This window comes from Peromyscus eremicus, chromosome 2, assembly GCF_949786415.1.
Source record: "Peromyscus eremicus chromosome 2, PerEre_H2_v1, whole genome shotgun sequence".
Lineage (NCBI taxonomy): Eukaryota > Metazoa > Chordata > Mammalia > Rodentia > Cricetidae > Peromyscus > Peromyscus eremicus.
Window position 1 is genome coordinate 156301696 of NC_081417.1, and position 68633 is coordinate 156370328.

Sequence of the window (68633 nt, forward strand, 5' to 3'; positions counted from 1 at the left end):
CCTTTTGTTTTTTTGAGACAGGGTTTAATGTTTAATGTAGTCCGGGTTGGCCTCTTACTTGGTATATAGCCAAAGATAACCTTAAACTCTTGATCCTCTTGTCTCCATCCCCCACAGAAAGTTCTGGAATTGCTGGGGTAGAACCCAGGGCTTCATGCATTGCCAGACAAGCACCCTACCAACTGAGCCTTGTCCTCAGGCCCTTTACCCAGTTGAAACACAAGGGAAGCTCACCATGACCTGGGTTTCTTCTGGTCCTCTGAAGAGTGTTGTGGTGCCCACAGAGCACTTTAGGAGAACTCTACCATACGTTCCAGGACGTTCTGGTATGGAGGACAGGAGGACAAAGTGAAGCCAGCTTGAGGTTCGGCCATGTTGGCAATGCTTGGTGTGCTGGCTAGTTTTATGTCAACTTGACACGGGCTAGAAACCGCCTCCATAAGATGCTGAAGGCAAGCCTGTAGGGTGTTTTCTTAGTTACTGATTGATGTGGGGAGGGCATCACTCTTAGGCTGATGGTCCTGGGTGCTATAAGAAAGCAGGCTAAGCAAGTTAGTAAGAAGCACTCCTCCATGGCCTCTGCATCAGCTTTTGCGTCCAGGTTCCTCCCTGTTTGAGTTCCTGCCCTGACTTCCTTCCATGGATAACAGTGATGTGGATATGTAAGCCCGATACATCCTTTCTTCCCCAAGCTGCTTTGGGCATGGTGTTTTATCACAGCAATAGTAACCTAACTAGGACTGTCTGGCTTTATAACTGTCAGAACAGGCAGTGGGCACATACATCTCACTGATTCACCTTAAACAGAGATGCTAAAGCTGTGTAGAGGGATAGCTGCCCAGGCGTTGCTTAGTGAGGCTGAAGCCTGCACTCGGGCCTTAAAGTTATGTATGCCTAAGCCAGAGTGAATCATCTTTTGAGGAACTGAGTTACTTGTGGGCATAGGTTATACTGCCCATAAAACACCACTTTTGATGCTGGGTGGTGATGGCACATGCCTTTAATCCCAGCACTTGGGAGGCAGAGGCAGGCAGATCTCTATGAGTTCAAGGCTAGCCTGATCTACACAGCAAGTTCTAGGACAGAGTCCACAGCTACATAAAGAAACCTTGTCTCTGCTGGAGAGATGGCTCAGAAGTTAAGAGCGCTGGATGCTCTTCCAGAGGTCCTGAGTTCAATTCCCAGCACCCATATGCTGGCAGTTCCCCTGGGATACATCTCGGATGCTCAAATGCCCCTCCCTGTGGAAACACAAGCCTTCCTGGGCTCAGAAGAAAATTGAGGCAGTTGTACCCTGTTAAGGTGGCTGGGAAGGGCCTTTAGACTCTCAGAGACCAAGAAGAGTCTCTTAGGAGAGTTTTCTTTGGAAATGCCCACCTGTTTTTCTTTTAGAGTCTCATGAAGCCCAGACTGGCCTTAAACTCCCTATGTTGCTAAGGATGACTTTGAGCTTCTGATCCTCCTGCCTCTATCTCCTGAGTGCTGGGACTAGAGGTGTGCACCTGGTTTACATGGTGCTGGGGTCAAACCCAGTGTTTCGTGCATGATAGACAAGCACTTTACCAATTGAGCTACACCCTGACCCTGAAAGTGCCCATCAGAAGCCAACCCAGGTGCTATCTTCTCTGAGACTATTAAGGCTGGCAGTCTTGGACCCATGTGATGATTTTTTTCTTCCTAGACCTTGGTGAGGGGTTCTAGCCCATAGTCTGTGGCAGACTATCCCACAACTTCTTTTTTGGTGATCATGGGACCAAAAGCTGAATTCTGTCCTGAGATTGACAGCCACAGACAAGATGGGCCCCTGTGCAGAGCCCCTCCAGCTGGCTCCTGGCCCTGATGTGTTTCATGCTCCACCACCCTGGTCTTTAGCCTGCCCTTGGCTTCTGCTGAAGGGTTCTCTATTTTAGCACAGGCGCTCTCTGGCAGTCATAATGTCAGACCCACCTGCGTCAGGCAGATGATGTGGCTGAGTTTTGTTTTTGTTTTTGAGACAGGGTCTGACTATCTAGCGCTGACTAGCCTGGAACTTGCTAAGGCTGACTTTGAACTCACAGAGCTCTTCCTCTGCCTCCTGAGTGCTGGGATTAAAGACCTGTGCTACCCTGCTGGCGGTGGTGGCACACGCCTTTAATCCCAGCACTCAGGAGGCAGAGCCAGGTGGATCTCTGTGAGTTCGAGGCCAGCCTGGGCTACCAAGTGAGTTCCAGGAAAAGGCACAAAGCTACACAGAGAAACCCTGTCTCGGGGAAAAAAAAAAAAAAAAAAAAAAGACCTGTGCTACCTTGCTCAGCCAAGAATGTTTCTTGTGGGAACCATTTCTGATGGGGCATTTCTGTACTTCCACAAAGATCCTAAGGATGAGTTAATGTGGGGTTCAATTGTCTCCTTCTTCCTTCCTCCATCTTCTTTTCACAGAGATGAAGTAACCCTGGCATGGCATTGCCAAGCCCCTGCTTCCTGCTACATAGCAAGCTTGAGGTCAACCTAGGATAGGAATCTTGCCTCAGATAAAGACAAAAATAAGCTAAACACACACATGCACATACACCACACACACCCTCCACCACCCCCCACATACCGCACACCACACATACACACCACACACACACACACACACACACACACACACACACACACACACACACCCTGCTCACACCTCAGAAAACCTGTATGGAAGTGGAGGGGCATCTCAGAGTCCTCATTCAGCTTCATGCTCCTTCACTCATGCAGACTGGGTCTCAGCTCCTTCATAATCACAGGCACTCAACAACTTTTCCTCTCCTAAGTCTCTCAACCCCTAAATTCCAGAACCTTCATTGCCTTGGTACCTAGACTGTTGAACATGATTTGCTACTTGCTCAGATGCGTCATTTACTCTTCAAGCGACAACACACTGGCTGTTGGGTTCTGACAGAGGCTGGAGTGGAGCGAAAAGACACGCAGAGTCAGACAAGGCTGCTTGAGAACCTTGGCTACAGCACTGAACAGCTGTGTGATCCCAAGCAAGCCAAGGAACCTCTCTAGATGTCAATAACACATCTGTACACTAAACATGATTGTTTGTGTATCATTTGCTGAGCTTCCCCTGTTCTAGGCCTAGAGATTTACATGCATTATCTAATTCAGTCCTTTGAAGATTTTTTTTTCAGATAGTAGTAACCATAGAAGGTGCTAGAGAGAGGGCTCAGTGGTTAGTGTTTGCTGTTCTTTCAGAGGACCTGAGCACCCATGTTGGGCAGCTCACAAGCACCTGTAACTCCAGCTCTAGAGGGATCTGATGCTTCTGGCCTCTTTGGGCACCTGCATTCATGAATACACATAATCAAAACTAAAACTAAATCTTTAAAAAAAAAAAAAAGCTGCCGAATGTGGTGGTACATGCCTTTAATCCCAGCACTTGGGAGGCAGAGGCAGGTGGATCTGTGAGTTCGAGGCCAGCCTGGTCTACAGTGAGTTCTAGGCCAGCAAGGGCTGCATAATGAGACCCTGTCTCAATTAATCAATCAATCAGTCATTCACCTGACTAAAACAGCCGTAGCAGTTATGTCAAGACAAAGATTTGAGGGACTACTAGCCCAGTCCACACGTTAGAAGAAGCGGTAGAGCCAGGATTTGAACCCATAGTCACCTGACCCATTTTACTCTAACCACTCTTCAAGCTACCATTCTGTTTTTAAAGTTTTTCTTTGTGTGTGTGTGTGTGTGTGTGTGTGTGTGTGTGTGTGTGTGTGTGTGTGTATTAGTGCTGTGCTTGCACGTATTGCACCACATGAATGCTTGATGCCCACTGAAGTCAGAAGAGGGCTTCCAGTCCTCCGGGACCGGAGTTGACAGTTGTAAGGTGCCATGTGGGTAGAGAATCAAACCTGGGTCCTCCACAAGAGCAGCGCATACTCTTAACCGCTGAGCCATCTTGCTAGCCCCCTGAAGCTTCTGTTCTCAACCAGTTCCAGTACAGCTGCTGTGATTTCAGGGATGTGTGCTGGGGGCCTCACTCACACCCAGCATAGAGATGACATCGAAAAGATCCTCCTCATCCACTCCTCCTGCTCTGGACTCCAGCAGGGGCAACCATCCTCATCACCACCCTCCTATCCCTCACTCTAGCAATGAAGTGTACCATCTGGTGACTGCTATGTCATGATGTGGCAAGGGCTGTCAAAGCTGGACCTGGGAAGCTTGTCCTCTGGCAGCAAGCATTTGGCTGCCCCCCAGTGACCTTGCAGGGAAGGCCAGCTGTACCTTGGCCACAGCTGTAGAGGGAGCACTGGAATGGGACCAGCAAAGGAGGAGGCCAGACAAGACAGAGGCAGATCCTAGCCAAATGGGCCAGAACGGGGATGCCAGAATGACCTGTTGCCAGGGACCATACCCGGGGCCACTGTTGGAGGGGACCTCTGCTCTTCCCAGAGTTTGAGGCCTGAGTGCATAGCCCCACCACACTCCACATTACTCTGACTGGCACAGCAGCTAAGTGGCCAGTTGGGACGCAAAGGCAGACTGCATGTGATGATCAGGCACAAAGGAGGTCAGGTTTATCTTCCAGAGCTCTGCACAGTCCCAGAAACACAGGGATTTCCTGGGGGCTTGCTCTGTCTCCAGCCAAAGTCCTTGCCCCTAGTCTGGCCAGCAGGACCCAGCAGAATGCAGGGAGAAGCTATGGCCTGCAGTTTTCCATTTATTACTGCCGTCTTGACCAAGGATGCCAGGTGTGCAGGGCACCTAGTGGGTGTCAGGCTCTGGGACCACACTGAGAGGAGACCCAGTGCCTGTGTAGGCAAAGGAGATACTCTTCCACCAGGCCTGGGGTCATGAGAGACACAGAGGCCAGCAGAGCAGGGGGCTTCGTCTAGAAGAAGACATATGATCTGAGTCTGCAAAGACAGGCCTGAACGCAGGACTGAGAGACAACGTAGATGGAGGAAATCACCTAGCACGGCTCAGAGGGAGTCAGGGACATAGACACTTCTGCCTTCCATTGCTGCTGAAACCTAGGGTGTGGATGGAGTTGTGGGGAAAGACGGAGGGGGAGGATGGGCCAACAGAGGTTTCTGTAGTTAATTTAATGGCCACACTTGGAGCCAGGAAGGCCTGGGGTTGGGAAGACTGAGGAGGAGGCGTCATCTTCATTTAGTGAGGCAAGAAGGGTCTGAGTAAGCTTCCAAGGGGGAGGGAGGGGTGGTTACAAGAACTGCTGAGCTGGCTTCCTGTAGGTTGTGACCAGAGGCTACAGGAACAGAGATGGTGGGAGGCCAGAACAGTTAAAGCTGGGCTCATGTGCCAGGCAGGAGCGGGAGCCTGGATGGGGTAGGGCAGGGGAAGGCCCCCATCTCCATTCTCAGTGCAAGAAAGACACAGGCTGCAGCTCAAACAAAAACAGCCAAGGAGCCTCCACCCTGCCTACTGAGAGAAGGCTGCATCTCCAGCAGCTGCCCTCTTTGCTGCGTGGGCCCATCACTGCTGGGCTCCAGGGTCAGCCTAGCACCTGTTCTGACCATGGACCACATAGATGATGAACCGGGGCGGGACGAGGGATTAAGAAGCAGGTTCAGGATTTGACAAGTTAGTCTACCAGAAGAAGGGAAATGCCTCGGCTCCTGGCTGGGACCATGGAACAAGGCTTGGGGGCAAGACAGAGGTCCAGAGCTGGGACTAGTGCCACAGACATTTCCAATGCACTGCGGGCGTTGGCAGCATCCTTACAGTCACACCACCTTGTTTGTGCAGGGGGGAGAGGTCGCTGTAAGTGTGGCTGGTTGTGTGGACAGGCAGGGGATTGGTGGGAGTGTAACAGGAGAGTGAAGAGAATAGGGTTTCCGATGGTGGTGACATCTCTAAGGCTGGACTTTGTGACAGGCTCTGTGGAACCCCCACCCCTACCCCAAGCCAGGGACTGTAAAGTCCCTCTCCCATCCCCACCAGCACCATGGAGATACCTAAGATACAGGCACACGTCCCGACAGGTAAACCCTATTGTCCCTGTTTTATGACAGATACTGAGACTCAGACATGCACTCCTTTGTCCAAGACTGCTCACTTCCAGAACCCCTGTCTGCCCAAAACCAGAGTAACCACAACGAAACAGTTGAGAACAACTTGTCTGCTATCAGGCACCCTAGAGGGACAACCAACAGCCACAAGGACCACCAGCTGAGGTGGCCAGACAAAACTTGTCAGGGAAACCCAGGTACACTCACACCTTAAACATAAGCTCTGGCTTAGGAAGGCAGCTGAGCCTTCGGGTCTGGAGGAGAAAAGCCCCGCGATGGGGAAGGAGAGGAATAAGTCCGTCCAGAGAAGGGAGCCGGGTGCTCTTGGGGTGGTAGAGCAACACTAGTCCAGCCCAGGATGGGAAAATGTGAGACCGAGCTGTAACAGCTTTGGGAGAGCTTAGCGTCCCCCGCCCCAACACACCCAGCCTCCAGGGCGTCGTCGAACAGGACAGAGGCACCCTGGCCGCCTCTGCCCCGGCTCAGGGAGTCTCTGAAGACTTCTTTCAACAGTAATGGACGAATCCCCCAACTGAGAGATCACCCAGAAACAGAGACAAAAAGACACCGGGTCCCAAAGGGAGAAGGCTAGTGTGGAGGATCGCGCGTGAGTCCCGGGACCCCGAGAGGGACGCAAGGTCGCACGCGAGGCAGAGTGCCACGGAGCACGGAAAAGTGAGTGTCCAGTCCGGTGCCAGGGGGCAGACCAGGTGGCCGGGGAGAGAGCCGAGAGCCAAGGGGACACGAGGCGCGAAGTGGAGACAGTAGACAGACGGACAGACCGACACGCAGGTTGGAGAACAGGGAGGAAGGCAGCATCCTCACTTCGAGCAGGTAGCGGACCTTGGTCCCGGCGCTCCGCCAGGTGAGCGGAGGGCGGGGCCGGGGGCGGGCCGAGCCGGGTCTTACCTGTCCAGCCGGCGGGGAGGGGACCGAGGGCGCAGGGCCGAGCGCCTGCGGGAGCCGAGCGCAGCCGAGGGCGGAGCAGGACGGCGCCGAGAGGTGCTCGGGCTGCGGGAGGCTGCGCGGGGCTGCGAGGGAGGGAGTGAGCGAGGGGCGGGGACGGCGCTCAGGGAGGGGACGTAGGAGGGGCCGGGGACTTCACGACCCCCCGCCGAGGGCCAGCCCCTGGCCCGGCCGAGCCCGGTGCGCTGCGGGCGCCGCGCCCTAGCCAGCTGCGCTCGCCGATCGCCGCCCGCTCCCCCGAGGCCTTGGCGCCGCCGCCAGGGCGCGGGGCAGACAAAGGAGGCAGACAAAGGCGGGCGCAGCCCCGCGGCCGTGTGGGCACCGGGCGAGGCGGGCCCTCTCCTCCCGGTGCGTAAGAGCCACCTCGGCGCGGACCCGGGGCACTTGGGGCGGGTGGGGCACCAGGCAGCGGTGGCGCATCTGGAGCGGCCCCGCGGGGCAGCGGGCGACAAAGGGCAGCGGCGGGGCGTCCCTGGCGGATCCCCCTCCCCCTCAACAATAGATCCAGGCTGCGCGCTCAGCTGCGGCCGCGTCAGACGGGGCAGGAGCCGGCAGGGTCCCCAAAAGGATTATTCCGCCTAGGCTGTCAAATGGGACGGAAGAAATGCCGGCGGCAGGGAAGGCGGGACAGACAGCGGCGCGGCCTTTGTAGACTGAGAAAGTGCGCGGAGTGGGGGAGGTTCTCAGAGAAGTCCCTTTACTAAGAGGGTGTGCATGAGAACCTCAAAGTGGTCGGACCTCACCTGGGTACGGATGGCTCATCTATGCTCCCTGGGAAGGAGAGAGACATCCCCCCAACACACACACACACACACACACACACACACACACACACACACACACACACACACAGAGTCAGCTTCTCCCTACTCTAGTGTCCCTAGCCGGCCTTGAGGGCTACTCAGTCTAACCCAATCCGGACAAAGCCAGCCCTCGGGGCGGCTCATCCATCACCGTGCGGGGAGCCATGTCCTGCCGACCCTGGGAGTCCGAGAATGCTGGGTTACGGGTCCCACAGCCCCCATAACTCACAATGGGGTCAATAGGGCCGCCGACATTTCAAAGATCAGAGAGTAGTGGGCGGACCCGGCACGTGGGAAGCGGGAGAGGCTTCCATTTCCAGTGTGACAGATTGTGGCTTAGATGTTTAGGAACGCGGCTCCGCATCAGGCAAGATGCCTGGGTTCCTCCTCCGGTGCCAAACCTTGGGCAAATTACCTAACTTCTTGGAGCGCGTCATTGTAAGGAACTCGGGCTTTAAGGCTTAGTGGCCGTGGTCTGTGTAAGAAAAATGTTCTGAACCTCCTAGCCCACAAGAGAGGCTCCAGGGAAATGAGGCCACTGCCATTGTGAGATTATCGCATGGCCATGGCGGACACAGAATGGCTTGGCGAAAAAGACTAGCTGGAAGGTTCAAATCACTGCTTCTGTGAGTACCTACTGAACACAGCTTCATTATGACTCCGGAGCTTGAAAATGGATTGTACTAGAGTAAAAAGCAAAAGCAGTTTAGTTCCTAGCACCCACATGGCAGCCTCACAACCACCCTTTAACTCCAGTTCCAGAGGGTCTGATGCCCTCTTCTGGCTTCCCTCTTCAGACACACCAGAGGTGCATGGGCAGTCCTGCAGGCAAACACACATAGAAACAAATAAATATTTTTAAAATTTATTTATTTGCAATTTATATACATTGGTGTTTTGCCTGCATGTATGCCTGTGTGAGCGTGTTGCATCCTCCTGGAAGAGGAGTTACAGACAGTTGTGAGCTGCCATGTGGGAACTGAATCTGGGACCTCTGGAAGAGCAGGCAGTGCTCTTAACCACTGAGCCATCTCTCCAGCCTGAAACAAATAAATCTTTAAAAATCAAAAGCGCCGGGCTTATGGTGCATACTTTAATCCTAGCCCTCAGAAAGCAGGGGCAGGTAGATTGCTGTGAGTTCAAGGCCAGCCTAGTCTATACAGTGAGTTCCAGGACAGCAGATGTAGAGAGATCTTGTCTCAAAAACAAACAAATGAAACAACAACATACAAAAATAAAAGCAAAACATGGAGAGCAGTGAGGACCTACAGCAGAGAAGCGCCTGGACTTAAGGAGGTAGCAGTGAACAAGTGTGACTCTCTTCAAGGATCAAGCAGTGGCCTGGTGTGCACTCACAGCACACAGAAGCCCCCTGGAGGTTGTTTCAAATGTTACTCTGCCCGTTCCCAACTGTTCCCTAGGCTCTTCCAGAGTGACAAAGGAGGGGACTAGGCTCCTGCCCCATCCAGATTATGATGTCTTGGGGCCTCAGTTTCCCTATCTGTAAAATGGGGCAGTTGATTGGCCAAAGCAGACCCAAGTATCCATCAACAGATAAGAGGGCACACTGTGGTCCATCAGTACAAGGGGATGTTAACTGGTCCTAAAAAGGAATAAGGAGGGCAGCAACCAGGCTCCTAGCATGACAACCTGAATTTGAACCCCAAAACCCACACGGTGGAAAGAGAGAAGTGACCCCAAATTGTCCTTTGACCTTCACACAGGTGCAATGGTGCATACCTCCCAATAAACAAACAACAACAAAAATTAACTAATTAAAGGGACCAAAGTAGGGCTGGGGATGTGGCTCAATGGTAGAGCACTTGCCTAGCAAATATAAGGATACTAGGACTCAAGTCCTAGTACCCCCCCAAAAAATATAGTAATAACAACAAATAAAAAAGAAATGATACATACATACACATATCTATCTATCTATCTGGATAAACCTTGTAAACATTAAGCTGAGTCAAACAAGCCAGATATAAGAAACGCCAGAGGTCCAATTGCATTTTTGTTTATTTGTTTTTGTTTTTGTTTTTGAGACAGGGTTTCTCTGTGTAGCCCTGGCTGTTCTGAAACTCACTCTGTAGACCAGGCTGGCCTCAAACTCAGAGACCCACCTACCTTTGCCTCCTGAATGCTCCGATTACAAGGGTGTGCCGCCACCACCCACTGTAAATTTCTTTTTATTTTAAGTGTTTTAGTTTTTGCCTGCACGTATGTGTGCACCATGTGAATGTAGTACCTACCCATGGAGGCCAGAATAGGGTCTTGGATCCCCTGAGACTAGAGTCACAGGTGGCTGTAAGCTACCATGTGGATGCTTGGAACCAATCGGGGGTCTTTTGCAAGAGCAACAAGTGCTCTTAACTGCTGAGCCATCTCTCCCACCCCTCTTTTTTAAAATTATCATTTATTATTATTTTATTTACTTATTTTTATTTTATGTGCATTGGTGTTTTGCCTGCATATGTATCTGTGTGAAGTTACAGACAGTGGTGAGCTGCCATGTAGGTGCTGGGAATGAACCCAGGTCCTTTGGAAGTGCTTTTAACCATTGAGCCGTCTCTCCAGCCCCTATTATTATTATTATTATTATTATTATTATTATTATTATTATGTGTGTGAGTGTATTTTGTGTGTGTGTGTGTGTGTGTGTGTGTGTGTACCCAAATGCATGCATATGTGTAGAGGCCACCGTGCATGTGTAGAGGTCAGAGGACAGCTTTCTGGAGTTGATTTTCTCTTTCCACCTTATGTGGGCCAGCTTGCTGGCCTGACTTTTTGCTTATTGTTTTGATTGATGAACATGTTCTGGAATTAGGTAGTGGCTGATGCCCGACTCTGTAACTGTCCTAAAATCTACTGAAATACATAGAGAAAAATGTAAGTTTTATGATTTATGAATTATTTTTCAGTGAAGAAGTTATTCCTTAGCAGGACAGTGGTGGTGCATGCCTTTAATCCCAGCACTTGGGGGGCAGAGGCAGGTGGATCTCTGTGAGTTCAAGGCCAGCCTGGACTACAAGAGTGAGTTCCGGGACAGCCAGGGCTACACAGAAAAAAACCCTGTCTCAAAAAACCAAAAAAGAAAAGGAAAAAAGTTATTAAAAAATGGCAGCTGATCTGGCTCAGGATGGTGGCCTCGGGGTACATAGGACACACAGTAGGGCAGAGAGTGTCTCTGCATTTCTCTGAGCGGAAGTCAAAGGTGCTACAATAAACCTTTGTAGTCACTGTGACAAGATCCCTGAAAGAAATAACCTAAGGGAGGAAGCATCCATTTTAGGTCATGTTTTCAGAGGGTTTGGGGCATCATGGTGGGAGGCAAGAGCAGAGATGAGCAGTTCACATGATGGAAGACGTTCTTTCCATGTCCCTGGCCCATGGAATAATGCCACCCATATTCAGGGTAGATCTTCCCTGCCTCAGTGGATCCTCTCCAGAAATACCCTCCTTAATCCAGGTACTTCTAAAGCTATCCTCATAGCCCATCAGAGTTGGTGGCTCTGTGACCAGCCAGGCCAGCACATCCACGGAGGGATTGGTGTGTGTGGACTGTGTGCTAACTGAAGGCTTGGAAGCTGTCCATTGTCACTGCCCTGAAGTGGAAGCTTTGGTGTGGGTTGGAGGTCAGCCACAGATTGGAGGATCTGGGGCAGTTGTGTATTCCAGGCTCTCCTCCAGAAAGCCAAGTGAGATCGGAAGGATTGTCTACTGGTCACTACTTGTCATCTTTATGCATCTCATGCTGTGAAGTTGCGTCCATCTCCTCCTAGAGCATCCAGGGGGCCTGTCTGTTGCCTCCAGAAATGGAAATGGGAAAAGGAGGATGCTAAGGATAGAGAAGATAGCTTTTGTTCATTTGCTTGAGACTCAGTTTGTGAGTCTTAGGCTGGCCTTGAACTCACTATGTAGCTGAAGATAACCTTGAACTTCTGGTCCCCCTGCCTCTACCTGAGTGGTGAGATTACAGGTGTGTTCCACCACATCACCCAGGTTATAAGATGCTGGGGACCAAACTGAGGGTTTCGTGCATGTTAAGTATGCATTCTACCAACTTAGCTACACCCCAGCCTCAGGACATCATTTTGAAAAGACCGTTTATCCACTGTGGTCCTCCTGAGGGCTTAAGTAGTCTGTGTTGGGTTTTATTTTTGAGACAGAGTTTCACTGCATTGCTTCGGCAGCCTGGACTCTCCACGTAGTAGACTGGGCTGTCCTCAAATTCAGCTATTCTTGCCTCTGCCTCACCAGTGCTGGGATTTCAGGTCTGTGCCACCATGCCTGATGGTCTGTGTAGATCTTTTTTATTTTTAAATCTTCGTTTTTATATTGTGTGTGTGTGTGTGTGTGTGTGTGTGTGTGTGTGTGTAGATCAAAGGATGACTGGCTGGGGTGGGTGCTCTTCTTGCATCATGTGGTTTCTGGGGGTTGACCTCATTTGTCAGGCTCATCAGTCCCGTGTAGATCTTAATAGTACTGTCATCTGGCCACTAGTTGACCATTTATGCACTATTTATAAATATTTACTCAATTGTATAGAATTTTGTTTGATTTTTGTTTTCTGTTTTGTTTTGTTGGTTTTTTTTTTTTTCAAGACAGGGTTTCTCTGTGTAGTTTTGGTGCCTGTCCTGCATCTTGATCTGTAGCCCAGGTTGGCCTCGAACTCACAGAGATCCACCTGACTCTGCCTCCTGAGTGCTGGGATTAAAGGTGTGTGCCACCACCGCCCAGCAATTTTGTTTTATTTTGGGCTGGAGAGATGGCTCGGTGGTTTAGAGCACTCATTGCTCTTGCAGAGGTCCTGGGTTTGATTCTATGCATGCATATGATGGATCAGAACCACCCATAACTCCAGTTCCAGGGAATCAGAAGAGGGTACTCTTCTGACCTCTGCAGATGCCAGACACATGTGTGGTACACATACACACAGGTAGGCAAAGCATTCATACACAAAATTTTAAAAAATCCAAAATAAACAGAATTTTATCTTAATTAATTTTGGGGAAAGACTCTGTAGCTCTGGCTGGCCTGAACTTTGTGTCACTCTTCCTGCTTCCTGGGTGCCAGGACTCAAAGAGTACGCCACCATGTCCAGATAACCCTTGGGGACTGGATCTATAGTTTCCCACTTTACAGATGAGCAAGCTAAGGCTGGATGAACATCTGGGTGGTGAAGAGAAGCAAGTGGACACATAAGTGGGCAGTAGGTGTGGTGGGTTCCGGGAGGAACAGCCCACACTCTGGCTTTGCTGGCATCAGAGTCTTAGCTTAATCTTTCTAAGGAAGCTGGAGCACAGATCAGGCCACTGGGCAGGAGCCCTTGTGATCACGTCCTCTTCCCCCTTCGTTTCAGTCATTCCCTTGACACATGTTCCTGGAGAACCTGAGCTGGTCTCTTCTCCAAACAGGATCATCATGGTCCCGGGACTGCCACCAGGCTTCGTGGGGTTGGTTCCTTCTCTCTTTCCTGCCCATGTGTTTGTTGTCCTAGGAACCTGAGACAAATGGGAAAGATGTGGACCTTTTATTAATTAGTTTAATTTATTTTTTACATTTATTTATTTATTGACAGACAGACAGACACACACACACACACAGAAAGAGAGAGAAGAGAGAGAGAGAGAGAGAGAGAGAGAGAGAGAGAGAGAGAGAGAGAGAGAGAGAGAGAGAAGCAGCATGTGTGTACTTGTGGGAGTCGGTTCTCTCTCCTTCCACATGTGGGTCCTGGGGATTGAACTCAGGTTGTCCGGGTTGGTGGCAAGCCCCTTTACCTGCTGAGCCATCTCACCTGCCCAGATGATGCTTTTGTGATCCCTTCTGTGGACAAGAAATTGGCTACAGAAGCATCTTGCAAGTCTGCACACAGCATTGACAAAGGTTTTGCCCAGTTCACTCTTTGTGTGTTTTAGCACACTCTCAGAATCCTTTGGTACATCAGTGGAGGCTTAATCTTTGCAGGGCTGGTGCTCACACCTTTTTTATGGTCTGCCTTCTCTTTTTCCATTCCTGTATCTTTTGGGAGTGATTTTTACCTCCGTCCCCATTGAGGGCCCCCAGGGATCTGTTCTAGATGGCAAACACATACACACTCCTTTTTCCTTGACATGTGACTTTCCTTCCCAGCCCCCCCCATGACATAGTGTCCTTATGGTGAGAAACACGCAAATAACATTGAAAAACAGGCTCCCACCAAATGAGGATTCAAAAACAATAACTTCCCCCATAATGCAATCAGTCCTCTAGCCATCCATCATGCTGCTATGACTAATACGAAGAAAACCCAGGCGCTGCAGAGTTACAGGCAGAGGTCCCCAGCTGGTCCCATGTTACCTCAGAATCTCCCCCCACCCCACCCACATCAGTAACGAAAACGCTCTTCAGAAGCTAGGGGTGGGGAGGGGCGGATAGAGGAAGGCTCTGGCATTCCCCAACCCACCATGATGAAATCTCACTGCACTCAGGTCTGCAAACCTCAAGGCGGTGAGTTGCCCGGCCAGCTCTGTGGGGAAGAGGCTCTGTCAAACATGGTGTGATGTGGGCAGGATTGCTGTGCTCGCTGACAGGTGTATCAGTTCCTAAAGCCGAACCAGCCATCCTACCGGGTTAAGCCCCGACATGTTACAGAATGCAGGCAAACTCTGCTGGCAGCTCCCACATTTTCTTGGGCATACAAGTTCCCTGGGGAGCTTGTTAAAGAGCGGAGCACCGCTGTAAGCCTGCCCTGGTCAGGCAATCAGGGCAGCTGGACAGCCAGGGTTTAATAGGGTCCCTGGGGGCTGAGGTACAGACTTTCTAGGTTTGCATTTTGAGAACTGCTTTGCTCATATTTTGGGCTAATCCTACCTCTGGCCTGCTACTTATCTCTTCCCATGAGAAGGATGTAAATATGGGTTTGAAAGCTTCTGGGAAGGAGGCTGCAGGGATGAGCTTTAAAGCAACATTCTCTATGGAAACAGACTGAGACAACTCTTATACCCCTGGAGGGCAGAGTCCAAGCCAGTGGTCCTCAACCTTCCTAATGCTGCGACCCTTTAATACAGTTCATTATGTTGTGGTGACCCCTAATCATAAAATTACTTTCATTGTTACTTAATAACGGAAATTTGACTGTTATGAATCTTAATGTAAATATCTGATATACAGGATATCTGATACGGGACCCCTGTGAAAGGGTCGCTCTACCCACGTAGGGGTCGCATCTCCCAAGCTGAGAACCACTGGTCTGAGTTCTCTCGATTTCTAGGCCTGCCTTGTCACCTGTAACTCCGGCCACTTCTCCAACTTCAGTTTTCCTATCTGTTATAGAAGGCTGTGTGTTAAACGGAATTCTCACCTAATGTTGGAACATCTTCTACCTGTGTGGCTTCAGTCAATGAAGGAACGTTCCTGGGCCTGTTTTGCATCTATAGAGTGGAGCTGAAAAGGCAATATTTAGCTCCTAGGGCTAATGAAGGAATTAATATAACTCAGAGTTTGGGGAGGTAGAGAGATGGTTTAGCGGTTAAGAGCACTGGCTGCTCTTCCAGAGGACAGGGAACGGGGTGTTGGGTGTTGGGTGTTGGGGGTGGGGTTCAATTTGCGATTCACAGCCATCTATAACTCCAGTTTCAGGAGATCGGATGCCTTCTTCTGGCCTTTACCTGCACCAAGTACTCACGTAGTGTCCAATCATACAGGCAGACAAAACACCCACGCACATAAATAAATAGAAATCGGGGTTTGTTACATAAAATGGTTCCATATTATGGATGTAATTCTCGTACTACTAAAATGATCTGAGGCCCTTTCGGCTCTTCTGGAATTGAGTCCGTGCTTCTGCAGGTAGGACCCTGGAGCAGCATTACTGCTCGTCCCCTCAACTAGCTGTGTGACACAGACAAGTCCTCATTAGACTCATCAGCAGAAAGAAGACAGACAGGAATCCACACGTATTCTGGGGATTTAGTGAGTCAACCCACAGACACCCTGCCCAGGCTCCTAGCACTCGGCTGCTGCTTCCAAAGGTCAGCTATTGTGAAGAAATCGTGGGACATTTAATTCTTTAGGGAGGTCAAGCCCCATAGCACTTGGGTTCCGGGTGGGGGTGGAGCGTCTCGGGTACATCTCAGACCTCCCCTGTCCCCGCCCCCAAGCCTGCGGATTCGCTTTCGGTTGGGCAAGCTGAGACTCCGGGGACGCAGGCTCTGGACTAGCAGCAGATGTCGCTGCCTTCCCTTGGTCCCCAGCTGTGCTTTGCAGCTGGCTCTCACTTGCAACTACTAAAGAGAAATGCCCGGGAGCGGGGAACACAGAGATCCTGTGTAGAGGCCAACGAAATCTCTTTATCTCTCCCACCTGAAGTCCAAAGGCGGCTTAGCTTACTCTCCTGAGATCCCTGTCGCTCAGGCGGGTCTCCGCCCCTAAGCCCCGCCCCCGAGGATGCTCCGCCTCTCCCAGCAGGGCGAGGCCCGGATTGGACAGCTTCAGGGGTGGGCGTGATCGACGGCAGCGCTGGTTCCGCGGGAGCATCACGGTGGTTTCTGAGGCCAGGGAATACTGGGGGACCTGCGGAGGGTCCTGGCCGGTGGCTCCAGTCGCCCGAGCAAAGTTTCGAACCTGAGGCCGAAGCCAGAGCCGGCAAGCGGAGAGGAGCGCGGAGAGGGCGGGATTTCCGCCGGGAGGGATCCGGCCGCTCAGGGGGTGGGGCTTCCCCGACCGGGCTGCGTTTCCCGCGTGCGGGGCGGGGTGCCGTGGGTCTCCACTGACAACCTCCGCGCCCTCCCCCAGGCGGCCAAGGATGACCACGCTCACGCGCCAAGACCTCAACTTTGGCCAAGGTAGGGATCCGGGCCTGCAGGGCGGTAGGGCGGGGGTGGTCCTGGCTGGAGTCGTGCTCATCAACTGTGTCTCCTCCACAGTGGTGGCGGACGTGCTCTCCGAGTTCCTGGAGGTGGCTGTGCACCTGATCCTCTATGTGCGCGAGGTCTACCCAGTGGGCATCTTCCAGAAGCGCAAGAAGTACAACGTGCCAGTTCAGGTGAGCCCCGGTGGCCGGCTGGATTTAAAAACCTTTTTTTTCTTCCTACAAGCTCCCTCACTCCCCAACGGAGGCAGATAGATGACAGCCTCCTGTCTCACACTGCCTGGCTTTTCCGTCCTGACTGCAGATGGAATAGGGACCCTTGGATAAGAGCTATTCCAAGCTTTTATTTTAAAGGGGTTTCGAGGCTGGGAACCTTGGCTTGGGTAGAGCATTCCCACAGTGCTTAGCAGTTTCTTTCTCTCCTCATTCTCCCTAAACTCTGAATTTTAGATTTTTAAAAAATCATTATTACTTATTTGAGATAGAGTGCTACAGTGTAGGCATGGCTGGTTTGAATTTCCCACTATGTAGATCAGACTGGCCTCCAATTCACGGAAATCCTCCTGCCTCTGCCTCCCTAGTGCTGTGAATGAAGGTGTGAGCCACCACACCTGGCTATTTATTTGTTTGTTTGTTTGTTTTTCGAGACAGGCTTTCTCTGTGTAGCTTTGGAGCCTGTCCTGGAACTCACTTTGTAGACCAGGCTGGCCTTGAACTCACAGAGATCCTCCTGCCTCTGCCTCCCAAGTGCTGGGATTAAAGGCGTGCACCACCACTGCCTGGCAAGCTTTTTATTTTTTAAGATTTCTCTTAATTGTATGTGTATGTGTGTTTGTATGTAGGGTGCCCACTGAGGCTAGAAGGGGCATGGGAACCCTTGGCATTTGTAAGATCCCTAAGGTGGGGACCTGACTCTGGTGGCTGAGTGACAAGTGCTCTTAACTGCTGAGGTATTTCTCCACCCACCCCACTCCACCCTGCCCCCTTTTTAAATCCAGACCTCATGTAGTCTATCCTGGGCTGGAGTTGTTAGGAAACTGGGACTGGCCTTGAACTCCTGATTCTCCTGCATCCTAGGATTACCAGAGATCTTTACCAAGCTTCCTGTTTTTTATTTTGTTTTCTGAGACAAGGTGTCTCAGTATGGCCCTGGCTATCCTTGAACTCAGAGATCCGTCTGCCTCCTAAATGCTGGGATTAAAGATGTGGGCCACCCTGCTTGGCTCCTGGGTTTCAAAGGTGAGACAGTAGACATGCTGTCTTCCTCCCAAGTCCCTCCCATTGTAGTCAGTCAGTCAGCCCGAGAATTACGACCTCTAAACCCTGGGAGGTGGTAGATGGAAACAAACATCTCCGAAGCACCTTTGCGCACCAGCAGTCACATTTAATCGTCACCTTTATTAGATCTTCCCAGATGACATCATTAAGCTCAGAGATATTAAGTCGTTTGCCTGTGGCCACACAGCTCTTCCCCTCAACTCTCCCAGATAGCCTCTCTGTATAGCCCTTGCTCAGGCTGGCCTTAACTCAAGAGATCTGCCTGCCTCTGCCTGGTATTAAAGGTATATGTCACCATGCCTGGCCCTACACAGCTTTTTTTCTTTTTGTTCTGTCTTTCGAGACAGGGTTTCTCTGTGTAGCCCTGACTGTCCTGGAACTCACTTTGCAGACCATGCTGGCCCTGAACTCAGGAGATCTGCCTGTCTCTGCTTCCCAAGCACTGGATTAAAGGCGTGCAGCTCCGCAGCCTGGCCCTACACAGCTTCTTAATGTTAATGTCAAATGCCAGTGCTGAGATGGGGTACCTGTCTTTGAGTATCTCTCCAGGGATACATTCATCCATAGTTCTTAGCACCATGGTGACGTGTTGGGTCTCTCAGGCAGGGAGACCTGGGGAATGGCTGTTGTTTGTCCAAAAACCAGCATGTGTATGTGTGTGGGTTGTTGGTGTTCCCCCATTCCTGCCTTGGGCTTCAACAGCCCTGTGGGGTTGTGTGCAGATGTCCTGTCACCCGGAGCTGAACCAGTACATTCAGGACACACTTCACTGCGTCAAACCACTCCTGGAGAAGGTGAGGGGGCCCCAGGTCCTAACGGACACTCCACACCCAATCTGTTCCTCCTTACTTCTGGGCTGACTCTGTGGGGAGTGCTCATATCTTTTAAGAACCAGAAGCTTCACTCTGAAGACCACCCCCAGCTAGCAGGTCCTGGGGCATGTAGGTCACATCTGGGGTCGATTATTTGGGCCAGATCTGGGTGGGGCCTACCCTGGAAGATCTGCTTCTTTTCATGTCCCCATGTTCTGTCCCATCCCTGCTTCCCTGCTTCCCATTCTCTCTGGGCTGGGCCCCCCTGGGTTTTTTCTACTTTATCTTGTCCTGGTCTGAGGCTTGTTGGGAGACCTCCAGGCATCTCTGCTGGCCAATATCATCATGTCTTGGGAGCCAGCCTGCATCTCTGCTTGCTAGGATCCAGGTAGCCTTAGCCAGTGCCCTGTCCCACCGCTGCCTGGGCCCTGTGTATAGCTCTGGAGCAGGCGTTCCTGTGCTTACAGAATGATGTGGAGAAGGTAGTGGTGGTGATTTTGGATAAGGAACACCGTCCAGTGGAGAAGTTTGTCTTTGAGATCACTCAGCCGCCCTTGCTGTCCATCAGGTAAGCTGTCACCCTCGGCTGGCTGCTGCAGTCTCTCACAGGGATCCCTCTACCAGCTCCACATTACCTTAGTAGAGACCCTGAAATGGCAATACCTACTGTTAGGATCTGAGACACACTGGCCACAAACCTTTGGGAATGGTAGAGGTGACAGGGTCACCCTGTGTCACCCCTGAAACATCCCAGGAAGTGGTTAATGTTAGTCCCTAGCCTTATTGTGTAGATGGAGAAACCAGGGTCCTGAGAGGTGACCTGTGTGGTGTCACCCAGTGATTGTAAGCCCAGGACTCTGACCAAGTTGACTGGTTACCATGGTGTCTATAGTAGCTACTCAGTTACTTGCTCTCTGTGCTGAGGGAAGGGCACTGGAGTCGGGAGCTAACCTGTCCCCTGGCTAGGCGGCCTCAAGCCCTTTCTCTTCCTGTCTTGGAGTCCTGAAGTATGCAGGGGCTTGAGCTGTGTCCTGGGTGTCCTCTAACCAGCTGAATATTAGAACTGCCCAAAGGGACCCCTGCACCGGCCTCCATTCTGTCAGGTGGGTGGGACTGGGCTGGCTCTCTCTGGCACGGAAGGTGTTTGGCGAGTCCACTGTGTGCTGGGGGTGGCAGAGGAGCATGACAGAATGGGAGACCTCCTTTCCCATTCCCAGTTCAGACTCCTTACTGTCTCATGTGGAGCAGCTGCTGCGAGCCTTCATCCTGAAGATTAGTGTGTGTGACGCTGTCCTGGACCACAACCCTCCAGGTGGGATGCCCCACTCCCCCAGCGTTTCCTTGGTTACCCTGGCATGCCTATCTTCTTCCTAGTTAGCTGCCCTGAGTCACCCTCTTCTCCCTGCCCTCAGCACCTGAGAGTTCATCTCTCCAGGACTGATTCTACTACATTTCAGGCTCCCATCGACACTGTCTTTGCCACTGGCTACACTTTACATCTTGAGGGTGGTGCTGCCCAGCCAGTGAGGGAGGAGGGAGGAAGCCTGGTCCAGTGGGATCCTGAGGCTACTTACCTTTGACCTTGACCAAGCATTCCTTCTGCAGGCTGCACATTCACAGTCCTTGTGCATACAAGAGAAGCTGCCACTCGAAACATGGAGAAGATACAGGTCATCAAGGTGAGTGTGTGTGTGTGTGTGGGGGGGGCACAATTTCAGGGTGCTGCCTGTGGCTGGCACTGTTGTTTACGGCAGTGCCTGGCATCAAGTGGGCTCTCCTGTGGGTTACCCACCTGACCACATCCGTGTGTACCCAAGTGTGTACTGAGAAGAATCCCAATGGTGCCAGGAGGTGAGCTCACCCTGGCTCTTCTGAACAGAGTTCTCCAGAGAGGGGCCTTTGGTTTCAGGATCATTTTAGAACCACACTGGGAATGTAAATTGCTTGGGTTCCCAGCACCCCGCCCCCTCCCGTGTAGTAACTGGAGGGGAGGGTTAGCAGAGTGAAGACTGACCAAGGTGTAACCCCTTCTAACCCTCACTTGATCCCATCCCTAGGACTTCCCGTGGATTCTGGCAGATGAACAGGATGTCCACATGCATGACCCCCGGCTGATACCCCTAAAAACCATGACGTCGGACATTTTAAAGGTGAGCTTTCAGAGGTCAGGGGATGGAGGAAGCCTCATTTAGGAGACTCAGGGCCCAGAGCTGATTCCAGGCTAGAGAGTGTGCTGTCCAAGGTTTGGGGGTGGGGGTGGTCCTCTACCTTCTATCCCTTCCTAAGTCTTGCCAGCGTGCACCTCATGGTCTGACCAAAGCCCCTTCTCTACTAGATGCAGCTCTACGTGGAAGAGCGAGCTCATAAAAACAGCTGAGGGCGTGCCTGCCACCTGATGCCCAGCTGTCCCACTCTGGGGCCCCAGCCCAGGGCGGTGCTGCAGGGCCCCCTGACTCCAAGTGCTCTTATCGCCTTGACATGTGGTCGCCCCTCTGGTTGGGCTGCTTAGTCCTGCTTGCCTCGGTGAGGCAGCCTTCCCAGGAGGCCAGGGAAGAATGCCAGGACAGACACCGTTTCTCAGCAGCCTCCTGGGGCTCAGCCGGCCAACACTGTCCATCTGAATACTGTGCTGTGAGTTATCGTTAATAAAGGGCCCCCAAAGGGCTGACTGCATTGTCATTAACCAAAACGGGAGAAGGCAGGTGCAGGGAAGCTGTTCTGGGGAGGGACTGTTTCTCCACAAGAGTGTTAGCAACCCCACCTGTAAACCCCAAACCAGGCTGGACTTACTGAAAACATTTATTACAACAAAATGTCAAAGCTCTGTGACTGTAAATCACCGCAGAGTTGATGGGTTTGCTGGAGGTCATGGGACGGGGGACCTGACTGTCCACTAAACTCTTGCCAGACTTTGCTTTGCAAAGCAGACCCCAGCAGAGGGGGACAGATGGCTCTCAGAGAAAGTCTACCATTAGGGTTTCTGGAGCCAAAGTTGAGGGGTATCTTCCTCCTATTACTACAGTGTTTTCCGGCAGAGCTCTGGCAGGGGCGGGGTTCTTGGCCGTCCTGTGGCTGATAATGATGCTGCTGTTGGTGACACGGGGGCCGTACCAGCCCTTCCAGAACTGGGTGTCCTGGCCCCCGTGCTGAAAAAGGATGTGTCGGACGCCTGGAGGGTAGTCAGAGAAGGTGTGAGAGACCTGGGGAGAGAGGGGAAGGAGCTGTTGAGACCTGGGGAGGAGGAACAGCCTAGCACTGCGGAACACTTAATTGCTCCTTGTTCCTTGACAGCCTGGTCCTGGGAGAGTGAGTGGCAGGCAAGCAGGCAGGGTCTCACCTCCCTCCACGTGGCATCATTCCACTGTTCGATGGTCACAGGTGGGGGCTCAAAGGAGGCCAAGACGATGTTGTCAGCTGAGGTCAGATGTACCCGGAGGTGATAGATGCAGCCACAGTCCGCTCTGGGGGCGAACCTAGGGAGGATGGAATAGAGGGTGAGCACCCCTGCCTCTGAAGGCTGGCTCTAAGGACAGCTCCTATCTGTAAGCACCCCTCTGTCTGTGACTGCTAGCTGGCTCCATATTCCTTATGTCCCTGTGTCCCGGAGAAGCATCTTTCTACATATTGCCTCAGTTTTCCCACCCAAGAAAAGGGGTGAGCTTGAAAACCAAAATGGCTTTCTATGAAGGTGCTGTCTGTCCAAGTCTGTCACCATATGGCACAGTAGATGGGAACCTGTGCAATGGGCTGGCTCAGAGCTGGCTCCATTATCCTCAGAGAATTGGCCCCCCAGACTCTTTTGCCAATAATTGTAGGCACAGAGGGGGATCTTGAGAAAGGGCCATAGGGAGGGGTTGAGGATGGAGCTTAGCAGTAGAGTGTATGCTTAGCCTGAGGCAGGTCCTGGGCTCCATCCCTAGCACCAAAGAAATAAATGTAAGAGGTGTGGGATAACCAGAGCGAGGGAGTGGGAGGCACTGCGTAAGAAAGCTATGAGTCTCCACAAAATTCAGGGAGGGCTAGAGTCCTCTGGTCCCAGGGCGGCTAGCTCATCTGAGACCTCAGTGGCCATCTCTAAACACAGCTGAAGTTTTGTGTTGACTGTCGCAGTGGCTTGGCAGGAGGGAAGACACAGGGGGTGGGGACATAGGCCACTCACCAGTCCTTAACCACAATGTCGGGCCGGAAGGTGTCCATCAGCTCCTCCCAGTAGCCCTCAGCTTTGAGGTCCACCATCTGGGACTTGAGGCACATGCTGGGGACAGAGGATAAGACTTGCACTGCCAGTGTGCTAGACAGGGCCCTTCCTTGCCAGGTAGATAGCTCAAGGAACTCAGGAGACACCACCCCCCACCCCCAGGACAGGCCCTGGGCAGAGCTCCTTGGATCTGAGGGAAATGGGGCATTAGATCTGCTTTTCCCTGGGTAATATTTGATCCCATGGGATATTGTGGAGTGTGGCTGACTCTGCTCCTGACTCTGTGTTCAGTGAGCTCCTGGTCACCTGATAACCATCTCCCCGATTGCCAGCAACCTGCCACCAAGCTCACTGCTCCTCGACCCCTGTTTGGAACCCCCTCCTTGAACTTCTAGAAGCCCTCACTTATCCTGGCACTTGGCAGGGTCCCCCTGACTCTTCCCTTAGCGCAGCCTCCTCCCGCCTCTTCCACAGCATTGCTTACCCGAAAGAGGTGACAAAATACTTCTTGACCTTGGGGTCAGGAAAGTTTCTGCCGTGTTCCCCAGGGAGGCTCTCCACCTTCCACTCATCGCCCTCGTTGTAGTCTATCTGCCACAATCTCATGTCCTCTGGGGAAGAAGGAAGTACAGGTAAGAGTCACCTCGAACTCTGCCAGTAGCTGCAGTTGCAGCCCTGATGTATACACTTGAAACTTTGAGGCCCTTTCTGGTCCTGGGAGACTTCAAGGGGGTTGTGGACACCAAAGGGATTAATCAGCTTGCATCCCCTAGAGTGTACTCGGCAGCCAAGGTTAGCGTCCCACCAGCCCAGGAGCATGACCTGTGCCTTGGTGTCCCCGACCCCTGGCTTCAGGCTTACTCCTTCCTGCCTTGCCCCAAACAATAGGATGAAAAATTCTGACATAAATCTCACTTTTCTATATTGCCACAGCGCCCTCACAACCGTGTTTCAATCCTTAGAGAATATGATCACAAAGGGCCTGTGATGGGGCAGACCTTAGGACTGATGGGAATTCCTTCCAATATGGCTGCTTACCTGGCCACTGGCTTTCCTAGGTTTAGGAGGAGGAGGAGGAGGCCCTGGTTAACTACGTGACCCAGATCCTAGGGGCCGAAGGAACCCACTCTTCCGACACCATTAGATAATACCCTTCTCCTGGGCAAGTGCCAAGATGGTACATTGGGCTGGTAGCTGCAGGAGTCCTGTGGTAGTGAGAGACCTTCAGGAATGGGGTCAGATCCAGGGATTTCCCCCCTTCAGGCTAAGCATAGCAGACCTGGGAGAGCGCGAGTATTACTTTATGATGGCCCAGAACCATCACCAGGTGAGCCCTGCCATTGCACTCACCATCCCCTAAGAGCTCACAGTGTTTCCATGTATTCTAGGGGGCTCCCCAGTATAGAACCAAAGGCGTAAGAGAATTTGAGGAGCTGGGCTGGCATGAGATAAAGCCCTGGGAGACTGAGTAAGGCTAGACATGGGGGCCTTATAAAAGGCAAAGCGGCAGAGTGGCTCAGTGAGGTGACCTGAGCTGAGCTGGCAGCCTGGCTGGACAGCTTCTGAGTGGAATCTGGGGCAAGCAGGGAGATTGAGTGTCTGAGGCACGGCCTCTGCATTCAGACTGGCCTGAGCCTTGGTCACCCTCAGAGGATGACTGTTCTGAGCACTAAGCCAAGTGACACTTCAGGGCCCCAAGTTCTCTACTCCCATTGTTTGCCTAACCTTCGAGAATTGTAGCCAGGACAGGGAAAAAATGGCAGACATTCAAAGTATACAGACAAGAACTCTTTCTTTCCCTTTTTTTTTTGGCGGGGTGGGGGGGGTGGGGTTGGGGAGTTGGGGGGGTGGGGGGGGCGACGACGACAAGAGTCTCACCATATAGCCCTAGCTGTCCTGGAACTCACTGTGTAGATCAGGGTGGCCTTGAACTCACAGCGATGCGCCTGCCTCTGCCTCTCCTGGGTGCTGGGATTAAAGGTGTTCTCAGCCACACCCGGCTCAGGTGTCAGCCCAGGGGGTGAAGATGGCTAGGCAGGTAAGGGTGCTTGCTGCCAAGCCTGACAACCTGAGTTGGATGCCCAGGATCCACATGGTGGAAGGAGAGAACCAAACTCCCTCAATCTGCTCTCTGACCGACACATGCACACATCCCCCAACCATGCGCATTTAATAGATGAAGGGTCTAGGTCCAAACAACAAGGAGCCCGAGTGTGGTAAGTGTTAGGGACACGGGAACATGGCAGGCAGTGTGGAAAAGCAAGAACAAAGGCCCTGATTTCAGCAAAGTAGAGAAGAGGCTCCCAGGGCAGCCCGGCCTCACCCCCCAGCCCACCTTCAGCACATGGGTTCCGAAGGAGGTTCCTTTGCAGGCTGCACAGGAAGTAGAAGATCTTCCAGTCTTCCACAGGCTGGTCCCAGTCTTTGGTGATGAAGCCCTCTCGCAGGCTCTTGCGCTTCCAAAGCGTCACCACATCGATGAGGTCTCGCCAGAGGCTGCAGACCGGGCGGCAGTTCCACAGCAGCTGGCGGGCGGGGATGTGGGTGAACAGCTCCAGTAGAATGTTCTCTGGCAGCTCGTTGATGTTGACCATGGCGGCAATGGGGAGCTATGCTCCCAGGCCTGGGAGTGGTAGGGGATGACGGTGGCGGTGAGCCCCAAGCAGAAGATCCAAGAAAGGACTGACTCCTCCTCCCCTCTCACCAGGTTCTAGAGCAGCGTGTTAGGCAGGTCTTCCCCTGACCTGAAACCCAGAGAGGAAGAAGCACTTATAGGGTGGGGGTGGGGTGTGGCCCTTGAGATCCGCAGGGACCTTGCTACGTGCATTTGGAAAATACAAATCATGTGCTAGACTTAGCAGCTTGTGCTCCAAGCATCCAGGAGGCTGAGGCAGGAGGACTGCTTGGGCTACTCACAGTCTAGGTCAGGTCCGCCTCGGTTGGTTTTCAAAAACCACCACAAGAACAAAATGAAGCTTTTAAAAGTTCTTTGCAGTGCTAGGGATGGAACCAAAGGCATCATGTATGCTAGGCAAGCACTCTGCCACTGACCCGAACCACCGGCTTTGAGCCCAGCAGTTCTAGGCCAGTTTGGGCAGCAGAACAAGACTTCACCTCAAAAAAAAAAAAAAAAAAAAAAAAAATACAACCACAAAAAGACAAGATTTTTAAAGGCGTTCCCTCTCTCCATTGAAAAATAATTGTTTAGGAGCTGGGTCTGGTGGTGAATCTGTTATTCCAGCTCTTGGGAGGTGGGGAAAAGAGGATCAAGATTTCTAAGTCAGCCCTGGTTACAGGAAACTGCCTGTAACTCCTCACCCTAAACTGCTTTGTATTGGAGATGGTTGGCCCTTGACCTGGAAAGAGTCTTCCGGTACCACTCCGTGGTCTCTTAAGTTCTCTGTCTAGTCTTGATATGACATCACTGCAGTAAAGCATCGTTTTAATGCCCAGGTGCCGATATGTTGCCTTGGGCGTCAGGCCAGATCAGAATGGGAGTGTCTGGCTGTCGGTAAACTCTTAGGTTACCCCGGGGATCCGCCCTAGGTGTGGGGGTGGGCTGAATCGGGCTCTATGCTGTCACTCAAATGAGCACTCTTGCCTACGCCTGGGGGAAAGGCTTTTCCACCTACTTTCCCGGAAACAGAAACTCTGAGGCTTCCCTGGTTGCTAGTGGTCTTGTGAGGGCTCCTGTCCCAGAACACGGCAGGGCGGATGCACACTGGCCCTTGCCCTGGAGGAGTTCTTAACCATGGCGGAAGAAAGGACCATAGGAGATCTGGGCCCTGTTTAAACGCTTAGTTAGAGAGGCAGGGAACAGACTGCTTTGGTCTTTCAAATACTTACCATTTAAAAAATGTCTTGTGTCAAAATACAAACAAACAAATAAGTATCAATGGTGGCACACCCCCAGAGTCCCAGATAACTGAGCCTGATCAACTTCTACCTGTCTCAAAATAAAAAGTAAAAGTAAATAGGGCTGGGACTGTGACTCATTTGGTGGATACTTGCCTAGCAGGAACCTGTGCTTCCGAGGGGGCTGACAGGTTGGTAGCACGCTTATTATCTAGCACTCGGAAGGCCCCGGGTTCCATCCTCAGAAACAACCAATAAAAATCCAAGTAAACTATGTGGATTAAAAGACTTCAGCAACTCCTAAAAGCTGCCTAGACCAGGGAGTCACTGGGCGCCCAGTGGGGGTCTCCCACTGCCGGGAGCCTCCCACTGCCCTGGCCCTGATGGCATTCCGCCCCAATGACACTTTCTCCCACGACAATCCACCTTGCAAAGGAGGTGCAGTGCCCCTGGTGTGCCTTGGTGGAAAAGTCCACTTCGGGCTACGGCCCGGTCACGCGCAGACGTCCCTCCCTAGCGCATGAAGCTCTCTGCACCAAGGAGAAGCCGCTGTCGCCACGGTTCCGGACACTCGAGTACGTACAGGAGGCCCGGCGTCCCGGCGCGGGACTCGAGAACACGGATCGCGCCTGGCCTGAGCCTCCCCGTGAGCGCGTGACCTCCACCCCCTCCCAGCCCCGTCCCCGTCCCCCACCCGGTCGCGACCTGGGCACCGGGCGGCCGCAGCTCTGCCGGGCCTTGGGCTTGGACCTTGGCGACGCGGTCCTCTGTCGCTCGCCCCGCCCCGTCCCGTCCTCCCACTCGCGTCATGCACTGACAAGCGGCCTTCCGCGTCGGTGCGAAGACGAGCTCAGGGTCCTAGGGGCCACCGCCAAGCCGCTGCTTCCGGGGTTCTACACCCGAGGTTTCTTGGGCTTCGGTCTCCGGCTCCAGGCGACAGGCAGCTCACCAGCCTGCTTTCACTCGGTCCTGCTTCCTCCTTCTTCGAAGGAAGCGCTACCTGGAATCCAGTCCCTACCACAGGCCAGCCAGGACTTGATCTGCCCCCGTCCTCATTCACCTGGAATGCTACTTTCCGGAGACGTTTTCCGTTGTGTTTGTTTGTGTGTTGAACAGGGTCTTTCTACTTGGCCCTGGCTGTCCAGAAACCCACTCTGTAGATCAGGCTAAATTCACAGAGATCTGCCAGCATCCCTCCCGAGTGCTGGGATTAAAGGCCTGCACCACCACCTGGTGTCCAGTTTCTTTCTGGGTCTTGAGTGATTCTCAAGGAGAAAAACCCTTTTTTGGTCCTAGTCAAAATTAACTAACACAAACATTTATCAACTGCCGATTTGAGGGAATCATCGGGGGTTGTGAAAGGTGAGCACAGCCCAAGGGGAGGTCACTAATTCTGGTCAAGGGAGGAGGCTGGTGAACTCTGGCCCATCCCAGCTCAGCCCCATCTATTTTATTGTTGAGTGAAATACTTAACTTCGACAAGTAGTGAACACCTACTGTGTGCTGGGCTCAATCTAAATCAGTAAGGCACTGGGCAGGGAGACAGCAGGAAGTGGAGCCTGGTACAGCCTGCTTGGGCTGTACAGAGATGCACTGAGATTGCTGGAGGGCTCTGCCCTTGAGTTAAGGGCTGCCATGGCCCACACTCCTGCTTCTTTAGGGACAGGCAGGATTGTCCATGAACCCACCCTTCCCTCCAAAGCCACAGGGCACAAGGAGGCTGGGAAATGTTTTATTTGGCTGTGCAGTAGGAGGGTTGGGGTGGTCTGGGGTCAGGGGACAGTGTGGGAATGGACGCTCCAACAGTGTTGGGGCTTGGACATCTCCAAGCCATAGAGAACTTGCCCAGGCCCCTCTACTTGGTTTCCCCATTTCAGCTCTCAGAATCAAGGTCCATCCTGCCCCTGCATCCTGAGTGGGATTACATGGGTTCTCTGGGGAGCCCTGCACTCATCGGTACCCACCTGGCTTTCTGGGTTTTGCTGATGACAAGGACAGTCTGATCCTACCTGCCTATCTGGTACCAGGCCTGACTTCCAAGCCAAAGCAAGGAAGATAGCCAAGACAGAAGCCACAGCTGACAACCAGGCTAAGGTCTGGCCAGCAGAGCCGCCTCCTATCCCAGATCTGCCCCTCAGTGTCTGCATCATCAAAGGCAGTCCCCAAACCTGTCAGGTGTCTCACTCATCTCTGCTCTAAGGGCCCTGAAGGAGAACAAAGGGCAGAGGTACAGACAGATCTGGGCAAGCATTCGAGCTTGGGGCTCTCTCCCTGATAACTTTTGTATCCACCTAACCTCAGGCACTGCACCCCTTAAAGGGGTGACCTTGCTGGAGGGCCAGCCTTTGGAGAGAAGAGTGTGGCCCAGACAGTAGAAGCTCTGCACAGAGGAGGCAGCTGGGGGCCAAAGACGAACAGGTCTGGGAGTGCCTGGCTTCCACCCCCCTCCCCCACACTTCCTGAGCCTGGCCCTTTCTGACAGCTGTTTACCAATTAGGGCTCCGAGGATAGGGGTTCGGGGGGCATCAGGGCAGTGGGGGCCCGATGACGATGCTGCTGTTGGTGACTCTCGGGCCGTACCAGCCGGCCCAGTAGTGAGTGTCCACGCCTCCGTGCTGAAACCAGATGTAGCGGACGCCGGGAGGATAGTTGGAGAATGTGTGTGACACCTGGGGGGCAGACAGAAGGAGGGAGTAGTCAGGGACTACTATGTAAGACCTGTCTCAAAAAAAAAAAAAAAAAAGCCAGGGGGGGCAGGAGAGGCTGCTCTGTTTAAGAGCATTGGCTGCTCTTGCAGAGGACCAGGATACAATTCCCAGCACCTACATGGCAGCTCACAACCAACTCCAGTTCCAGGAGATCTGTCGCCCTCTTCTGGCCTCCAAGGCACATAAGCAAAATATACATACACATAAAGATAAATCTTTTAAAAGGAACAACAACAACAACAAAAAATCAGAGCAGGGGATGTAGATTCATTGAAAACAGAGCCGGGGATGTAGATTCATTGAAAATGCTTGTGTAGCATGCTTGAAGCCTGGGATTCCATTCCCAGCACCATGATGGCACATGTCTCTAATTTCAGCACTCAAGAGGCGAAGGCAGGACAATCAGAAATTCAAGGTCATCTCTGGCTATGTATTTATTGCCTTAGAGGCCCTCCTGGGATACTTGAGATCCTGTCAGAAAACAACCAAAGAGCTCAGTAAAGTATTCGCCCTGTAGAGTAAAATGCGCAAAGACCAGTGTTCAATCCTCAGCATAAACCAGACCGTGGCAAACACCTGTAATCTTAGCTCTTGGGGCATAAAGGCAGGAGAAGCCCGAGCTCACGGCCGTCTTCTGCTGTGTAGTAAGTTCAAGACCAGCTTGGGCTACATGAGACCCTGTATCAGATAAATCAAAACACAAATAAAACAAAACTAGATAAAGAACCACGTTACTCAGAAAGGGCTGGATTTTACTCAAGGTTCAACTCTCCCTGGGGCAGTTGGCTGAGCGTACATAAGGGCTTGGCTCATTGGTACTTTTGTTAATAAAGTTTTACTGGAACAGGGCTCACTTGTTGTCTGAAGCTGCTTTCCCACAGCAGCAGCCGAGCTGAGATGCCAGTCCTCGTGACAGAATGTTTGGGTATGTGTGTATGTGTGTTTGTGCATGTGAGTGCACTGTCCACAGAGGCTAGAAGAGGGTGCCGGGGCTGGAGTTACGGTGGTTGTGAGTCACACGTGACATGGTGCTGGCAACCAAACTGTACGAGCAGCAAGCACCCTTTTTTGTTTTTGTTTGTTTGTTTGTTTGTTTGTTTGTTTTTTGAGACAGGGTTTCTCTGTAACCACCCTGGCTGCCCTGGAACTCACAGAAATCCACCGACCTCTGCCTTCCAAGTGCTGGGATTAAAGGCGTGCACCACCACTGCCAGCGATACAAACACTTTTAACCTCTGAGTCATCTCTCCAGCCCTCCTGTTTGCCTTAAACAACTTTAAAAATGACATTTATTTACTGTGCATGTATTTTTTTTTTTTCGAGACAGGGTTTTTTCCAATGTAGTTTTGGTGCCTGTCCTGGATTTCACTCTGTAGACCAGGCTGGCCTTGAACTCACAGAGATCTGCCTGTCTCTGCCTCCCGAGTGCTGGGATTAAAGGCGTGCGCCACCACCGCCTGGCATGCATGTATGTACATGCACATGTATGCTACAGTGCATGTGTGGCAGTCTGAAGATGTTAGAGTTGGCGCTCTCTTTCCACTATGTGGGTCCCAGGGACTGAACTGAAGTCCTCAGGCTTGACAGCAAGTCCCTTTTCCTCATGAAACATTTATCTTGAAGGTCTTTGCCTGGCTTGTTGGTACTGGTGTATTTATTTGTTTATTTAATGTGTATCCTAGGCTGGCCTAGAACTTGCTATGTAGACAGGGCTGACCTTGAACTCACAGAGATTTGCCTGCCTCTGCCTCTGCTTTGTCTCAGCCCACATTGCCCAGATGTTTTATTTATTTGTTTCTTGTTTATGCATTTATGCATTTATTTTTAACACCAGGTCTCTATGGTCTAAGCTTTGCACTACAAAACTCAAGCTGGCCAGGAATGGTGACACACATCTTTAATCCTAGCACTCACGAGGAAGAGGCAGGAGGAATTCTGTGAGTTCTAGGTCAGCCTGGTCTATATATTGAGTTCCACAACAGCCAGGACTACCTGGACATCCTGTCTGGAAACAACAACAGAAAATGCAAACTAGCTTGGAATGTACAGTGATGCCCCTGCCTCAGATTCTTAAGTACTAGTATTACAGGCTTGAGTCACCACAGTAAGATTTGTATCTGGCTTCAGTGGTAGAGCCTAACATGTATGAGGTCTTAGGCTCTGTATCCAATCCCACCAAATAAAGAAAAGAAAGACAGCACATGTGACCATGGTGTAGATAACAGGTGCTTCTCAACTGATGGTGGGCAGGTCCAGACAGACCCACTATATGCTAAAATTGAAGATATATTTGATAAACCCATTGCCCATTAGAAAAAATATTCTAAGTAGAATGCTGGTGAGCCAGATGCTCCTAGATTTACTGTGGGGTCACACTCCCATTGTAAAGTAAAATTTAAGGTGGCGGGGTCGGGGGAGCTCTGGAGAGATGGCTCAGTGGTTAAGAACACTGGCTACTCTTGCAGAGGATCAGGGTTTAGTTCCCAGCACCCACAACATGGCAACTCCCAACCTTCTGTAAGTCTAGTTCCAAGGGATCTGACACCCTCTTCTGGCCTCTTGGGTACTACTGCATGCATGTGGTCCACATACACACAGGCAAACCACCCATACATATAAAATACAAGCAAAGGAATCACAAAAATAAGTTGGGGACTCGTGTAGGGATGATAGATATTAGTATCAGTAGCAGTCATGCCTTCTGGGTATTTCTCCTTCCTTTCCTCTTTTAGGTAGCACATGTGGTTCTAGATGTTGCTATATATGGCCTCCTAATCCTCTTGCACCTTCTTCTCAAGAGTTGGGATTACCAGCATGAGCCACCATACTTGGCCCTGAATATTTTTATTTTATTTTTCTGTGATACTGGGGTTGAGCCAGCACATGCTCAGCAGGGACTCCACCACTGAGTGTTATCCTCGGTCCTCTTTTTTCACTGTTTCTAATTTTAAGACAAGGTCTCCCTAAGTTGCTAGGCTAGCCTTTACCCTTTAGCCTCAGTTTCTCAACACTGAGCATTTCTGGTGGCACAGCCTTTATTTATTCTTATTATATATATATATATATTTTAGATTTCATTTTATTTTATGTGTGTGAATGTTTCCCAGCATGTACATATATGAACTATTTATGTGCCTGGTACCTGCAGAGGACTGAAGAGGAGAATTACATCCCCTGGAACTGGAGTTACAGATGGTTGTGAGCCACCATGTGGGTGCTGGGATTTGAACCTGGATCCTCTGCCAGAACAAAAGTGATGGAAACTACTGAGGGCATGTCTTCAGGCCCAGTTATTTATTTACTTTTTTTTTTACTGGGGATGGGACACAGGGCCTCGTGTATGCTAGGCAGTCTACCACTGAATCATCCTTTCTGGAAATTTTTTTGAGCTGGGGCTCTCCTAGTCTCCCATCCCTGATGCCTAAGCTGGAAGCTTACTCTTATTTTTCTACTGAAGCAAGTGAGGCTGAGGCTTAGAGCATCAGAAACCCAAGTGAGAGATGGCAGAGTTCGGGTCTGAAGGTCCCTGTGGGGTCCCTGCTCACATACCTCCCTCCACTTGGCGTCGCTCTTCTGCTGAATCGTTACGGGGTCTGGCTGGAAGGTTCCCAGTGGTGCGTGGGCCGACGACAGGAGCTGAACACACAGCTGGTACTTGGACCCGCAGTCTGGCCTGGCTGCGAACCTGCAGGTAGAAGAAGGAAGAAGGGTTCATGAAGACCTGGGAGATGGGGGGCAGGGCAGGGGTGGGGCGCCTGGGCGGCAGGCCCCCCCCAGACCCTCGCCCCGTCACTCACCAGTCTTTGACCTCGATGTCCGGTCGGGTGGTGTCCATCAGCTCCTCCCAATACCCTTCAGCCTTGAGGTCCACCACCTGGGACTTGAGGCAGGTGCTGGGTCAGGGAGGGGGAGGGGCTGGAGTTCAGCACTGGACCCTGATGTTAGGACTTGGGCTCCCCCCACCCTCAGGCCCTAGATCTTACTAATAGGAAGTCACGAAGTATTTCTTGACCTGGTCATTGGGGAATTCCTTCCGCTGGTCTTTGGAGAGATCTTCCACCTTCCATTCATCACCTCCGTTCACATCCAGGCTCCAGAACTCAAATCCCTCTGTGGGGAGAGCAGAGTCCACCATGCAGGAGGCCCCTCAGGGCACCTTCTCCATGTACCCCTCCCTCTCAGAGGTGGGACCGCCAAGCTGCCTTCCAGCCCTGTGCTTTGTCGTCGTAGGTAGCACGTTAGGTGCTACCTGTGTGCACTGGGTGTAGCTAAAGGGCTTCCATGGAGAATCCTGGATGATCAGACCCCCGACTATGATGGAGAGTGCTCTGGCAGACAGACCCGAATCTTACTCAACTCCAGCAGTAATGGGCTGTATGACCATAGACATGTTTCTTTCCTTCTCTGAGCCTTGGTCCTCTCGTTAGCTAGAATCAAGCATAGAGGCTAATCTGTGGTGGAACATACCTGCCATTCCAGCAGGCCGAGACAGGAGTGTTGTGAGTTCCAGGCCAGTCTAAGCCACATACTGAGTACCAGGCCAGACAGGGCTACATAGCAAGATAGCAAGACCCTATCTCAAAAAAGCAAAACCAAGGGCAGCGAAATGCCTCCGGGAAAAGCGCTTGTCACCAAGCATGATGACTTGAAATGGATATCTCAGGATCCCACAGGGCGGAAGGGGAGAACTGACTCTTATAAGTTGTCCTCTGACTTTCACACGTGCAGTAGCATGCACAGCTCTCCCCACCCCACACACCTAATACACACATAAATAAATGTCAAAAGAAAAGGCTCTTGGAGTGCCGGAATAGCTTAGGTTTTTGGGCCACAACACTGTCTCTATGGCAGTTTTCTGTTTCTATTTTTAATAATCCGTTAAAAACAATACCCAGCGGGGCATGGTTGTGCAGGCCTTTAATCCCAGCACTTGGGAGACAGAGGTAGGTAGATCTCTATGAGTTCAAGATCAGGTTGGTTTACATAGTGAGTTCCAGGACAGCCAGAGCTACTCGTGTTGTTATAATAGAGAGACCCTGTAATGCCTGGGGGGCGATCACCAACCTGAGACAGACAGCCTGTGTGGCCTGAGCAGGCATCTCCATGATGGGTAAGGTGACCTGCTGATGTCCCACACAACCTAAGTCAGAAGCTCATTTTTTAGTAAAAGGGGGACCTGTAGGGTCCTGGCCCCTGTTTTGGGTAACTGTTGCCTTGCTTGCTGACCTTGACCTTGATATCCTCCCTATGCTAATTCCCTCCCCGGTTCCACCCTCCTGAATGCTTAAGAGAAGTTCCTTGTCCTGTATCCTGCATAATGGGTGTTAACAGCTTAGATGCAAGATTGTAAAACATCATAGGGAACTTCTGTCCTCCCGGGTTCTCCCATTGTGCTGTAAGCCTGTATTTAAGACCTCCTCCCTCCTTCAATAAACAGCATTCTGCATTAAATAAAAAAAAGAAAGAAAGTTAAAAAAATAATAATAATAGAGAGACCCTGTGACAAACACCTCCCCAAACAAAACAAAACAAACCATAAAATTCTTCATAATATAGTAAGTAGGTTTGGGCTGTAGTCTGCCCAACATTGGTCAAGAGCATGGCTATGGGGAGTCAAGGGACATAGACAGGCAGCTGGAGGATCTGAGTAGCCTGGACTTACTCTATTACTATGCCCCCCACCCCATGTTTGACCGTGCAACAGAAAACAAATTCCTTCCTGCTGTAACTCATCCTCAGCCTGGGCCCAAGGGGTCCAGATGACTAGAAGCCTTTTGTCTGACCTGCTCTTGAACTTCAATGCAAAGGAGTCTTCACCTCCCATTCATCCATAGGCAAGACTCCTTCTGGGACAGTCCCCATAGGCCCATAAGTGAGGACAGCAGATTGTAGCTTCAACTAGTGTCTTTGGCACAATCTGTTCCAATTGGCCACATTTCTTTTCCTAGGGAAGGTTTTAGGAGAGGCTACCCTTGAACTCATGATCCTTCTGCTTGTCTCCCCAGTGCTGGGATTACACTGTTAGCACCATTGCCAACTGAGAAATGAATGGTTTGTTTTGAGACAGAGTCTCATGTAGCCCAGACTGGCTTCTAACGGATGACCTTGAACTCTCTATCTTCCTGTGTCCACTTCCCAAGTGCTGGGATTACAAATGTGTGCCATCATACCCATCTGAGAAATGATCTGCAATAAACAGTGCCCTTGGCCTCAGTCTACCCACTTGAAAAGAGGGTACATCAATAGTACCTACTTCTAAGCATTATTGTGAGGGGAAAAAAGGCCACAATGCAGTCCGTGTTCAGGACATGTCCACTGGTTACCTTACAGAGCATGTGTTGTGTTGAGGCAGATACTCTCTGCACCCACCTTCAGCACATGGGTTGTGAAGGAGGTTCCTTCGGAGGCTTCGAAGGAAGTAGAAGATCTTCCAGTCAGCCACCGGCTGGTCCCAGTCCTCAGTGATAAAACCCTCTCGCAGGCACTTGCGCTTCCAGAGGGTCACCAGGTCAATGAGGTCTCGCCAGAGGCTGCAGACAGGTCGGCAGCGCAGTAGCAGCTGGCGGGCCGGTATGTGGGTGAACAGCTCCAGTAGAATGTTCTCTGGCAGCTCGTTGATATTGCCTACAGCCATGGCAGTGGCTCCTGGCCTGTTCCTGTGGGGGTTGGAGAGATGCGCTACATACCCAGCCTCCTCCCTGGCACCTGGCGTTTCCAGCACCCAGGGATAGAGAGATTCCTAACTCAGCTGCCACTGACTGTCTTCAGAGTCACCGTGGTGCTCTGACCTTCGGTTTTCTCTTCAGCAAGCAAACAGGGCAGAAATGGTACTTCCCTCCAGGGTCACAGGCAGCTCAAGGTGCATGGGCTAGGGATTTCTTAGTAAATGGTGAGCTCTGATTTCCTCCAACCCCCGGCCCTTAAGGACAACCTCTAAGGTGGCCCAAGGAGCTTCCCAAGGTCACACAAACAGGAGAGGAGGGCGAAGCAGCCCTGACCTTTACTGAAGGTAGAGTCAGACATTTTCAATAGGCGGGCAGTCTTTTAAGAAAAGGGTAACAATGGGAGGCCTTGTGAGCGCTCCAGCCAGCCACTCTTCATCCTCTCCCATCCCCCAACGGGGAGAGGGGGAGAGATGATGAGCGGGGGTTATCACTGTCTCAGGACCCGTCACGGAGTACAAAAGGCTCAGTGATGTTCTCAAGATCTCAGAGAATATGACCCGCTTACCTGAGACTGGGGGAAGGTGTGCGGGTGGACAGGAGCCTTCCTATCTCCCTCCCGCACCCCGGTGATTGGGCTCCAGCCAGAGGCTGCCCGCCCCCGCCCAGGGCCCCTGCAGTCTCACATTTCTTATGCATGACCCTAAAATGCGCTACCGGCTCAGACCTCTGAGCATCGATTGCCTCCCCAGCCCAGGTCCTCGAAGCCTCACAGTGCAGTGGGGTAAGCCCCGAGGCCTGGGCCTCAAAGGCGTTAGGCCCTCAGGATCGCAGAAAGGCACCCACCTTCCCCCGCTAGGTCCCTGCCCACCGCGTCTTCGTCCCCACGCTGCGTGCTTCCCCTCCCGCGGTCACCTGAGATCCGGAGAGCTGTGCGATTCCACCAGGCCGTGAGGCTGTACAGCCCGGGCCTGCGTGGCCAGGGATACAGACCTGCCCACTACTCGCCAATCCTCTCCCTGCCGGGGCGCTCAGTGAGCCCCTCCTTCGGTCACCTTCGCTTGGTTGTGCCCTGGCCGTGGAACGGCACCCAGAACACGGCCCCGCCCACTGCTCACTAGACCCCGCCCCAACTCCGCCTCACAACATTGGTCCCTCCCTCCCCATTCTCCTGTCACCCGCGTTAGGCAGAGCTGCGCCAAGCCCCCGCTTCTTGGGGCTGAGCCATCGGTGCCAACGGTGGCCCGGGGTGCGACCTGCCCACTGTCTGGCAGACCACGCCCCCGCCCCACCCATTTTTCCTGTCACCCGCGTTTGGTCCTGCTGCCCTACGGGTCTTGGCACTGCGCCTTTCTGTCAGTGTTGGCCCAGGATGCGGCCCCGCCCACTATTCCTCCAGGCCCCGCCTCACCCGCGCACCCCGGGAACGTGGCCCCTCCGCAGCGTAGGAAAATTACCTGGGGGGGGGGCGGGAAGTCGCTGATACCCCCAAATCCACTTGGCCTGGCGCCCGCACCCTCTACACCCCAGCTGCCAGACCCCTGGTGTCCTCCCGCAATCACTCTCCAGGCGCACCCGGAGCCCACCCATCCCGTGGCTACCTCTGCCCCTCCCCAGAATCCGGCTCCTTCTGGAAGCCGCACCTTGGGCTCCGGGGGCGCGGGGCTCCCGGCCCCCAGCGCGGGGTGAGAGGCGGCGGGGCGGGGCGCGCGGGGCCTTTAAGAGGCGCGGCAGCACCGACCCGGTTGACGCGGGCAGCTCCAGAACTCGCCACCCGCAGCGCTCCGGCTCCTCTCTGTTGACCACGCTGCAGCGATGGATGGAGATGGTGATCCAGGTAGCTGTAGCCGGCCCGGCTCGCGCCAGACCGGGGAGACAAGGAGGACGAGCGCCCCAGACGGGGCTCAAACTTTCGCGATAGCAAAACCCCTGAGACAGTCTAGGGAGCAGTTTTCTGCCTGGGTCTTGGTGTGGAGGGAGGAGGACGCCTGGGTCTCCAAAATGGCATCGGGAGACGCTGGCTTACCAGGCTCCAGACTTCCTGGGGTTTGAGAGCTGGGTTCTTGGAAGCTTTTGCTTCCATCAACTTCTTCCATTTGCTAGCTCTGCCTGCCCTCCCTTTCTCATGAGCCTCCGGAGTCCCTGCCGGGTCCCGGGGCTTACCAGCCTCACCTTGCATCCATCATAGATTCCTGAGGGACTCTCTCCTTTGGAGGGCCACCTTGTGTCACGGTAGTGGGCTGCTCCATGGGGACCAGGCTAGTGGTGAGGAAGAGTTGGGCTGCTTTTGATGGATACTCTGGGTTCTCAAGGATCTTTTGTCCAGTCATCTTTCCTGGCACCAAAGACCCCACCCCTTCCCCCTCCAGCTCCCGGATGGGCCTGTAGGGGGTTGCTTGCTGAGTCAGGCTGGGGTGCAAACCTGCCTGCCATGACCCCCCACCCCTTCCTCACAAACCACTTTAGGGGAGGCAAGGGAACAGGTGCGCTCTAAGGTGGCCAGGCTTCCTTCCATCCCTGACCCCCCCTTCCAACTCCCAATTCCCCATCAATATCATCTACAGGGCCCCAGAATAGGCTCCTGTTTTCCCCCAGGGCCCTGGAAGTCCCTGGACTCAGGGGCCCAATCCAGGTGAGTGAGTCAGCATGGGGTCAGCGTCTAGGGCTAGATAACTTTCCTTCAGCAACAATGTGGCAACTTGTGTTCGAGGGAGCAGGATGGGGGGGCTGTAATCGGATCTGGGGCCTCAATGCCAGGCCTAGGGGCCAGGAGAGAGGACCGGGTGAGGTGCATCTTTCCGGGGAGCATCAGGTATCCACTGGGGCCAGGGCAGGGCTGGGGTGGTGGTGGAGAGGTGAGGACATTGGGCCCAGCTCTCCAGAGAGCTGTGGGAGGCAGAATGGACAGGCATTTTCCTCTCTGTTTGATGCTGTCCTGTGGCGGGACCTGGGAGGCTAGGACTCTCTGAGGCCCAGTTTCCTTGTTGCCGATGGAGGAGTAACCCCTACATATGAAAATGTGACCAAAAGATGCTAGAAATGCAGGGAAAGTGGGGTTGTGTGTGTGTGTGTGTGTGTGTGTGTGTGTGTGTGTGTGTGTGTATGTAAGAATCACCATGGCTGATGGAGAATCGGTGTGCTCTAAAGAAAGAGGGGAAGTCCTGGTTCAGCTTTCCAGTGCTGTCAGTGTGGGGATTGCTGGCTGTATCCCATTAGAGGAGGTTTGGGGAATAGGCCATCTGTACCCTCCCCTGACATGGGCCTGCTCCCTGACTGCCTTAGATTTTCAGGGTCCAGTCTTCAGGAACTCTGAAAGAAGCGACTCTATTACCCAGGTTGGCTGGGTCCCCTCCCCACTGGCCCTCTCTCCTTGAGAGATACCAGGCACTCAGTGTCTGCTTACTCAAGGCTTCCATGGCCCAGATGAGGCGGGCTGAGATCCAAGTGATACCCAGCTGCCCATACTGTCCTGGGTGTGCAGTGAACTGACCTCAAGAACTCTGCCTGAGAGACACTGCTTCCTTTCTGGTGTCTCGCCCCTACCATGGGGTCAGGAGTTCCCACGTACTTAGCAAGAGTGGCTGTCTCTGTACCCTTGCTCCTCTGTGGGGAGGGGATGAATATCAGTATGATCTGATGGTCTGGCACAATGATGACCCCATTTCACAGATGAGGAGGCTGAGGGTGAGGGATGGAAAAGGGGGGGAGACTCTTACGCAATCACCCAGTACCTCTTTCTCTACCCCCCCACCCCCTCCCATACAACACTGGCTGGGTAGAGACAGCTGGATCTCTAGCCTATTGTCCCCACCCTGAGTCCTTGGGTCCTCTACCCCAATATTGCCAGAGGGACCTACACTAAGTCACTTAACATTTTCCAACCTCAGCATTTTCATCCACAGTATCAAACCAAGACCTAGGCCAGGCAGTGGAGGTGCACACCTTTAATCCCAGCACTCGGGAGGCAGAGACAGGCAGATCTTCGTGAGTTCAAGGCCAGTCTGGTCTACAGAGTGAGATCCAGGACAGAGAAACCTTGTCTCCAAAAAACAAACAAACAAAAACAAAAACAAAAAACCACAAAACAACAACATAAACTCAAACAAGACCAGAGTACTAATTCAACAAATTCTTTTGTTGTTGTTGTTGCTTTGGTTTTTTGAGACAGGGTTTCTCTGTGTAGTTCTGGCTGTTCTGGAACTCACTCTGTAGACTAGGCTGACCTCGAACTCACAGAGATCCACTTGTCTCTGCTTCAAGTGTGCTGGGATTAAAGGCGTGCGCCACCACCCCCTGGCTCAGCACATTCTTTTGGTAACACCACAGCTGTTAAAGCTGGCTCCTGTGTTGGACCGAATGAGTTCAAACACAAGCTCCAAGTACTTATAAGTTGGGTGACCCTGGACCTTGTCACCTCTCTGTCTCTCCATAAAAGAGATGTAGGGCCAACCTGGAAGAGGTGGTTTGGGGGTTTAGGAAGTAATTCAAGTGCTCCGAGCAGTATGTCACTCTTGCTAAGTGGTGGTAAAATACGGTGGCTCCTGACTCTACTCTGGGGCTAGGCACTAGGAAGTCTCCCAGGCCTGGTTCTTACGGTGGTCAGTCCATTGTACACAAAGGGATTTATTAAACAACCAGACCAGGAACAAAAGCTAGGAAGCCTCTGAATGCTTTTGAGCTTGGGCTGTGAGAGGGTGTGCTAAAGGTATGTCCAGGAAGGCTCCCCAGAGGAGGCAAGGGACCCTTGAGGTCTAGGAGGGTGCTTAGGAGACCTGACCCATAAGTACAAGGACATCAGTAACCCCAGATCCTTGTGGGTGTCTACTACCCCTGTGGGAGAAGCAGCAGCTGAAGGAGTTCTTCTGGTTTAGGGGGAGTATCTGTGGCTCTACCTCCTTGGGCTTCCTCCCTGGGCACAGTTTAGGGCTCGCTCTCCCCCACTCCTGTGTGTGTGTGTGAGAGAGAGAGAGAGACAGACAGACAGACAGACAGACAGAGGTCCACTGTGTAGTCTTACTGTAACTCTTTACGTAGGGCAGGCTGGCCTTCGCAGAGATACATTTGTCCTCTGCCTCTCAAGTGCTGGGATTATAGGCAATGCCAGCAAGTCCCGGTTAAGAACTTCTGGCCCCGGCTGTGGTTGCCTCAGAGTGGGACGTGGAGGGGTCAGTTTGGAAGTCTCAGCTTTCCCTTACTCCCCGGCCCTCAGAGAGTGTGAGCCACCCCGAAGAGACGAGCCCAGAGGAGCAGCCAGAGGAGGCGGGTGCCGAGGCGGGTGCCGAGGAGGAGCAGCCCCCGGAGGAGCAGGAGGAGGAGGAGGCGGAGGCCGCGGAGTACCTGGCCCAGCTGCCTGAACCACTGCTGCTCCGAGTGCTGGCCGAGCTGCCAGCCTCGGAGCTGGTGCAGGCCTGCCGCCTGGTGTGCCTGCGCTGGAAGGAGCTGGTGGATGGCGCCCCACTGTGGCTGCTCAAGTGTCAGCAGGAGGGGCTGGTGCCTGAGGGCTGCGCGGATGATGAGCGGGACCACTGGCAGCAGTTCTACTTTCTAAGCAAGAGGAGGCGCAACCTGCTGCGTAACCCATGCGGGGAAGGTGAGGGTCACATGTTGGAGTGCCCATTGTCCCTTCTAGAAAACGGCTCTTGGTGCCAGCCCGCTTCAAGATTAAATGAGATGAAGTGCTTGGTGCGATGTCCAGCCCAGAACAGCCGTCTGTTCCCTGGGGAGTCTCTTCCCAGAGTATACACTCTCAGTGAAATGGGGGTGGGACAGGCCCGTGGATACTGGGTCCGTGGGCAGGGTGAGGAAGTGCCTACAGACCCACCGAGACCTTGAGAAAGTACTCACGTCCATTCTGCCTCCCACGGCCAAGGCCAGAGCCAGCCCTGCCACAGCCTCAAGCAGGGGCTGTGTGACCAGGGTGGGACTGTCCGTGTCCCTACAGAGGACTTGGAGGGCTGGTGCGACGTGGAGCACGGAGGGGACGGCTGGAGGGTGGAGGAACTGCCCGGAGACAGTGGGGTGGAATTTACCCAAGACGACAGCGTTAAGAAGTACTTCGCCTCCTCCTTCGAGTAAGAAGAAGGGGCAAGGGGGAGAGGGAGGGGGAAGTGGGGGGGGCACCGGATCCTGACGCCTGTTCCCTCAGGTGGTGTCGCAAAGTGCAGGTCGTTGATCTGCAGGCTGAGGGCTACTGGGAGGAGCTGCTGGACACCACGCAGCCCGCCATCGTGGTGAAGGACTGGTGAGCAGCTGTGGAGGAGGGGTCAGGACTAGAGGGGAAGTGGTGGTGGTGGGACTAGCCGTGTACCACACTTTCAGTGTTGTGGCCACAGGTCTGCAAGGGTTGGCAACGGATGGAAATCTATTTCCTGCCTTGAGTTTAAAATGTAAGCAAATGTGTGTGCACTTGCCCTCACTTAAGGCAAGGCAAGGATACTACCAATAAGTTAAGGCCTGCTTACTCCTTACATGTATACACATATCTATATATACTCCCATTTCTGTGCGTGTGGCCGTCCCGACAGTATGTACCCCCTAGGATGGCTTTGGTTCCAAGGATGGGTCTGGCACATTTAGTCCCTACGTTTGGCTCTGGGGCCCAGTTCCCTCTTCTCTGTGGCCGCAGCTTCCTTATCTGTGAAATGGGAACACTGGGGAACACTGGCCAGGCATGGATGCTGGGCTGGGCAGAGGAGATCTCTGGCAGAGTGAGGTTCAGCAGGTGGGGCCTGCGCCCCGCATTCCCCTGCAGGTACTCGGGCCGCACTGATGCCGGTAGCCTGTACGAGCTCACCGCGAGGCTGCTGTCGGAGAACGAAGATGTCCTGGCGGAGTTCAGCACCGGACAGGTGGCAGCGCCGGAGGATGGCAGCTGGATGGAGGTGATCCTGCAGAGCCGGGGGCGGGGCCGAGGCCGGGACATTCTGGGTGGAAGCTCCTCCCACGGATCTCCGGCGCAGAGAGGGTGGTCCCGGGCTCGTAGAGACAGCGCCTAGTTCAGCCCGCAATCAGAGCTGGGGTCGGGGCGCTGCGCCCGCGTGGGGTGACAGGGACAGCTTCAGACCTCTGAGGCTGATGCAATACCCCTTCATCCCCAGATCTCCCACACCTTCACCGACTATGGGCCAGGCGTCCGCTTCGTCCGCTTCGAGCACGGAGGACAGGACTCGGTCTACTGGAAGGGCTGGTTCGGGGCCCGGGTGACCAACAGTAGTGTGTGGGTGGAACCCTGAGCTACCCCCCTCCCCAGCCTCCCTTTAGGGGCAGAAGCCTGGGGGTAGAAAGGCCTTAATTTAGTTGGTAGCATCCTCACCTGCCTCGTCCACGCCTTGCACCTGCCTCTCTCCCGCCCCTTCCTCCAGCCTAGTCCCTGCGGGGAGAGAAGGATTTGTTGCTTTATTGTGGGATGGCTTCCATTTGCATCTCCACGGGCAGTCGCTTCTAGAATGTACAATCCGAGGGAGTTACGGGGCTGCTGCTGGATCCCGAGCACCTAGCATTGTGCCTGCCTCAAAGTGGGCACTCAATAAATATTTGTCCAAAGAAGGAAATAATGAAAGTGCAGATGAGTGGACATCTCCCCCTCCATCGCTCTGTCTCCCAAGGGCCCCTGGCATGGCCTGGAAAAGTACTTGGGGACAGTCCAGCTGCTCGGGTTTCCAGGGGCTCTTGGGTTGGTATGGGGCCAGCTGGGCCTGGGCAGGCCTGCGGGACAAAGGCTAGGATTGTGAGGCTAAGGAGGGGCTGGCTGAGCCTGGCGCCGGAGGACATCCAAGCTGCCCGGAATCCACAACAGGCTTGGTAAAGGAGTGTGGGGGTGCCTGCCCTCCAGACCCCTCTTGGCCCAGCAGTTAGGCTGTGTCTTGCTGCGTTGTCCCCACCCTCTCTGTAGCAGTTTTGTGGTGGCCCCACGAGGTCTGGATAGACGTTCTCTTGGGCCTAGAGATGAAGGCTGTGACTGTGTGTGTGTGTGTGTGTCTGTGTCTGTGTCTGTGTCTGTGTCTGTATCTCTGTGTGTGTGTCTGTATCTATGTGTGTGTGTGTCTGTATCTGTGTGTGTGTCTGTGTCTGTGTCTGTGTCTGTATCTCTGTGTGTGTGTCTGTATCTATGTGTGTGTGTGTCTGTATCTGTGTGTGTGTCTATGTGTGTTTGTGTCTGTGTGTGTCTATGTGTGTGTGTCTCTGTGTGTGTCTGTGTGTATGTATGTGCGTGTGTGTCTGTATCTATGTGTGTGTGTGTGTGTGTGTGTATGTGTGTGTGTGCGTGTGCGTGTGTGTGTGTGTATGTGTGTGTGTGTGTGTGTGCAGTAGAGGGCAGTGGGAAGAAGAAGCTTGGCTGCTCTCTTCATTCATCCTGCTTCACACTAACCTTCCTGGACAGGACAGGGTTGGTCTGGAAGCTGGCTCCTGGCACCATCCTGGGAGGCAGGCCGTGGGAAGGGTGTGTTAGGCTGTGTGTTTAGGCTACTTGCTTTCTGGCATCCCAGCCCCTTCTGACCTTCTGAGAACGCTCTGTGACTGACTGGGGTGATGAAAGTTGTCACCATTGTCCCAATACAGTCATTGTGACCCCCAGCTCTGCTTTCATTCTGAGGTTTGGTGCCACCTGCTGGTGAGGTGGACAGCCCCCTGAGCTGGGGCATGCCTGCCTTGGTGTCTCGATTGTGACACCTAGCCCTTCCTCTGAAACTCCAGGGCTGTAACCCACAGCCCTATGGGTCTTGAAGTGAGCACATTCTGCCTCTCTAAGAATCACCAGACTGGCCACATGCAGTGAACCCTGGCATGTCCTGGGACCTCTTGTCAAATTACGGCAAAGTTCTCTGCCATGGTGCTTTGTCAGCCAGACGGGGAGACACACTTTGACCCCAGGACTTCCTGGTCTACATGTGTGTGTCTGTCACATGTGTTCCGGTGCCCACAGAAGAAGGCCTTAGATTGACTGGAGTTGGAATTACAGGTGTTTTTGATCTGCCTGACGTGGGTGCTGGAATCTGAACGTGGGTCCTCTGGAAAGACAGTCAGCTTGTGCTCTTAACCTCTGAGCCATCTCTCCAGTTCCCCCACTCACCCCAGTCCTTTCTAAGGGAACCCCAAGTCTGTAGGGGAAGGCAGGGTCCACACCCACCTTCGTTGCTAATCACAAGGAAGCAATTGGTGGCCTTGGGCCCAGCATAATGGAAGGAAGCATGAACTCACGAGCTCCTGGGCTGAAATGGATAATAGGTAAGGTGGAGCTTTAGGGCAAAGGACTGGGATGTGTGTGTGTGGCTTACCTGGCTCAGAGGAGGGAGCCCAAAGCATCGAGGTTGGATTTTCTGCCTCTAGACCAGAATGGCTTCTCAGGGGGCAGAAACTCACAGATGGGAACTGAGGAGTAGGGTGAAGGGTACCCCAGCATGGAGTGACAGTTAAACTCAGTAGTTCAGAGAGACCAGCTGCCTGACTGAGATGTAGAGGTCAGGGGGTGGGTGCTGCTGGGGGGGGGGAGTAGCATGCCTGGGTCATGGGGCACAGGGCACTTGATGTCCACTCAGAGATGAGCAGAGACATCCCCCTCTAATATGAAACAGAATAAGGTGGCAGGCGGCACCCAGAATCAACATAGAAATACAGTCCCCATTGGGGAACTATGATCCAAGTTCATTCTTAACCCTCACTCTCAAGGGCAGAGGGGAGGAAGCCTGAGATGGGGGTGGGTGGGAGCTGAGATCAGTGTCCCTCAAGGGAAATCCCATGTGTCAGCCAGCAGGTGGCACCCAAGGGCTCTCTGGGCAGTGGAGTGTCGCCTTAGTTCCCTTCTAACAACTTGGTCTACTTGGTCTAACTACTAGGTCTACTTGGTCTAACTACTTGGTCTACTTGGTCTAACAACTTGGTCTACTTGGTCTAACTACTAGGTCTCAGGCAGAGATCAAACAGGCAGCCTCTGCTGGAATACACACTGTAGAGAGAGAAGCGTGACCACAGACAAACAAATGGAGGCATCTACCAACACGAAGTGGCACTCTCTCTACACACCAGGCACCCTTTAAGACCTTTGCATGTGACACATACTGAGTTATAATAGCCTCATGGCGTGAGCAGTTAATTTCTTTTTATCTGGGCATGGTGGCATATACCTTTAATCCTAACACTCTGGAGGCAGAGGTAGGTGGATATCTGTGGGTTTGAGGCCAGTCTGGTGTACATAGTGAGTTCCAGACCAGCCAGGGCTACACAGTAAGTCCCTGTCTAAAAACAAACAAACACAAACAAACAAACAAACAAAACAAAAAACACCCTTCTACACAAAAACCCAAATCAAAACACTAACAAAAAGATAAAATTTAAAGATAATTTTTATTTTCTTTATGTGTATGAGTGTATGTCTTTGGTGTGTAAGCCACGTGCATGTGTGTCCTGGAGGAGAACACCAGATCTCCTGGAGCTGAGTTACCAGTAGTTATGAGCCTCCTGACATGGGTTCTGGAACCTGAACTTGGGTCCTCTGGAAGAACAGCATGTGCTCTTAAGTGCTGATCATCTCTCCAGCCCCTATTATTTCTGTTTTTTTATGAGTGAGAAAACTGAAGCAGACAAATCAGGAACTTTCGTGAGGTCACTCAGCCCTCTCGTCCTTCATAGAAGTAGAATTCTATTCAGCTAATGGGCATTTGACCTCTACAGCACTGTCAACAAAACTGGATTGAAGGTGGTAGTGTCACTTGGTCAAGATGATTAGGAGGGATCTCTGTGAAGTGACCTTTGAAGATGATGAAGAGGACCCAGCCATACGGAGGTCTGGGAGAAGATCACAGAAGCAGCGAACGCAAAGGCCCTGGGGTTGGGAATGAACTTACCTACATATTAGAAAAACAGCCAGCATGCCTGGAGCTGTGGGCACACAGTTTGGCACGAGTGTAGAGATGTAGGTGGTGATCCGGAGAATCTCCTGAGGACTCACCGTGCACCCTGTGCTATGCGGTGTGAATACTCCAGGAAGAGGGGTGAGGTGAGCTTCCTGTAGGGAGAGGAAGCTGCCGGGAATGGGGGATTAGACATCAGCAGCTCATAGTCTTGCCCATGAAGCCACATTTTCAGAGGATACTGGATGAGAGGAAGGGTAACAGTGGTGACGATGCTGATGTCACCAGCAGTGTCTGCAGTGACGACAGGTGCATGCTGAGGACTCCTGTTCAGAGCTCAGGTTCAGCCCACCCACTCACTAGCCCCTTCTGGGAGACACCATGCATCATGTGTATCAGTTACTGCTCCGTTGCTATAACAAAATGCCCGACAAAGAGCAACTCAGGGAAAGAAATGGTTTATTGTGAGTCACAGTTTGAGGGTGCAGTCCACCAAGGCCTGGAGCAATCCAGCATGGAGGCAGGAGGCGGGGAGCGTGAGGTGACTGGTAGATGGCATCCACAGTCAGGAAGCAGAGAGAGTCGATTGCAGGTGCTCTGCTAGATTTTGCCTTTCACCCTGTCAGGACTCCAAGGCTGTGGGATGGGTCTGTTCACGTATGGGATGGGGCTGCCCAAGTGTGGGATGGGGCTGCCCACATTCAGGTCTTCCCACCTCATTTAATCCAGTCTAGAAACTCCCTCACAGACAAGCCCAGAGACTTGTCTTCTAGGAGCTATCAAGTTGACAGTGTTAACCATCGCACCCTCCCATAGGTAGGAGAGGCTGTACACAGATGTGCTGGTTACTCACATGGTCAGATGATAGGGGAAGCTCTCTCCAGCTCCTCAGGGATGGTCTAAATCACCACGGTATAGAATCAGACATGGATTCCTACTGGAGCTCCAGGGAGGAGCTGGGGATGAAATGGATGTGTCAGGGATGGTGACTTCAAGGTTCTGGCATGGGACGTACCCCAGGTTGATTGAATGAGTGTTAGGGGTTCTGAGACATTTTAATTATGGGAGTCACAGGAAGCAAAATGGATTTCCTTTTACATTCCTGGTGATTGTTTCTGTTTAGCAACTTTGTAATGGAAAAATCTCTTTTTTATTAATTTATCCTATGTGTATGGGTGTTTTGCCTGCATGTATGTCCTGATGTCAAGAAGTCCTAAAGAGTGTGTTGCATCCCCTGGAATTGCAGTTACAGATGGTTCCGAGCCTCTATGTGGGTGCTGAGAACTGAACCCAGATCCTCTGGAAGAGCAGCCCGTGCTCTTAACCACTGAGCCAAAAACCATTTCCTTTTCTAATTTATTTGCCTTGTAAATATGGGTTTTGTTGAGGGAAGTAAAGGGCAGTTCCTATTATGACCACCAGATGGCAGCATCATCAAGGCAGTCTCAGCCTGGCAGCCTCAGAGATAGGATTTGAATCCAAAGCCCAGGCAGACTTCTGGTTGAGGGCTCAGTCTCCAAACTCAAGGGCTGTGCTTTGAAGAGGCTAAACCCAGGGGATGTCTCAATCCTCCCCCTCTCTTTTAGATCGGCTCTTGTGTATCCCAGGCTGGCCCAAGGCTGACTTTGAATGTCTGCTTCTCCTGGGTCCACCCTCTGGATCGTGGGATTGCCGGTGTCCCACCATGCTTGGTTTAGGTGGGACCGAAGCCAGGGCTTCACTGGGAAAGCAGTCTACCAGCTGAGCTATTTCTGAGTCTGGGTCATCAGAGGCCCAAGTCTTACAGGATCTACAGATCCAGAAGGGCTTGAGGGTGGTCTTTAGGAGCCCCTCTGCTTCTGCACCCCAGGAGAGCCCTGGGCCTTCTTTGGGCCCCCTCTCCTGAAGTGAACACGGGATACTCAGCCAGATCCGATCTAATCTCCTGTGAGTAATGACTCCACTGCTCCCCCTTCTCCTAAATTAAACCTAATCTTGTGTTGACTCTGCTGAACAGGGAGAATAATGCAGGAGATTAAGACGAGATGGTATTCATTCTCCTCCAACAAAAGCCAATTAATTGCTGGTAGGATTATCTCCCTGAGTTAGAGCTGCTGTCAGCTCCACAGACAACCAGGATGCTTCTTCAGCTTAGGTCTGTGCTGACGCAGCAGGAAAGATTCTGGGGAGATATAAGGAAGAACTGCCTGGATGAGGAAGGAGGTGTGAAGAGGGTGGAACTAGCCATGTGGAAATACTGTAAGCCAGAGTGGAGCTCTGTGGAGCACCCCCTCCCCAATTCCCAAATGCACATCCCATATCTACTTTCTGAGGCCCAGACACACATCATCTCAGGCCACTTCAATCAGTGAATCTGGGGATCAAGCCTCTTCCCCTCCCCATTCCCCCCCCCCCCGCCGCCTCTCCCAGGAGTCAAGGAAACCATGTGTCTAGGGCCAAGAGCATACATTTAGCATAGGTCTGTAATCCTAGCTACTAGGAAGGCTGAGGCAGAAGGAGAACAAATTCAGGGCCAGCCTGGGCTACATAGTGGGTTCATTGTTAGCCTGGGCTACAGAGTAAGTTCAAGGCCAGCCTGGGCAACTAGGAAAACTCAGTTTCAAAACTCAAAAGTGACAAGAGGGCCAGGGATGTATCTCAGTGGTAGAGCACTCATCCAGCATGTGGGGGGCCTCTGGGTTCCATCCACAGCACAGAGAGGAAAAAAGACTAGGGGTTTGCAAACAGACACACCAGGATCTCCCCTGGTTTTGCCTCTTCTCTACAAAGAAGTGATCTGGGATCTCCAGGGTCCTGCCTTGATGTTCCTCAGGCTGGCCTGAGGTCTCAGTAGCTCAGACACTTGGGCTGTGGGGAAAGAATGGCCTGCAGAGGTGGAAGGGGAGGCTGCCCACACTCATGGGTCTGAGCTGCCGGCAACTAACTTCCTTACACAGCCCTCCCAGAGACTTCTCTTTGTCATCTTGATGTGTACAGGCAGAAGCTGGGTTCAGAGAGCCCCACCACTGTATCCTGCAGAGCCATAAGGTTCCAAGGGACCCCCAAAGCAGTGCTCTTTCCCACAGGGCTGTGGTCCACATGTCCCGTGGGATGGATGGAGTGATATTTCCAGCAGGTGGGAGGCTGTGGCAGTCTCATCTCTTCTCTCTGGCTCTCAGATGTAGAGCCATGGTGTCAGTGGGAAATGTGGTTCCCCTCACAGCCCTGTGGCTCACCTTCTCCTCCAGCTCTGTGGGAAGCCTGCTACCCCATCGGGAGAGCACAGCTTCATTGCCTTTGATCCCTGAGTCATTGATGCTTTCTGAACACAACAAAAGTGTCCCCTAAGTGCAGTTTAACAGTCCAGGAAATGCCTGCCACAGCTGTGTGGCTGTGTGCAAAGCACCATTCATCTCCGGACATACTTAATCCTCTCAGTGAACTTCTGAACTATTATCATCCCATTTGGAGGCACAAACAACAGAGGCTCAGAGAGGAACAGCCTGGCTAAGTGTCACACAGCACACAGTAGGGATGCTGGACTCCATGGATTCTAATCCCACAGATGAGAGAGAGCTTATCCAAGAGTCCTGTGTAGGCTGAGGAGTTTTCCGGTGCCCCACAGACTACACTTAGGCCTGGCCTGGGGCATACACCTGCTCGTGGTGAACCCATTTAGCATCCGCGTGTTTATTAAGCCCCTTCTGTGTGCCAGACACCTTGTTGTGCTCCCAGGAGACAACAATGAACCAAAGACCTCCCTGGAAGCTCAGATTGATGTGGGAGATGGATTTTTTTTTAAAAAGGTGAATTACTACCCACTCTGTGACTCATCTCCTCTGTCAAATGGGGTTGTAAAAAGCGCGGAGTTCTTCTGTGGAGGGCGCTTAGCTGGAGGGGTACAGGGAAGAGCAGAACACAAGTCTATAAAATAGACAGGTATGCGACAGTGGACAGTGAGGGGACAGCCTCTTCCAGTCAGGGAGGGCTGCCTGGAGGAGAAGGTGCATGGACCCTCAGCCTCCGAATGCCAGGGGCCAAGAACTTCCTTGTCAGGGAACATCAGCTCCCTGGTCCTTTCCTGGCCACAGGGTCTTCCTAACTCACCAGTGTTCTATGGCAGGACAGGGACCCTTGTGGGTTTTCTGTCCTTAGGTGGTGACTGAGTGTGGGAGGAGGTGGCCTCAGGGCAGTGGGCAGTGTATAAGGAGAAGGGCCTTGTTGGGAGACCCCCAAGGAAAGAATCTTAAAGACAGATATCTCAGGGAAAAAAAAGAAAAAAAAAAAAACACGAAAAACAAGGAAGAGGGAATCAGGCGGGGAAAATGATTTTCTGGGCTGGCGTTTCCAGGGGAATTAAATCCTCTTTCTCGTCACCACCGAGTGAGTGGAATAATCCAATCTATGAGGCGGAAGCCCCCTCCCCTTTATTGCTGCGTCTTTGACCTAACCGTATCGGGCTGCGCTTGAAATCAGACCATCCCGGGGAGGGAGAGCCGGAGGGAGGGAGCGCCAGCCCCCGGACCAATTACTCTGCTCGCCGACACCAGAAAAATGAATTATTCCCCGAAAGCGGCCTCCTCAGCTGATGAATTCTGCACTGCAGAGCTGCGGAGTTCTCCCAAATTGAATCGAAGCTTTGAGAGATGTTTAAAACCAGGTGGAGTGTGTTTTGGTGGAGAGGGGCTCTTCTGCGGCCGGCGGGGGTCTGGGAGGGAGCGAGGGAGAGCCCCCCTTCCTGCTCCAGAGGTCCCCCGTGCTCTACTGGGGCGGAATGCTTTGTTCCCAGCCCGAGGCTCAGAGAGGCCAGGTTGTCTGTCTGAGGCCACACAGTGAGCGGGTAACCATGGCAACCTGGTACCTTTCCGTCCCTGTCCGCTGGGCCTTGCTGGAAACGCCTCCTCATCCCTCTCCCTCCCTGGGAAGCCCAGATTGAACGCGTTGGCACCGAGCTAGGGCTTCGCATTCTGAATCACTGAATCTATAGCTGTGTGACCTGGGGCACGGAGCGCCATCTCTCTGGGCCTCAGCTGCCTGACCCCGCTCCCAATGAGGCTAAATAAAATCCTGGATTGCCACCCTGGCAGCTACAAATGACAGAAACATTTGTCACTCCAAGTGGCCAAGTGAAGCAAACTTGGCGTATTAGTCAAGAGTCCTCTAAAGGCACAGAACGGATAGGGTTGTCATCTACAGTAAAACGGGATGGACTAGGTCGGCTTACACGCTGTGCTCTGGGTGGTCCAACAGTGGCTGCCTCATGATGAGAAGAAGGCTGAGAATCCAGTAGTTGTTCAGTCCACGAGGCTGGGTGTCTCAGCTGGCCCACTCTGGCCTTGGAGTCCTGGAGACCTCTCGATCACTAGTCTGCTTTGAAGCCCTGAAGAAGTTGACTCTAATACCGGTGAAAGAATGCCTCAGTCGCAGGATAGATGAACTTGCCAGCGAGAGTGAAGGGAAGCAGGCTAAAAGCAAAGAAACCTTTCCATGTCCTTTAATGTGGGCTGCTACCGGATGGCATGGCCCAGATTTAGGGTGAGTCTTCCTGCTTCAAATAATCTGATTAAGAAAACGCCTTTAATCCCAGCACTCGGGAGGCAGAGGCAGGCGGGTCTCTGTGAGTTCGAGGCCAGCCTGGTCTCCAAAGCCAGTTCCAGGAAAGGCGCAAAGCTACACAGAGAAACCCTGTCTCGAAAAACCAAAAAAAAAAAAAAAAAAAGAAAAAAAAAAAAGGAAAAAAAAATAAAGAAAGAAATTCCCTCACAGGAGTGCCCTGAAGCTTGGGTTCTAGTTGATTCCAAATGTAGTCAGGTTGACAATCAAGGTTAGCCATCACACTTGAGTTCACATAATGAAGGAATGGCTGTTATATTTATTTATTGTTTATTTGTGTGTGTGTGTGTGTGTGTGTGTGTGTGTGTGTGTGTGTATGTGTGTGCTTACAACATGCATATGGAGGTCAGAGGACAATTTACAGCAAGTGATTTTCTCCTCCTACCATGGGGTACTGGGGATTGAACCCAGGTTGTTAGGTTTGGTGGCAAGCCCCTTCATCTGCTGAGCCACATCATGAGCCTGTGCCAGTGTGTTGAGGGCTCGGATTTTCTCTCTCTCTCAGTTCTTTGAGGCTTCATCTCAGGCAGACTCACTTGGGATCTGAAAACTCTGTGGCCAAGAGGGCTGAAGAGGAGGGTCTTGGGTGCGGGGTGGGTCACAGTTTCAAGGTGGAGCTTCACCTCTCCCTGTCTTGCCCAGGATGGTATCATTCCACGGCTGGCAGAGTTCTACAGACATCAGTCACTCCCAGTCTCTGTTGAGGGGAGTCCAGTGTGCTTGGGGCCGGGAGTGAGGGACTATGCCTGGACCCCCCTGGTTTCCCTCTCCAGCCTGCTTCCCCATCCCCCTCCCAGGCCAGAGGAAGAGGGGTTGGGCCCCAGGGAGGGGGCAGGCATCACCTCACAGCACTGGAGTCACAGACGCTGTGAATCGCTCAAAGATGTGAAGAGAAGGAACCATGCTTGTTGCAGCCCCCCACCCTGGATTCCAGCAGGTGTCTGTGGGTTGAGGAACTATGGTCAGGGGATACGCTAGCCTGCAGGGCTGACCTGTGGACTGGGTTGTGTATGTCTTAGACTCCAGGTCTCTGGGGCTGGAGATCTGGTCAGGGATGAAGGAGTAGGGGTTGATGAGGGGTGCATCATGGGAGGCTGCAAACCTCTAGTTGAGAGGGCTCACTAGCTCTTCACTCAGATGCGCTGTCTAAGCCAAGTACCTCCTTCCATACGTACCCCATACCCTGCTATGGCCGCAGTGGGTAGGAAATTCCCCAGTGGCCAAGAGCATCTTGCTAGGTGTTACTAGACCTGGTACACTGCAGAAACTCTAGGCATTGGCTATGAAGTCACATCAGGATATTGCTGCTGGCTTTAAATTTATTATTATTGTTGTTGTTGTTACTACTGTGTGTGTATAATGTATGTGTGTGGGGTGCACACATGTGCCCTGACATGAGTGTGGAGGTTAGAGAACATCTTGGTAGAATCAGTTCTCACCTTCATGTAGGTTCTGGGGATTGAACTCGGGTCATTAGCTTTACGCAGCAAGCGCTGTGCCCTCCGAGCTACCTCATCCGCCGACGCCTCTCACAGCACAGTCCTGCAAGCCTAGTCCAGACAGTGTTGGAGACACCAACCCTCTGCCTGACTGCACCCCAGGAGTCAAGGAAGGAGGGGGGAGGGGAACCAGAGTTGTCCATTTCACACTCACTCCCCAGGTGTAGATGGGGAAACTGAGGCTGTGTTGGGGGAGAGAATAATCATAGGGTCTCCCAGGCCTGGCATGAGATGAGTGTGTGTCTGAGGTCTCCTGTCTCCTGCAAGGTTCCTTTGGGTGGATATGGGGGGCTTCGAGGGGAGCTCTTTCTGGGAGGGGGGCACGGACATCAGCTGGCTCTGAACCCAGAGAGGATAAAATGTAAATGAGCAGAACCAGGTGGAACATGGCCTCTGGGTTTCTCAGGTCCAGTGCCTGTTCATCAGCAACACCTTCCGGGCCAGAGAGATTAAAGTTTGGGTTTCTGGAGACCTGGACAGAGGTCTCCAGCTACACATGCTCCTGGCCCTGGGAGTCTTGGGGAGACTGTGTATCTCCCTGAGTCTGTCTCCTTAGCTATGAAATAGACATAAAGGTTGGTCCTGCCTTGTCAAGTGGTCAGAACTGAGAGTGGACATGATGGGAAGCTCTGGGAAGGCCCTGGACTGGCCGGTGCCCAACACCTACCCAATCTTAGGAGTGTTTACCCCAGAGACTCAGAGGAAGAGGGTGCTGGACCTGGGCCCAAGAAGACAGGACTAGGGGCACCCAGAGATCTTTTGGAGGTCCCACAGGACTTTGAGGAGAAACCAGCAGGGCATGTGGATTCTCAGCATTGACATCAGCCAGCACCAATGCTGGACATTAATACCTGCTCCCAATGAACAACTTTTCTGGTCCTGTTGAGTTCGGCTTCCATGGCAGCCTCTGTGTAGGGCTCTGCATAGGATCTGGGAGTATCATTTTTTAAAGAAATACATGTGTTATAATCATGGATATGGTGTGTGTGTGCCTGTATGTGTGTGCACATACATGCACATGTCAGGGTATGCATGTGGGAGTCAGAGAGCAACTTTCAGGAATCAATTCTCTCTCTCTCTCTCTCTCTCTCTCTCTCTCTCTCTCTCTCTCTCTCTCTCTCTCTCTCTCTCCCTCTCCCTCTCCCTCTCCCTCTCCCTCTCCCTCTCCCTCTCCCCCCGTCCCCCCCCTCTTCCTACCGAAGCTTCTAGAAATTGAACTCGGCTAGAGTTGTGTGGCAAGGGTACCACCCTCTCCTCCTTACTCTCATATACAGGAGAGAACTGAGATTCAATGGGGTGGGCGGGGTTTTACACACACCATCATACCGCCAATTAGTGCAAAACCATACTTCCATCTGAGAGTCTCTAATCTGATGGGGGAGGCATGGCTCCCACACTCTGTGGGCACTGAGGCCCTGAAGCTGCTCTGGTCCTTCTGAGAGGTTGGATCTGTGTTCACGCCTGGGGTCCTCCAGAACTCCTGGGTAGACATGCACAAAGGTAGAGGGAAGAGATCACAGTGTGACTGTTCACAGGAAACCACGTGAGTACCCATGGGGGCAAGGACATCGGATTGTCGTGTCCCCATTTCCAGCTTCTAGAAAGAGACCTAGAATTCACTACTGGCCTTTCCCCGCCCCTTTAAGCACTTAAAGAACAGACCAGAACTGATAGCTAAATTAAACCTGCTGAGATCGTCTGTTTAATTGAAAATGCCATCTGTAATTTAAATGTCAGAATCGGGGATGGTTATTGCGGCCGCCTTGAAGACTGGGGCTCATTTCACAGTTTCAAAACAGACCAAGAGAAACAGCAAATGGACCATGGCCTGCAGCATCGTGGAGCGATTAATAACTTCTCTGGTCCTGCTGAGCTCTGACTTCCATGGCAGCCTCGTACAGAAGGCTCTGGGTGGGGGCTGGGAGCTTGAGGTGTGGGCTCAGAGGTGCAGCCCCTGCCTCGCCTCCACACACCTCTGCTCCACCTACACCCAGCATCAGGGCAGCCTTGCCAAGCTGCTGGGCTCTCCTTGTTCCTTCAGAGGGTCGCTTTTGCCTTCCTAGGAGGACAGCCCTGTCTCCTGAGAGAAACACGCCCACTTGGGGGATTCCCTCTCCCAGGCCGTCCCTTCCTTCATAGTCTCTGCTTGTTAGAGGAAGCTGTGGATCAACAGACTTAGGAGGGAGGCTAGCCATGCTGCCTCCTGCTGACTTTGCAGGGAATTTGGAGATGCGGCTTTCAGTCTCTCCAAGATCGGGCTCTGTTGTTTATGAAGATATCTAGTCTTCACACGTTAGTGTGTGACACACTAGTCCCCAGAACCCCATACCTCCATGAGGTTTCCAGGCAACTAGAAAGCTCACTGGCCCCCAGACCATATCCTCACCTGCCTCTCCAGCTGGAAACCTGGTCAAGAGCTATTCTGTGGGGACTCCTAGGGTATGTGATGCTGTCCTGGAGGTCAGTGGAATCAAGAGTCACCTTGCTCCCGATGCCCATCATCTGGTGTGGGGGAGGGGTCTTGAGTGGTAGAAAAGAAAACCAAAACCAAAATGAAGCTATGCTTGATGCTAGATGCTGGGAACTGGTGTGACCAGTTGAGTTCTGAGTCACAATGGCTGCTGAGATCAAAAGTGGTGGGGTCTCCTTGGAGAGATTAGGAACATAACGAGGCAGAGAGAGTTGAGAAATCCACACCCTGCTCTGCTTCTGCCCTCCCCCTTCTCCTCTTTCTCCCCTCCTCCTTCTGAAACAGGGTCTCACATAGCTCAAATCGGCTTCAAACTCCCCATATATCCAAGGATTGTCTAGAACTCCTGATCCCCACCCCCACCCCCCACCCCCACCTCCACCTCCCCCATGCTGGGATAACAGACACCTATCACCATTTCCGGTTTATGGGTTGTTGGGTATCTAACTCAGGACTTTATGTGTATTGGGCAACTCTACCAACTATATCCCACATACCTTTTTTCATTCTTTATTCATCCAGTAGATAATTTTTGAAGGGCTGTTGTGTGCTAGGCCAATAAGAAAGGGCTAAGTGATAAGGTTGGGAGATATCAATATTACCACGGGTGAGCTTGACTCCTACCCACCCCAGTCTGGAAGGGCAGATAAGTCTGGGATTTGATATCTGAAAGGGCAGAGGGCAGGTTCTGGAAAGATTGGTACCTGGAGGACTATGGGATGACAGGTTTGATTTGCGCCTCTCTGCATGCACCTGTGAGCTGATTCTGTCCCAGGAAGGTGATTGACAGCATGGAGACAGTCAGGGACCACACTCTGATTATAGGTGTGCACCATCATGAGTTTTATGTAGGGCTGAAGATGGAACACAGAGCCTGAGGCAACATGGGAAGCTGGGGGGTAGGAGGTGTTAATGGGCAGAAGGCATTTCCTCACACTTCCCTGTTCCTACTCCCACCCACGTGACCCCACAGTGGCCATCACCAGAAGCCCTGACTAGCTGCCTCAGGGAGCAATCTCTTGTCCTGATTAATTTTCTGTCACCTCAGAGCTGAGTGCTGAGACCTCTGTCCCAGGGAAGGATGTTGGGGGCTGAGATTGGAAAGTCAAGGGAGGCCTGGCACTTATTTCCTGGGGCCTTTGCCACCATGAATCACAGGAGCCCCAGACACTTCCCAGGTTTCCAATGGGTGGCTTGTTGGGTGAAATGTTCCAGGGTCGAGTCATGATTCAGGTTGACCACCAGGGACACGTGGGCATGTTGTGCCCTGGGGCTGCTGCGAGCTGGGAAGCAGCCACCTTCTGCTTCCAGGGTACTGTGGTTCCTCATTTATCTGAGAAGCACTCACTGAACTCCAGTTGACTCTGCTCTGCCCTGGGCTGGGGGCTGGGTACAAGGTACAGCCTGGTCCCTGTCCTTAGAGGCCTCAGTGCCCTTTGCTACCTTCTATAAGCCAGTAGGTGAGACTGTCCTGAGCACTGGCTGAGGGCAGACAGAGTCTTAGATCTCTGCCCTGCCCTTACCCCTCCCCTGCTCGGTCAGCCTCTGCCCAGATGGTTCAACAAGATATTCAGGGGACAGGGATGTAGCTCAGTTTGGGAAGTGTTTGTCTAATGTACAGAAGACCCTGGGTTCAATCCCCAGAGTTGCATAAAACTGGGAATGGTGGTGCCCACCTGTGGTCCCCTGGGACGGGGACTAACCAATAGTCCTAGGCCATCCTCAGTTCACAGCTACATAGTAAGATCAAGAGCAGCTTGGGTCACAGGAGACCTGTCTCAGGAAAAGAAAAAGGGTTCTGGGAAGATGGTTCAGTGGGTAAGAGTACTAGCTTCACAAACACGAGGTCCCGAGTTTGAATCCCCAGCACACACTTAAAAAGCCAGGCGTGGTCACATGTACCCCCAGCACTGTGGGAGGCAGAGACAGGAGGGTCACCGGGGCTTGCTGGCTGCAAACCTAGTTTCAGGTTCAGTGGGAGACCCTGCCTCAAGAGAATAAGTCAGACAGTGATAGTGAAGGACACCCAGTGTCCTCTTTCGCTTTACACGTGTCCAGGCACACATATTTGCACGCCCTTGTGCACATACACCATACACGCATATTTACAAAGCAAACGAACGAGTAAATGAACAACAAAACATTTAAGTCCTAAGTGCACCGAGAGTTACAAGTTCTCTCCCAGGAACCCCCTCTGCCGGGCCCCTCCTCTTCTGGGCGGACACGGGAGACCATGGTCTCCAGAGCACTGACAGAAACCTCTTTACCTCCCGTCCCATCTCAATCACTCCCACTTCCCAGATGAGGAGCTGTGTTCAGGGTCACCCCTCCATCACTGGAGTGTCCTCTCAAATCTGCCTCACTGATGCCAGTGGCTTGAAATTGGCCTTCGTGGGAAGATTTAACACCGTGGCAAATGGCAGATGCCAGCAATGAGGGCATTTCCATTTTAGGGAGCCAGTCAGGGTTTGCCCACAGGCTTCTGTGCCTGGACCAGGACTCACCTAGACAGGCAGCCAAGGATGGTGTCTCCTTGGAGCATTCTTTGATGCCCCACCTACGAGGGGCTGTTCCCAGCGCTCCCAGGGAGGAGCTGGTGCTTCTGCCTCTGCTGGGCCATCTTCCACATCACAGGTGGTTTGAAGATCGGGAATGTGGCTCCCTGCCACCCTTCCCTCCCACGCCCAGGTTAACATGGAGATAAGACCTTGCAGCTAATTGAGGTCTTGCTCAAGGTTAACTGGTACTTTTATTGGTATGAGTGATAGCTCCTTCTGGGTGTGAGAAGGAGGCAGCAATGTGACGTTGCAGAGCCCAGAGGCTCCTTTCCAGAGGGAGCCGAGACTCTCTCTATGACTGCCATCTCCTCCTTCCCTGCTCATCTTAAGAACAGCCTGGCCATCGTCTGTGGTGGGTTTCTTTGCCCACTGCCACAATATTCTCGTTAGTTTATTTCTACTTGTTTACTTCTTTATTTTTATTGTATGTGTATGTGTATGTGCATGTATGCACATGCGTGTAGAAGCCAGAGGACAACCTCAGCTGTCATTGCTCTGTTTTTTTGAAACAGAGTCTCTCACTGGCCTGGAACTCACCAAGAAGGCTGGGCAGGCAGGCCAATGAGCTCCCCCCATGTCTCTCTCTCTCTCTCTCTCTCTCTCTCTCTCTCTATCTCTATCTCTATCTCTATCTCTATCTCTATCTCTTTCTCTCCATAGATAGAGATGGGATTACAAGCTACAAGGTTTGGATTTTTATATTTATTTATTTATTTTGGTTTTTTGAGACAAGGTTTCTCTGTGTAGCCCTGGCTGTCCTGGAACACACTCTGTAGACCAGGCTGGACTCGAACTCAGAGATCCACCTGCCTCTGCCTCCCAAATGCTGGGATTAAAGGTGAGCACCACCACCACCCAGCTCAAGGTTTGAATTTTTAAAATTAAGATTTTTCTTTGCTTATTTAATGTGTAAGGGTGTTTGGCCTGCATGTGTGTCTGTTCACCACGTGTGTACCAGATGCCCATGGAGGTCAGAAGAAAGCATTGGTTCTCCTGGAGCTGAAGCTGCAGATTGTTGAGTCACCACGTGGGTGCTGGGAATTGAACCCGGGTCCTCTGGAAGAGCAACCAGTGCTCTTAATTGCTGAGCCACCTCTCCAGCCAGATTTGTAAGTGGGTGCTGGGGATGGAACTCAGACCTTCACCATTTGCAACAAGCACTTCGCTGACAAAGCCTTCTCCCTTGCCCTGCTGACCTGCTTCCTTGCCTGCACCACAAGACGGGAAGCAGAGGGCAAAGGCTTCACAAGCTGCCCGCTCTGCAGCTGCCTACCCCTCAGCTCTCCAACGGTGCGTCCTCATCCCGACTTCTGTCAGCTGTGTGCATCTATTTACTTACCTGCTTTGAGACTAGATCTCTCTGTCTGTAGTCCAGACTGGCTTCAAACTTGTGATCCTTCTGCCGTGGCCCCCGTCCTTCTGGGATCATAGGTGTGCCCTCCCCACCTGGTTTTGAGTGTGTGGTGTAACTATGTCCTGCAAAGGCTCCAATGGCTGGAAGCTTGAGCCCCAACATGCTGGTTCAGAGGTGTAGAGATTTTTAGCATGTGGGACTGAATGGGACAGCGAAGTCATGGGCTGTCATCACCTCAGTTTATTCATTATTCAAGATGGAATTAGTTCTCATGAAAAGAAAGTGTTATTGTTTATTTTTTTTTAAATATTGGCTAAGTGTGGTGGTTCACACTTGGAATCCTGGAACTTGGGAAACTGAGGCAGGAGGATTGTTTTATGGCCTGGCCCCAGTTTCTTTCTGACTCCTCACATGGTCTATGTTGCCATCCGCCACTAACCCTCACCAGAGCTCAGCATGTGCCACACCATGCTCTTGGATCCCCAGAACTCTGAGTCAGATAAGCTGCCTTTTACCTTTAGTGTTTCTCTCAGCTCAGACACCCAGAATGCTTGAAGGAGGCCAAGATGAATCAACATTAGTTCCTCAGAACCAGTTGTTTTTGGTTTTTCAAGACAGAGTTTCACTGTGTAGCTAGGACTCACTCTATAGACCAGGCTAGCCTTGAACTCAGAGATCTGCCTGTCTCAGCCTCCCAAGTGCTAGGATTAAGGCATGTGCCGCTACCACCACCAGGCCAGAACTCTGATTTTTGTACTCTCTTAAGATGTTCATTAGCTGTGGGACCACAGGAGGGAACAGAAAGGAGAGCCCTGGAACAGATATGACAGAAGCTGTGGACACCACTTCCCCTGACCCCTAACCTGGCACTCCTGGGTCTCATTCATTTAAGGACAATGTTCCTATTCTGTGTGGAAAAAAAGTTACACTTGTTCTAATAAAAACCGTAGTTTTTGTTGGATAAAATTTTGGAGAACTCAGACAGTGTTAGAGCAGAGCCCCCACCCAGCCTCGGCTCCTTCTCGTTCCAGAGTTAGCCCCTCCCATCTGAGCCCAAGACCCGCCCCCTCTGGTAATTATAAGTAACATTAAAACTGCCTCCTGGAGCAAGTTATTACTTCCAAGAATAATAGTCTGTTACTACAAGAAACTAATTAACAGCATGCAATGAGGGGGAAAAATTCAATTAATTAGTGGTTTAATAAGCGCTCCCAATGACTCAGGCCCAGCTTGGGCCTTCGGGTGGGAGAGAGGAGACACTCAAGGGCTGAGTTGGGATGGGGTTAGTGCAGGGCTCAGTGTCCTGTGGGGCTAGGAGGATCCCTGAGGCCCAGCAGAGTCTAGGAGGAGAGCACCCCCATGGTGTCCAGCCCCAGTTTTGCAGAGCCCCTCCTGGGCAGAGGCACATTGGCTCCCTTGTCACCTTGCAGAGTGTTATTAGGATCTTCCCTGTGTGGTGGCTTGGTGGCTTTGAGGAGGTGGGGGAGACTTGCTTTTCTCTGTCCTGTGTGCTAGAGGGCTTGTGCCGCGGCATGTGTGGAGCTCAACTTACACGAGTGGAAGGTTCTCTCCTTCCACCATGTGGGACCTGGGGATTGAACTCAGGTCGTTTCTCTGGGCAGGGTCCCTGTAGCTAGAGTTTTCCTGCCTGGCCCACAGTCAGGACAAATCTTTCTCACCCGCCAGTCCCACAGCCACTCAGACCCGACCAAGTAAACACAGAGACTTATATTGGTTACAAACTGTATGGCCGTGGCAGGCTTCTTGCTAACTGTTCTTACAGCTTAAATTAATCCATTTCTATTAATCTATACCTTGCCACGTGGCCCCGTGGCTTACCGGCATCTTCACATGCTGTTTGTCATCATGGCGGCTGGCAGTGTCTCTCTGACTCAGCCTTCCACTTCCCAGCTTTATTCTCCTCCTTGTCCCGCCTATACTTCCTGCCTAGCCAACGGCCAATCAGTGTTTTATTTATTGACAAATCAGCAACACATTTGCCATACAGAACATCCCACAGCAGGTCCCTATCTGCTGAGCCAGCTCACTGGCCCCTCCACTGTATATTACAACAGGGTCTCTCACTGAATCTGGAGCTTACTGATTGGCTAGACTGGAAGGCCAGCCCTAGGATCCTCCTCTTCTGCCTCTCAACGCTGGGCTTACAGGTATGTACTACAGCCCTGGCCTATCACAGGAGCTCTGGGGATTGAACTCAGGTCCTCATCTACAGCAAGCAATTTACTCACTGAGCCATCTCTGTCATCCTTGAATTATTTTAAAATAAAAGTCCTCATATGTCCCCCCACCCCCAGATTGACAGCCGGTCCGACTAACTTCACAACCTGTCTGTTCCACCCAAGGGCCTTTGCACAGACTCTTCCCCATGTTGAGAGTTCTCTATCCCTCTCCACCCTCTTTTTTTCCTTTAAAAAAGATTTTATTTTGATTTGTGTGTGAGGGAGAGGGGGGTGGAGAGAGAGAGAGAGAGAGAGAGACAGAGAGAGAGACAGAGACAGAGACAGAGAGACAGAGAGAGAGACAGAGAGAGAGAGACAGAGAGAGAGAGAGAGAGAGAGAGAGAGAGAGAGAGAGAGAGAGAGAGAGAGAGAGAGAGAGAGAGAGTTTGTGTGCAGTGCCTGTGGAGGCCAAAGATGACAGATCCCCTGGAGTAGGAGTTACAGGCTGCTGTGAGCCACCCAACATGGGTGAGGGGAATTGAACTCGGGTTCTCTGGAAGAACAGCTGCCTAGCCTAGAAGTTCCTTACAATTCTGTTTGCGATTATGTCTCACTATGTAATCCTAGCCTAGAACTTGCTGTGTACCAGGCTGGCCCCGAACTCACAGAGATCCACCTGCCTCTGCCTCTGAGAGCAGGGCACACCAGGCTTTCCCAGCCCCTTTTTCTCCTTTAGAACTCAGCTTGAAGTTGAGTTCTTTATAAATGTCTTCTCTGGTCTTAAGCCTCCACTCCTGCCTGACTCGGTCTCCAGAATTTTCCCTTTGTGATCCCTCTGTAACGATAATGGCACCCACAAAATTTCCCCATGTCAGCTGTGACTTCACCTCCCCTCTAGAGTCTGGTATTCAGTCAGCGCTGACTATCAGCAGAGGGGTCTGGGTGGTGCTCTCAGGATGGGAAGAGGACGGTGCTCCTGAGCACAGACGTCGAAGAGGTGTCACAGCTCGCCCTTGATGAAGAGTCCTCCCACCTGGCTGCTGTTGACCTGGAGCAGCAGCTAAACTTGGTGCCTGCTGGTGGCGGTTTGTCCCGACCTGTCTTCCCCAGACCCCACGTGCTACCTATCAAAGCAGCTGCGGTGGGCCAGCCACTTCCAGAGGGAGGCCAATAGGCGCTTATTGAATGTATGGTTTTAATTTATGACAATTCTAATCCCATTATGGGTTCTCTTTTGTCTGCAGTCCGCACAGCAGCGGAGTTTAATTACGGCCAAGCAAGAGTTCCCCCACACAGGGGACCTTGCCTGCCAGCCTCCACCCTCCCCAGTTGTCTGAGGGAGTTTGGTGGCCCTGCAGAGGGGTGTTCAAGGTACGGGGGATGGGGTGGCTGTCGCTGGCCCTGTGGTGTTGGCATCAAAGCGCTTCGTGCGGCTACAGCTACAGCCCACAGGATGTATGGGATGACTGCTGGGTAGCAATGGGGACTGGGCAGGGCCAGGCAGCTGTGTGCATCCTGCACAGCTATGGGACAGAGGTGGAGCATCCTGGGGTAGCAGGAGTGAGGGCAGCTCAGGGACCTGCTGGGAGAAGGACTGAAAGGCAATGAGATGTACCTGGTGGTGCTTTCCTAGCAGACACAAAGCCCTGGACCCCAACCAGTGCTGCGTAGATCCAGATGGATGCAGGAAGACCCAGAATTCGAGGTCATTCTCAGAAACGAGGTTTCGGCTAACCTGGATTTTATGAGGTCCTGTCTCCAAAGAAAATGAAAAAAAAAAAAAAACCAGAAAACTCTCCTGGGGTGGCCTGTGCCCCATTGCCCACCCTAGAAACAGAGTTGTCTCCCAGGATGCAAAGGAAGCAAACTCATGCCAGGATCAAACACACGGTGATGATGTAAAGTCCTTTTTTTTGGTGTTGATGGACTGCACTGCAGAGTGGATTGTGAGGCGGTGCAGTGGAGGGCTCAGGGGTCAGGAGCTGATCCCAGGCCAGCAGAGAGTCCCTGTGTGGCTCCAGGTCACAGCCTATGTAGGATGCTCCTTTCTCAAGTCTCAGGGGCGGAACCGAGAGCCGTCTAGTTTTGAAGGAGGATGCTTCCAGGATGGGTGTGATGAAGAACAAGGCCCAGGAGATGCCGCAAGCAGGCCAATGAGAAGCAGTACCAGATGAGGTTCCCAAGCCCTGTGCCCAGTGAAGGGAAGGGGCACACTTGGCCCTAGTGTGGAGGGACAAACAGGAGGAAACAGGCCCTGTCTGTGGTCAGGCAGCCTGAGGGACAGCCTGAGAAGGGTCAACAGCACATGGAGAGGAACAGCAGCCCTGAGTGCAGAGACCCAGCATCTAGCCCTCTTCCCACACTGGTACAAAAGGGAGGCAGCACTCCAGGGCTGCTTCCTACAGGCAGGGTGGCCGGGGAGTAGTGACCACTGGGTGAAGATCCAGGGGTCAGCATTCTGAGGCTCCAGGCTGTGAGGTATGGGTTAGAACCAGCAGGCTTTGGAGACTCCTGTGGGGCAAGGGCTGGAACCTCAGGGCTATGCAGGAACAGATTCTAGGGAGAGGAGGTTCGAAGGAAGCCCAAGGTGTGTGGGTTTTTGTCGATCTGCAGCTTGGATCCTGGTTCCTTCCAAACTAGATCTATGCGGGAGATGCACAAGCGTGGGATGCAGGCTGGAAACCCAGACCCCTGGGAGGGCGAGAAAGTACTTAAGGGAACAAAGCAGACAAGGAGAACCGTGGGGGTGGCAGGGACTAGGACCAGTTGGAGCACCTAAGGGCGAAGTCACTTCTTTGCCCCAATCATGGTCAGCATGAGAGAATGTTGTTCTTGCATTATCTGATAGGCTCAGTCCTCCCGTGTCTACATCTGTAAAATGGGCATAGAAAGAATATCTGCCCCATTGACTTGGGAAGTAAGTTTGAGTGGCTAAGTGTGGTGCTTGGCACAGCATCTGGCATACAGTAAGTAGCAATTACTTTCATTAGCAATTGTTGCTGTGTTTGTCATTCTCTAGTGACACAAGAGACTAGCTGTCTTCCCTCCCATAATCAGCACAGTGAGAGGGGGATGTGCAGGCAGTGCTTTTGGTGTTTGGGGGGTCTTTGGAGCTCTATGACTGTCCAGTCACAGTCTGGATGGTGACAGCCCCCAGGACATGTTTTGATCTGCACAGTTAGCAAATGCCAGAAGTGTGGCTGAATTGCCTGGAATCACCTCTTCCCAGATACACACACTGGCAGAGAAGATTTGTCAGGCTTCGCTGGATCGGGAGATGGAAGCCGGGAGTCACATGGTATGGGGTACGACAATGTCAGTAGGAGGAGGAGCTCACTGTAAACTTGAGATTTGCGATTGTGTTCAAGGACAGAAAAGGGAGAGACAGGTGGGAGATAGGGAAGCAGTCCAGCTGTCCCCTGCACTCATGAATCCTGCTGCGGATTGAAGAAAGAGGTACCCATGTCTGACATGGCGTATGCAGATCGCTGTGGCTGGCCTGGAACTCAGAGCTCTGCCTGCCTCTGCCTCTACACCCGGCTTGACTGAATTCTTGAGCCTCCTGCTTCCATTTTCCAAGTATTTGAATAACAAGCACACATCACCACAGCTGGCTTATGAGACACTAGGGATGGAACCCAGCGTTTCATGCATGCCAGGCAAGCATTGTAACCACTGAGCTATACCCCCAGCCCTGCATGTGTTCTTAGAGAGCCTCACCAGTACTGTTTGAGCAACAGACAGGGACAGGCCACATCTGTTCCTAGTCCAGTGATCATCTTCTCCCTTCACGACTTTCTGTCCCTTGAAGGGAACGATGGCTGGATTTCTGTTTGGGACATCTGGACTCGCCTCCTTTGCTAGGCTGAAGCCGGCAGGACATGTGTTTCATCCACTTGCCGCAAAATAGTTGCTAAGCCCAGGGTGGACCACAAACCTGCTGGTGGTGATTGCCTCAAGGTGTCTTGTGGCAAATGGCCCATGTGGGAGTGGGACCTCCCAGCTGGTGGAGCACCTGGGAGCTGAGCCCCCTTCCTGAGGGCATTGGCACTTCCTGGGATGAGGCACATGGAAGATGAGCTTGGTGGTTTCGGTGGGCATCCAGAGTCTGTGACTAGGCCACCTCGGTCCATCAGGGAGTGAGAGCAGCAGGAGGCTCTGGACAGATTAGACTGGCCTCTCCGGGTCTCAGTCTTCCCTCCTGCAGAATGGGTGTAGGGTAGATGTGATGACTCCCCAGGCTGTAGAGCTAGATACTGTGCTCCAGCCCACCCCTTAGCAGGGGAGGAAGGGAGGGTTGTAGGGCCCAGCTGGCAGAGGAGCACCTAGGAGAGCCATAGGAAGGCAGTGGAGAGGCAGCAGCTATTGGGGTGGGGAGGGAGACTCAGCTGACAGGAGCCACTCAGGAGCCAATGGGCTTGCTTCCCACTGGGACCCAAACTTCAGGGAACCTGGTGGCTCAGCTGAATCCCATGAAATACAATATGAAGCCTGGAACTGGGGTGTGGGCCTGGAGTCCTGTAAGCCTTCTACCCTGGGCGTCCCCATCTGGGAGGACAGGCTGGAAAAGCAGGGGCTCTGGGGACATAGGGAGGTGACAGCATTAGGGAAGTCACAGGATGATGCTGGGTCACACTGTGATCACCCAAGGGTGAGATGACCGATGTCTGACTCTCTGGGTTCAAATCCCAGTTCTGTGATCTTGAGTAAGACTGACATCCCTGTGGCTCAGTGTCCTCACCTATAAAGTGGGGATGGTTGTAACATGAATCTTAAAAGGTCTTATAATAAAAACCCCAGAGCCAGATATTGGGGTGAAAGCTGAAAGATTAGAGAAGCAGAACAGCCAGCCAACTAATTCTTACCTCTATGAAATCCTCAGCCTCAAGAGTGAGTTCCTGTTTCCTCACGCTTTATATACCTTTCTGTGTCCTGCCATATTACTTCCTGGGATTAAAGGTGTGTGTGTTACCACTGCCTGGTTCTGTTTTTCTCATGTAGCCCAGTGTGGCCTTGAATTCACAGAGATCCAGACGAATCTCTGCCTCCCGAGTGACAGGATTAAAGGTGTGTGCCACCACTGCCTGACCTCTATGTCTAATTTAGTGGCTGGCTCTGTCTTCTGATGCCCAGGTAAGCTTTATTGGGGTGCACAATACATCACCACAGATGGCGACAGCACTTTGTGGCTTCCTCCTGAGGACAAGGGACTTTGGACCATGTCAAGTGGGCACTTGACTCACCACTGTCACTGGTGATGGCATCTGCATGGGGACCCAGGGCAAGCCTGTGGAGGCTGAGCCTCTGATGGGTGAAGTTTTCTCATTGTCTGACATCCTTGTGCCTCAGTTTCCTAACTTCTGAAAGGAGAATTGTGTGGTGCCCAGCGTGTGAAGCACCATAATAAGCCACCATCTGTAGCTAGAGTTTTCCTGCCTGGCCCACAGTCAGGACAAATCTCTCTCACCCGCCAGTCCCACAGCCACTCAGACCCAACCAAGTAAACACAGAGACTTTTATTGGTTACAAACTGTATGGCTGTGGCAGGCTTCTTGCTAACTGTTCTTATAGCTTAAATTAATCCATTTCTATAAATTTATACCTTGCCACGTGGCTCGTGGCTTACCGGCATCTTCACATGCTGCTTGTCATGGTGGCAGCTGGCAGTGTCTCCCTTTCCCTTCCTGTTCCCTTAATTCTCCTCTCTGTTAGTCCTGCCTATACTTCCTGCCTGGCCACTGGCCAATCAGTGTTTTATTTATTGACCAATCAGAGCAACAGATTTGACATACAGACCATCCCACAGCAACCATCACTGTGGCATCATTACGTGGAGGGTTGAATGGCATGGATATATCAATGGTATGCTAGGTGGGCAGGGCTGGAGTGGGCACTGGACCCTCCCCTGGTGGCTTGTAGAGCAGGAATGGAGCCAGGCAGTGGACTCCCGAGTGGACTTGAAGGTCCACACTCCATCTCCAGGGAAACCACCATCTTTCTTGATTGT

General features: G+C 52.4%; 4 protein-coding genes across 7 annotated transcripts; 2 read left to right on the plus strand and 2 right to left on the minus strand.

The window, feature by feature from the left end:
* The first annotated feature begins 15891 nt into the window (after positions 1 to 15891).
* Positions 15892 to 21367, plus strand: Mad2l2 (mitotic arrest deficient 2 like 2). The gene is made up of 8 exons (XM_059255370.1): positions 15892 to 16587; positions 16669 to 16787; positions 18614 to 18685; positions 19171 to 19271; positions 19921 to 20015; positions 20309 to 20382; positions 20761 to 20853; positions 21039 to 21367. Exons 1-8 carry the CDS (start codon positions 16548 to 16550, stop codon positions 21078 to 21080), a joined length of 636 nt encoding a protein of 211 aa, XP_059111353.1. The 5' UTR covers positions 15892 to 16547; the 3' UTR covers positions 21081 to 21367.
* Positions 21368 to 21484: 117 nt separating this feature from the next.
* LOC131904290 (F-box only protein 6-like) lies at positions 21485 to 27546 on the minus strand. 3 transcript variants are annotated; one of them, XM_059255368.1, is made up of 6 exons: positions 27462 to 27546; positions 25237 to 25645; positions 23386 to 23512; positions 22863 to 22958; positions 22041 to 22176; positions 21485 to 21903 (listed from the first exon to the last, which is right to left on the minus strand). In XM_059255368.1, the coding sequence occupies exons 2-6, from the start codon at positions 25493 to 25495 to the stop codon at positions 21658 to 21660; spliced, it is 864 nt and encodes a 287-aa protein (XP_059111351.1). In that variant the 5' UTR covers positions 25496 to 25645; positions 27462 to 27546; the 3' UTR covers positions 21485 to 21657. The 3 variants fall into 3 exon arrangements, with proteins under 3 accessions (XP_059111351.1, XP_059111352.1, XP_059111350.1); XM_059255369.1 differs by lacking the exon at positions 27462 to 27546 and adding an exon at positions 26258 to 27317; XM_059255367.1 differs by lacking the exon at positions 27462 to 27546 and adding an exon at positions 26220 to 27317.
* Positions 27547 to 28474: 928 nt separating this feature from the next.
* Positions 28475 to 36429, minus strand: LOC131905305 (F-box only protein 44). Of its 2 annotated transcripts, XM_059256276.1 has the most exons (5): positions 35834 to 36429; positions 33448 to 33574; positions 33262 to 33357; positions 33014 to 33149; positions 28475 to 29425 (listed from the first exon to the last, which is right to left on the minus strand). In XM_059256276.1, exons 1-5 carry the CDS (start codon positions 36096 to 36098, stop codon positions 29282 to 29284), a joined length of 768 nt encoding a protein of 255 aa, XP_059112259.1. In that variant the 5' UTR covers positions 36099 to 36429; the 3' UTR covers positions 28475 to 29281. The 2 variants fall into 2 exon arrangements, with proteins under 2 accessions (XP_059112259.1, XP_059112260.1); XM_059256277.1 differs by lacking the exon at positions 33262 to 33357 and having other exon boundaries at positions 33477 to 33574.
* A 1421-nt stretch (positions 36430 to 37850) lies between these two features.
* On the plus strand, positions 37851 to 43649 carry Fbxo2 (F-box protein 2). The gene is made up of 6 exons (XM_059256278.1): positions 37851 to 37963; positions 41336 to 41716; positions 42068 to 42197; positions 42272 to 42367; positions 42878 to 43007; positions 43224 to 43649. The coding sequence occupies exons 1-6, from the start codon at positions 37942 to 37944 to the stop codon at positions 43356 to 43358; spliced, it is 894 nt and encodes a 297-aa protein (XP_059112261.1). The 5' UTR covers positions 37851 to 37941; the 3' UTR covers positions 43359 to 43649.
* Positions 43650 to 68633: the final 24984 nt, after the last annotated feature.

Coding starts and splice junctions, on each gene's coding strand:
- LOC131904290 (XM_059255368.1), bottom strand. CDS start 25,495: ATGGTCAACATCAACGAGCTGCCAGAGAACATTCTACTGGAGCTGTTC. Junction 23,513..25,236: donor TCGGAACCCATGTGCTGAAG/GTGGGCTGGGGG, acceptor CTTCTTCCCCAG/AGGACATGAGATTGTGGCAG. Junction 22,177..22,862: donor GACATTGTGGTTAAGGACTG/GTGAGTGGCCTA, acceptor CATCCTCCCTAG/GTTCGCCCCCAGAGCGGACT.
- LOC131905305 (XM_059256276.1), bottom strand. CDS start 36,098: ATGGCTGTAGGCAATATCAACGAGCTGCCAGAGAACATTCTACTGGAG. Junction 33,575..35,833: donor TCACAACCCATGTGCTGAAG/GTGGGTGCAGAG, acceptor CTCTCCCCACAG/AGGGATTTGAGTTCTGGAGC. Junction 33,358..33,447: donor TACTTCGTGACTTCCTATTA/GTAAGATCTAGG, acceptor TCCCTGACCCAG/CACCTGCCTCAAGTCCCAGG.
- Mad2l2 (XM_059255370.1), top strand. CDS start 16,548: ATGACCACGCTCACGCGCCAAGACCTCAACTTTGGCCAAG. Junction 16,588..16,668: donor AGACCTCAACTTTGGCCAAG/GTAGGGATCCGG, acceptor TCTCCTCCACAG/TGGTGGCGGACGTGCTCTCC. Junction 20,383..20,760: donor AGAAGATACAGGTCATCAAG/GTGAGTGTGTGT, acceptor TCCCATCCCTAG/GACTTCCCGTGGATTCTGGC.
- Fbxo2 (XM_059256278.1), top strand. CDS start 37,942: ATGGATGGAGATGGTGATCCAG. Junction 37,964..41,335: donor GGATGGAGATGGTGATCCAG/GTAGCTGTAGCC, acceptor CCCGGCCCTCAG/AGAGTGTGAGCCACCCCGAA. Junction 42,368..42,877: donor GCCATCGTGGTGAAGGACTG/GTGAGCAGCTGT, acceptor ATTCCCCTGCAG/GTACTCGGGCCGCACTGATG.